Source organism: Euphorbia lathyris, chromosome 5 (assembly GCF_963576675.1).
Source record: "Euphorbia lathyris chromosome 5, ddEupLath1.1, whole genome shotgun sequence".
Classification (NCBI taxonomy): domain Eukaryota; kingdom Viridiplantae; phylum Streptophyta; class Magnoliopsida; order Malpighiales; family Euphorbiaceae; genus Euphorbia; species Euphorbia lathyris.
In genome coordinates, this window is record NC_088914.1 from 6,278,120 (window position 1) to 6,350,208 (window position 72,089).

General features: G+C 35.2%; 2 protein-coding genes across 6 annotated transcripts; both read left to right on the forward strand.

Annotated features, from left to right (window-relative positions):
- Window positions 1-6,909: 6,909 nt before the first annotated feature.
- Window positions 6,910-57,498, forward strand: LOC136229551 (agamous-like MADS-box protein AGL31). 5 transcript variants are annotated; one of them, XM_066018413.1, is made up of 7 exons: window positions 6,910-7,213; window positions 28,904-28,982; window positions 32,713-32,774; window positions 32,853-32,952; window positions 51,987-52,028; window positions 54,858-54,902; window positions 57,056-57,495. In XM_066018413.1, the coding sequence occupies exons 1-7, from the start codon at window positions 7,029-7,031 to the stop codon at window positions 57,128-57,130; spliced, it is 588 nt and encodes a 195-aa protein (XP_065874485.1). In that variant the 5' UTR covers window positions 6,910-7,028; the 3' UTR covers window positions 57,131-57,495. The 5 variants fall into 5 exon arrangements, with proteins under 5 accessions (XP_065874485.1, XP_065874488.1, XP_065874486.1 ...); XM_066018416.1 differs by having other exon boundaries at window positions 6,911-7,213; window positions 54,858-54,924; window positions 57,056-57,498; XM_066018414.1 differs by having other exon boundaries at window positions 6,912-7,213; window positions 54,861-54,902; window positions 57,056-57,494.
- LOC136229550 (uncharacterized) lies at window positions 34,284-37,476 on the forward strand. Its single transcript, XM_066018412.1, has 4 exons — window positions 34,284-35,265; window positions 35,350-35,522; window positions 35,595-35,777; window positions 35,867-37,476. Exons 1-4 carry the CDS (start codon window positions 34,767-34,769, stop codon window positions 36,524-36,526), a joined length of 1,515 nt encoding a protein of 504 aa, XP_065874484.1. The 5' UTR covers window positions 34,284-34,766; the 3' UTR covers window positions 36,527-37,476.
- Window positions 57,499-72,089: the final 14,591 nt, after the last annotated feature.

Genomic DNA, 72,089 nt, shown 5'->3' on the forward strand with positions numbered 1-72,089 from the left:
ACATACTGAGAGAAGCAATTGGTATGTTTAATCCTCTTCAGTAAATTCCTGTACTAAATGAATATGAATGCTGAGTGAATTACTATGCTGAATGATTGATTGTTTGTTGAGTAACTCATCGAAACTGACTGAACATCAAATACTGAGTAACTTGCACACTGAGTAAATTAGTTTAAACTTAAACTTTAAACTCATCCGTAAATGCATTACTGACCACTCAGAATATCAAACGCTTGACATTCTAGATGCTGAGTGTTAGATCCGTTAGCATAAATGTAAAAGCACGCGTATAGCCCTAGGATGACGTATTCACCGTATGTGTCATAAATGCCAGGATCTTTGTCGGTACACAATCCCAAGGCAAAACTGACACATGGATTTGATTAAATCCACACCGCTCATTCCGTCTATAAATTATGGGTAATTTCCCATCTTTTATTCTTTACGCTTAATCAAATTCTAAGGCAAAGAGACCTTCTCTCTCAATCCTTCTGAACTTTCCCAATTCCTGAAAATGACTAAGTTATCTTTCAACGTCTCCGGTGCCGGCCACCAAAAGGCTAACTCCGATGAACCTACTCAAAATCCTCCTACGCCGAGTAAGGGAAAAACTGGCCAAAACTCTGGTCAAGGAAAAACTGTGAAGGTCCGAACCTACTCCAAAGTTTTTGAGAACGTACGAGAATGGAAGGTTGAGCCCTCCAGATGGGTTTCGGAACACTTCGTACAGAATGAACAGCCTTTTTGCGAATGGATTTCCCAGAATGGATGGACTGGGCTGTTCTCGGTTAGGGATGAAACTTATCCTGACCTAGTGAGGGAATTCTACCACAACCTCAAAGTCGCAAATGACTCCACCGACTACCTATGCACTGAGGTAAGAGGCAAAACCATCTTCATCAACCCTCTCTACATAGGAAATCTCCTCCAGCTGAAAACTGAGGGAGCAAAGCTGAGAAAATCGGGAGATCAGGACAAGAATAATTATGTACACAGCTTCTGCAAACCTGATGGCTACTCAGGAGAAGTCTCAGCATCATCAATGGGTCAGCACCAGAAGATGGATCCCTACCTGCTGAGTTATTTTATTTACCCAAAGATAAACTGCACTACATCAGCAACAAACTTTGAACAGTGCTTCATATGGCACATACCGACGTACACCCCCATCAACATGCCTGTCTTTCTCGTTGCTAGGTTTCTTCGCAGCACTGGTACAATGAGGCTTGGGTCAATAATAACAAGAATCCTCATTGACCATAAAATTGACCTCGAAGGTGAGGAGAAATTTAAAGGAACTGAGATAACAGCATCCTCGCTGAGGGCACTGAAATTTGGACAGCCTTTGAAGAAAGGCAAAACTGCTGCTGCTGCTGGCCAAGCTGAGGAAGCTGCTGAGCCAAAGAAAGGGCGAAGAACTAAGGCCCCAGCTTCCCGCAAGAGGAAAACTGCTGAGACTCCTTCACAAAACGTTGAGTCTCCAGCAAAGAGGCAGAGGTCAGCTGGTAAGACAGCTGAGAAGAGAACCAGGCAAGGTGAGCCTGGAACTGAGGAAGCTGCCGAGCAACCTCAAAAGAAGCAGAAAACTTCAACCTTGACTCCTCTGGAAGCCATACCGACCGACTTCATTGTACCGGGTGACTCTCACTTCACCCAGTGTCAAGGTACATATGCTGAGTCTGAGGAGCCTGAGGTCCAACTAGATGATCACTTCATCTCTCAAGTTGAGGAAGAACTTGATGGATATAGTACTGAGGAAGAAGAAGAAGAAGAAGCCAGCGGTCAGGATAACGCTGAGGATTCTGAGGAAACTGCCAGCGAACATGAAGCTGAGGATGCTAAGACTGGGTTAGCTGGTGGAGATGTGCATATCGACACTGAGCTGGCTGCGAGAGTTGAGCAAGTACTTGACCAACACACTGTTGATCAAGTTGAAGAGCAAGCTGACCAGACTCATACTGAGCAACAGGAATCCTCTCCTACTCACTCAGAAGAACCTGCTCCTACTGACACTCCACCTCGAAGAAGGCGAAAGTTGGTCAAGGTCAGTGAGAAGCTAGTCAGTGACCCTCCTGTGCATATACCAAATATTCCTGACTTTGTCATGTCAAAGACAACTAAGGACCCTTCTACCGTCCAACTTAAGTTTTTCAAACGCCAATCCACTTCCACTACATCGGCGCCTTTAGAAAAACAAGCCTCTGTTTCTTCTCAACAGGAAGATGCCGACCCCAATGCCTCTGCAACATCAACCAGTCAGGTTGAGCCACTTACTATTCATGCTACTTCCTCAAGCATGGTGCTGACTCCACATACCTCTGCCGTCAGCACAGACAGTATTCGCATTGCAACTTCTCAAACTCACCTCTCTGCCGATCAATCAACTATTCCTTCAACTCAAGTGCAGATTGAGACTTCTATTCCAGTCACTGACCAGGTTACCCCCTTCACTCCACTTCCTTTCAGTCATACTGATGTCCCTGAAGGTTCGCAAAGCCATCTGAATGCCATTGAGTCCGACAAAAAGATCATTGACTCAGTGCAAGCATTAATCAGAGACCTTCAACATTCCACTTCTCCTGCTGCTGGCTCTTCAATTCTTAAGACCACCCAGCTCTCCCAGGTCACTCAGCTTCTTAACGAAGTTAAGGGACTCAAGGATCTGCTGAACGTCGTCCTATCTTTCCAAGCCCAGCAAGCTAAGCAGGATTCCATTGCTAAGTTGGCAGAGATCCAGCTGACAACCGTTCAACATCTGAACTCTCTCCATCAACAAGTCCAGAAGTTGTCAGCTGTGCACACTGACTATGCCACTTCCTCTGAACTCAAAATGCTCTTTGCTCAGCTTCATACTGAGCAACTTAAGACCAACGAGCAAATGGTATCATACAGTCAGTGCTCAGTAGAGCAAATTGGTGAGGCAGTAAGATTGCTTAATCTAAATAAGCAAGAGATGGATACTAATGCAATGAAGCAGAACGAGATGATGACTCTTGCACAACAGACCTTCAATCACATTCATCATAACAACATCCAACGTTAGTATTACGACACAGCTCTCTTAAAAACCTTCCACCAAATCTTTGCTGGCCTTACTGAAGCTCTTATCTGGCAAGGCAAAGCTCAAGCATTCAGCGTCAATATGCTCAGTGCTGCTGATCTCAAAGTACCCGAAGAGGTCTCAGCTGATGGAGTTGCCATTTTTGATGGCGTAAATGAAAGCGCTAAGCTACTTAAAGAACTATCCCAAGAACTGACTCGCGCTGTATTAACTGATGCTTTCAGGCTCCCTGAAGTTGACAAAACGGGGGAGAAAGAACATGCAGCAAGAGTTCAGCATGAGCGAAGTCAGTCATCGCAACACAAGAAAAAGAAATAGATAGGCTAGCTCAGTATAGGTTAATACAGTTGTAATCTATTTGCCTTATCTATATATATGTTGCTGTGTAATTACTGACTTCTATCTATATATCATATTTGCATCTCTTATTCAAATCCTGAGTTATGATATATGTTATTAAGTACTGAGTCATTATGTATCTTCAATTAAATCAGCTATGTTTAATACTTGTAACATTTATTAACTAAATGATATGCTGATAACATGTTTGACATTGACCTATGTGTTTATAAACATTCTGATAAGAACTCATTGAACAACAAATTACTCAACGCACTCTATATGACTAAACCTTCCGCTAAATACTGAGTAAATAGAATATGTTGATATAGCTGACCTATATCTGAAAACTGACCTTAGACTTACTCATTTAAACCTTTAAATGTTTTAAGTAAAACTAAGTCAGTTGCTCAACCCTTACGGGGGAGTTCGCTAAATTATACTAGGTCAACTATCATGGGGGAGCTCATACTGAGTTCCTTGCTGAATAGTTTTGCCAACATCAAAATGGGGGAGTTTGTTGAAACACCTTTCCACATAATTTTGATTTGACAAAATTGTTTAAGTATAACTTAAAGTACATATTCTAAACACACTAAGTTTAAATGCTTTGATTTATGCTACTAATGTGTTTGTTCAATGTTGAGTTAAAACTGTTATAAGACATAAGGATTAAATGGCCCAAGCCCATTACGGAAGCCAAGGCCCAAGTCAAACAACTCAGTACACTCGGCCCGCGTTTGTCAAAACGTTGCCGTTCTAAACAGAACGCAACTCAGCATGAGAAGGATCTAGAAGACCTTCGGGAACAACTTCAAGATGAAGCTTCTGAGTGGTCTCGACAAACGTATAAGACAGCAACTGGTAAAGGAAAACTTCCAGACAAAGTTTTTCCTCTTTTGGCAAAGTTCAGACGACACAGTATGCTGTCCAGTTGACCTTACCATAAAAGGAGAGACCATCTGCTGAGCTGACCGAGGACAGAAGATACACCATTCTGATTGGCTGAGAGCTCTGAGCAAGTCAGGATAACAACGACATATAGCCGTTTCCCTCCAACGGTTATTTCGAAATTCGAAATGACCGATGCCCAGACGTCTCTATAAATAGTGCCATCACAAGCTTCATTCTACACAGAACTTGATCAAGCAGTTATGCTGACCAAATTTCTACAAGTTCTGCAAGCAAAGAAGCAAAGCAAATTCTTACACTACATTTCTTATATCTGTGTAAAAGTTTAGAGTGATTGTTTCAATCGTCTAAAGTGTCTTAGCAAATCTTTGTATAGGACAAAACACTTATCATTTCTAGAGATAGAAAGGAGAGGCTGAGTACTCGGTTTTAGTACTCAGCGAGAGATTAGGATTGAGTAGAAGTATAGAGGAAGGTACTCTTGTCATACTCAGTTGCTGATATTGTAAAAGGTTTGAGGCTCTACCTTTAAAGAGCTCAGTAGAGGATTTGAAATCTCGGAACGTGTTCCGGGGACAGGACGTAGGCTTAGAAAAAGCCGAACCTGGATAAATCTGCTGAGTGAAGTATTTCTTACCTTTAACTCCTTATTTATATTGCTTGTTTAAAATAACCAAAAACTGACCAAGTAAAGAGGTCAAGTTGAGTTGTGCGCGTTGAACGTCTGAGCTTAGGAATAGACTCTAAGTGCTATCTCCTGACCCAAGCTAAGAAACTGACCTAGTCACCTGTTGACTAAGCCAGCATCTTGCTGTTTACTCAGCGCCGCTGTTCAAACATTTTTCTTTAGAAAAAGAAGTCTGTCCTAATTGCGAAAAAGTTTAAATAGTTCCTAACCCCCCCTTGGAACTATACTTGCAACCTTACAAGGGACCAACAACTTTGAGAACCCACTTGCTCCAAATAGCTTTTCTTCCCTCTATTAGATCAACCAATTCCTAAACTTGGTTAGATCTCATAATCCACTTGTCTTTTTTTTTTGAGAAGAGAGAGCCTCATTGAAATTTTTAGGCTTCGCGTCGTAGCTTGGTGTGTGACTATAAGTCGTGCCTTCGATACCGAATCATTAGTGTTTGACTTTTGGCCTTTTAGTATGACGTGATTCTAATTCATGCTAAACATATCTCGTTATATTCATCGTAACCCATAATCCATTCTCTTAAAGTTCATTCCGTATATTCTCATTTGAGTCAGGGAATGGTGCTCTCACTTAGATTAGGATCTATCTCAATTGAAACATTATGAGGTTTAGGATCAAGTTCTCATACTTGACCAAAAATCTTGAATAACTCGGTCAAGTCATTGTTCCTTAAAATAAAATATTGAATTAAGTCATACTTTATTAATAAAATATTGCTAAGTCTTACGTTAAAATAGAGTAAACCAATTAAGATTGACTTGAGTGGTTAAGAATTTCAAGTCGCTTAAGCTAGAGATCTCGAGTCCTAACATATACAGAAAACTTTAATTGTGAGATGATCCATCCAAAGGGTGCGTGATGAGACTCGAACCATAAAATCGAATAATATATATATATATATATATATAATTAAAATAAATAATAATAAATTACTGAACTGAAATTAAATTAACTGAACTGAATGCTACTGAAATTGACTTAATTAAATGCTACTGAACCGAAATGAATTTACTTATACTAAAATTAAGTTTAAAAAAAAACAAGGCGTTATACAGGCACTTTATAATCATAAATCGTAACACAAATTCGATTTTATCTTGGTCAAATTGAACATTATAAAAGGAATAATGTTTAACATAATGTATAGGTGAAATAAACATTGTTGTGGAAAAATCCAATATTAACCTATTAACCTATTAGAAGGGTGTTTGTTTATCCTTTTTCATATTTTTTTTTCATATTAAAAATAAAAACTTCATATGTTTGATTGTGGAACTACTCTTAGACTCTGTTCTTTTTGATTGAAATTAAGTAAATTGAATTAAATTATATTGAAACTGAAATAATAATATAATCCGTTAAAAATAGCAATAATTAAAATAAAAAGTTTATAAAAACAATAATGGTTCTAATAATAATAATCATAATAATAGTGAAAAAAAATAATCATAATAAATAATTATAATAAGTAATGAACTGAACTGAAATTACTAATACTGAAATTAAGTAATAAAAAACAGAACCTTACTGTTTTATATATGAAAAAAGTCTTTTCCAACGATAAGAAATCTTTCATTTTTAAACCGCAAATAACAAACAACAAGGAGAAAATAACAAACCGTAACAACAAACATGGGATAAACAACGATTAGGTGGAAAAAAGCAGCACTAGTAATAGTAGTATACGAAAAAAAACATTCTATAATTTTGTCTTCATTCAAATAATTAGTTACAATATAATAATCACTAATCATTATTTTAATAAATAAATTTAAGAACACGAACACATATAAACACGGATTAGCTGAAAAAAGCAGCCCCACAATACGAAGACCATGGGCAGGTTGAAACGTGTCCAGGAAGAGCCGTTTCAATTTCGACCATTCATTGACTCACTTTTTTTCATTCTTCATCTAGATTTTCCTTTTTAAATGCAAATCCAGTTTTCACTCTCAGCTGTTCCTCTCTACTCTACTCTACTCCTTAGCACTAAATTAGGGCGGAGTTCCGGCGACAATGGGTCGGAAGAAGGTAGCTATTAAGCGAATCGAAGATAAGAGCAGCCGACAAGTCACATTCTCCAAGAGACGAAACGGACTGATGAAAAAGGCTCGCGAACTCTCCATTCTCTGCGATGTTGAAATCGGCGTTATCGTCTTCTCCAGCAGCGGAAAGCTCTACCAGTACTGTAGCGACAGCAGGTACGCCGTACGCTTCCTTTTTCTAGCTGTTTGTTTCCCTGGAAAATTGCAGAAAGAAAATGGCGGAAGAATTAAATTAATGGTGAAATAATATAATAGTGTTACTGCATTAGCTTTTCTAACTTCTAACTCGTCGTCGTGCTACCTTCTATCTCTAACTGCTTCGCCGTACGCCTCTCTTTTTTTCTCGCTGTTTGTTTCCCTGGAAAATAGCAGATGGAAAATGCCGGAAAAGTTGAATTTAATGGTGAAATAACATAATAGTATTACTGTATAGTCTTTCTTTTTTTTTTTTGGTAGAAAACTGTATAGTCTTTCTAAATCGTCGTCGTGCTGCCTTCTATCTCTAACTGCTACGCCGTACGCCTCCTTTTTTTCCAATGTTTGTTTCCCTGGAAAATAGCAGATGAAAAATGACGGAAAATTCGAATTAATGTTGAAATAATATAATAGTATTACTGTATTAGCTTTCTAACTTCTAACTCGTCGTCGTGCTACCTTCTATCTCTAACTGCTTCGCCGTACGCCTCCTTTTTCTCGCTGTTTGTTTCCCTGGAAATAGCAGATGGAAAATGACGGAAAAATTGAATTAATGGTGAAATAATATAATACTAGCATTACTGTGTCAGCCTTTCTAACTTGGCATCGTGCTGCTGGCTTCGATCTGTAACTGCTACCTGAAATCCTTGATCTCGATTCATCATTTTAGAAGAAATTTTGGTCTACTTTTTTTTTCCCCCTAGGTCATTGGTGTCTGCAGTGTAATTCCGATCTTTTACCTGATCTCTGAATTTAATGCTTCAAAACAATATTCTATGGCCATTTTCTGCTCTACACTTTACCAAAATTAGTATGTATGAGTATGAATTTGCATTTCACCATAATTAGGTTACTATAAGCTTCTTCCCTTACACCGTCGTCATGAGTTTCACGGTTTTCATTTTTCTGAATCTTCTCTTCATATAGAAAATAGTAATTAATAAACATTACTAGCTATTCTGTTAATCTCATCTTCGATCTTTCTCCATTTTAAGTTCACAAACAGGAATTAGGCATTTTTCTCTCTGAATCTTTTCCGATTTTTAACTTCCAGAAATCCCGATCTTCTCTAGATACTTCAGATAAGTGCTATCTTGATTTTCATTTTGCTTTTAGAAACTCATTATTACTGTAACGGCTTTTTTCTCTCTTCTTCCGAGTAAATTGAACATAAGATAACCTTTTTTCTTTATTCTCACATTTTTGTTAGTCTGCAGTTATATTATTATTATCATTTAGTTTTTTTTTTTTTAGAGAATTATCATTTAGTAGTTATTTTCATGTTAGTTGAAAAGACAAGACTTGCCCTCCAATCCCCAAAGTTTACCTATTATTACGAAATTAAACAATCTTACCAAATGATTGACTTCATCTAATTTCCTTTTGGGTTACACAACTTCATCCAATTTCTTAAAAAAAAAAAAAAAAACTTCATCTAATTATGTAATAGGGGAAAGTACGAAAAAAATGTTTGTGAAACAGAGCCATGTGGTTTAAAAGTTTTCAAATAAAGGTTTGTGGTATATTTTATTTAGAAAACAAAGTATTACAATTACACATTTAAGTTCTAATTACAACTAAATACATTTTTATCTTAAAAAAAATATTCTTACATATCAGCAAAACACAACCTCCGAAAAAACAACTTTCTAAATCGAAAAAATAAATAATATGATGGAATTTCACGTTTTTTTACTAATCTGACAGTTTACGAACTAAATTGATATTTAAGTCATTTTACATAGTTGCAATTTGATTTTTGGATCTATGTTTTGTCAATATATAAATGTAATTGAAAAAAAAAAAATTAAAAAACGCTCTTATTGTCATCAATCACTTAAAAGTTTAATTTTCTATACTTTGTTTTGTAAAAAAAGCAAACCACATATCTCTATTTGTAAACTTTTAAACCACAAACCTCTATTTGCAAATAAGGCAAACCACGAAGCATTTTTTTTTTTTTTGTACTTTGCCCTATGTAATATATATGTCATTTCCAGAATTTGCAACTAACAGTATAAATTAAACCAGCCAGAAAATATATAGATCCAAGAATTTTCGGAAAGACTTAAAAGTTTTAGAAAAAAATGTAAAATTCTCCATATAAAAAATGTAAGCAGAAATTCGTCAGTTAAACATATATATATTTTTACTTCAAAATTAATTGAAATATGCAATTATATATAATTAAGTTTGTAATATACAATAAATGTAAGAAATCTATATATAATATAAAACAGTAACGATAAAACTGAGGTGTCACTTCTTCCTTTTTTACTGATAAAAAATATAATATAATATATAATATATTAATTTTAATTCTACTATTATATTTATCTAAAAAAAGATTATTTTATCCATACTATATCTAAGAGTCCTACAGAATTTAAATTAATCTCTAAAATCTCTCTAATTCTCTACACATCTATCTATATATAATATAAAACAGTAACGATGGAACTGCGGTGTCACTTCCTCCTTTTTTAGTGATAAAAAATTTAATATATTAATTTTAATTGTATTATTATATTTATCTATAAAAATATTATTTTATCCGTATTATATCTAAGAGTTCTACATAATTTAAATTAATCCCTAAAATCTCTCTTATTCTCTACACATCTATCTATATATAATATAAAACAGTAACGATGGAACTGAGGTGTCACTTCCTCCTTTTTTAGTGATAGAAATTTAATATATATTAATTTTAATTTTATTATATATATTTATCCATAAAAAGATTATTTTATCCGTACTATATCTAAGAGTTCTACAGAATTTAAATTAATCCCTAAAATCTCTCTAATTCTCTACATATCTATATATAATATAAAATAGTAACGATGGAACTGAGGTGTCACTTCCTCCTTTTTTAGTGATAAAAAATTTAATATATTAATTTTAATTGTATTATTATATATATTTATCTATAAAAAGATTATTTTATCAGTAATATATCGAAAAGTTCTATAGAATTTAAATTAATCCCTAAAATATCTCTAATTCTCTACATATCTATATATAATATAAAACAATAACGATGAAACTGAGGTGTCACTTCCTAATTTTTTACTGATAAAAAAATATAATATAATATATAATATATTAATTTTAATTCTATATTATATTTATCTATAAAAAGATTATTTAAAGTAAATGTGAAAATCAAATAATAATATTTAATTTATATAACACATTTATGTCATTAATTGTAATTATTAGATTGTATTTTTATTAATATTTATATATTAAGATGAATCCTTGCATCGCACGGGCCAAAAACTAGTTCTATTATATTTCCGGCTCATTGCAGCTTATCAATAAAAAATATAATAATTGTATAACTTTTTTTTACATCAATTATTTGTTAATGCATCTTTTTTTTAATTGATCAAATCGATTACACTCACTATATTTCAAATATCATAGTTACGGCATTTTCAACGTTCATCAAATGAGCGTTGGAGATGCTATTTGAGCTGTGATTGTCTTTCCAACCACTGCCAAATCTCTATGCTGATGCTGGAGATGAGATATAAAGCAAAAATGGTGGATTTTGGTTTTCATAAAGTGGGTGAAACCATATTTTGATATTTGTTACATAAATCATGTTTTGTTAGTTAGCTAATGTTAGATAAATCTTGTTTAGGGTAGTTTGTTTTGTTAGATTTTGTAGTTGAATGTTATTACAAATTGTGATGTATTGAATGTATTCTTTTTAATTACATTTTTTTTGAATCATTTAATTACATTTTTTATTTTATGATAAATTAATGTATACTTTGGACAAAACACTCAAATTAAAGTAACATTAGCTTTTTTTTTTTTTTTTTTTAATTTTACGTGATTATGTTTATATTAAATAATAAAGAAAAATCTTCATTCCAATCCCTGTGATTCGAACCTATAACCTTCCGGTCATAGGTATGCTCTTAACCATGAAGCTCCACAAATTAAGTTAACATAACACTACAAACACATAACTATAATCATTTAAATAAATTTAAACAATTATTATTAATTATTTAAAATTAAATAACATTGTTTTGTTTATTTCATTATTATTTATTATTATTATTATTTTTTTGGTAGGGAAAAGAAAGTAAAGAAAAAACAAACACCACAATAAATTAAGTCGAAATTAACCTAAGAAAGCTAACCTCCACAATATCTTCAGAAAGTAAAGATAATAGGAAATCAGATTATTGATAATATTAATGATAATAAAAATATATGTAAAAAAGAAATAAAATATTAAAAAAATGTTATGTTGAATGTAATGTAGAGAATATTTAGAGTGTAAAATAAATTATGGAATGATATCTTAATTATGAATAAAAGTCACTTGCTCCAAATAAAATCATTTTTTTTGCAGGTAGTTAATTTTAGAAAAATTTACATGGAAATACAGTTTTTAATTTATAACCATGTCCAATAATAATTTGAATTAAGTCAAACAAGAAATTCATTATTTTTACTTTAAAAAAATGTATTCCCTCTAATTAAAAAAAAAAAAATCTCACGAGCATACTTTTGTCTCAAAATATTTATCATTTTATAAAGTTCGAGAAAACATTTAATAATTTCTTTTTCATTTTATAGAATCAATATTTAATAATTTTTCCAAATATATCCTTATATTTAATTTTGGATATAGTAAAATAAACTAAGCAGTTAGTAGTATTTACCAAGGGAAAGAAAGGACTATATTTCTCTCACAATTAAACATATATTTTATATTAAAATGGATAGTTATATAAACAAATTACCTTATTATCGATTTAACTCTACGAATTTATGTTACGGCTCAAAGTGCCAGTTGACATTTTGATTTCCTAATTCTAGCAAGTAATAAGTAAAAGTTTTTTTTTTAAGGCAAACAGTCCCTTTATTCTAGACAGAAATACAATTTCTACCAAACCCTAAATTCTAGCATCTATTGCATATGCACTCTCGGCGCAACCATGTACAAACCTAATTATCGAACTCAGTTTATATGTTACTTTGCTTTAATTCTCATTGACTTGGTGATTGCTACCCAATAAAGATTATTAATGCACTAGTACTCAACCCTAAATGTAAATACTAGGTATATCATCATCAAGTTAAAAATCAAGTTTTATTGTCACAATAACTGAATGTTTGGATTCTAATTGTTATTCATTAAGGTAACTTGTTAATAAATTTAAAACATATATAATAAGTGTACTAGTCTACTTTTAGTAATGAAGTGCAAAATTTAGGACGGATCTTGTACAAGGTTTAGATACTGTATGTAATAAGATAAAAAAATGAGTTAAAGGAGGGGTCGAAATTGGGCGACTCCGTTTTGATGTCTAAGTTAGTTTTGGGGTTGGAAATAAGAATGGTGAAATTCTGAGAATTAAGAGATGAGATACCTTGATTGCTCGTTGTATCATTTTCTATTTATAAGGTACCATGTGTATTTTTGGAAAGTGTCGGTTTGTATGCCCTAGTTGACACATTATACATGTGTAGGGAGGTTATTAGGAGTTCATCCCTTAGTAGGACCATTTTGATTTGGTGTATACCTATGAAGCACCGATACTTCTAAGAGAATGACATAAGCGTTTCGGATACTCCAACGATATGGATACGCCATGGGACGACAAAACAAGTATCCCATTATTTTCTCTTTCTTTTAATTATGTGGATATACTGAGATATTTTGAGGATACTTTTCACAGTTAATTAGATAAAATTTATTTTTTAAATAGGTTTGCTAAAATATGGGTAAATATAAAAAAAATATATTAAATATAAATCTTTAATATAAATAATTAATTAAACCAGTTCACATCCAAAAAGCTAATCACTATTAAATGTTTGTAGATGAAGATCATAAAAATGTTTTAGAATAGTTGGTGTATCCACGTCGTACTCATATCCCATATTTTTTTTTAAAATGTCCTTTGATGTACCAGTACCTACACGTGTACCGTATCAATACTTCATTGGTGTGCACTAATTATAAGCTTCAGAAATCAGGATGCCAACTTTTGGGATTAGTGTTTTTTAAAATATTATATTTTGACATCAGTATTTTTCACATGGACCCTGATGACCATGTGAATTTGGTCATTCACCGTTAGATGTAGGCTGATTAAATCTAAGCCTTAGGATGCTTTGAATCTCCACCTTAGGATTTTAATCAGCATACATCTAACGGTGAATGACCAAATTCACCGTGGTCAACTCCTGGATCCAACATATGTATTTTGATATGAGTTTAGTTAGTACTTGTACTTTGATTTGTTGAATAATCTAGCATTCAACAAATCTAGCACCTACCAACGTGTTTATAAAATCTTCATATGAGTTAGGAATTAGATCTGCAAATTACTTAAATTCTATAGTTCTGGTTGAATTGAGGGTGACTATTTTCAGACAGTAAGAGCATCTCCAACGGTCTTTTAAGTTGGCTCTTAAGTTAAAATTTGAGGAGGGAGAAAGAAAAATCAGTTCCAATAACCTCTTAGTGACTCCTCAAAACCTCTCTATCCTCTCTATTAATAGAGAGTCTCACTCCACGTTTTGGTAAATATAACAAAATTAATAATTTTAATGATAAAATAATAAATAAGGACAGTGGGCGTCTGGTTTCCATTGGGCGTGGCTTCTATCATGTAATTCTGGGATCTACAGAGATGAAGAACAGTGTCTTCTCCAAAGGCATTATAAACGTAAAACCTGGCACATTCTGGCTGCAGCCGTGGACACCCGATTTTGATCCTTTCGCTGAGAAATCAACTAATGCCCAGGTATGGACTCGTCTTTATTCACTACCATGGGAATATTGGGATGCACAGATCTTATCTGACATAGCCAAGGGTATTGGAGGTTTAATTCGTATTGATAAAGCCACATTGGAGGGTGATTTTGGTCACTTTGCTCGAATGCTCATTGATGTGGATCTTAACACTGAACTGCCTACACAATTGGGCATTGAAAGAAACGGAAAACAGATATGGATTGAAGTTGTGTATGAAAAGCTCCCAAGCTTTTGTCGAGTCTGCTCGAATATTGGCCACATGGCCTATGATTGTAAACGAAATAAGAAGCCAGCTGAAGCTGATAGAAAGGCAGGCCCAACAGTGGTAGAAGAAAAGAAGAAGCAACCAGTGCAGACGGAAGTCGCAGTTAAAGAAGTTACCAATCGCATCCTAAACGATTTGCAGCCTCAGCAGGAGGAACCACAGCCGTTACAATTAGAAGACATAGAACAACAGATCCATCTTGAAGCCGAGTTAATGGACGGGAAACAGCCGAAGATGGACGGCTTGCTAATGGGAAGCCCACTCACTCAACTTGATTCGATGTCCGTTGTCATCACGCATATCTTCAGAGAGGGAAACCAAGTAACTGACTTTCTCGCCAATTTTGGACGAACAGCTACTGGTATGGTTTGGTGGGATACCATCCCTACGTTTTGCACTTCTGTTTATTTATGTAATCTAGGTGGGCGAGCTAATTACCACTTTACCTAGCCAGACTTTCTTCTTTTCATCTCTTGTATTTTTCTTTCCCTTTTTAATAAATTTGGCACAGGGTTAAGGCTTACGAGTGGGGGTGCCAACCTCGTTGGGATGTCCGCTCTTTGCCTCTCCTGTTTGTCAATCTTCAATTAAAAAAAAATAAAAATAAATAAGGAGTATTGTTGGAGATGAAATGTCTTAATCACTCTTAAATCATTAAGAATCAATTATTTATATTATTTTTAGAGAGTACACTAATAGTCTCTCGGAGATGCTCTAAGGAATTGAGTTCTCATTTCCTTTACTATTAAATTAATAATCATCAATGCATATTGGAAACATGAAACAAAGTTTTCATGGAACATTGATTTGTTCTTATGAATGATAACATGCAGTTAATACAGTAAATTTGTTTTTTTAATCTTTAAACAAATATATATATATATATATATATTTATTTATTAATAATAATAAAGTTACAAAACATTAAGAAAAAAAAAGATCAGATCAAACTGTCAACTCTGACATATAATAGACTACATCAACCAATTGACGAGCAATCGTATTCACAGTGCGATTAACATACGACGCATAGCATCATTAAGTATGGTAAGAAGATATTTACAATCATTCAAAATTTGAACATAAGGACAAATGAAAGAAAACTGCTGCAGATGATTCATAACAATAAAAGCGCCAACTTTCACCATACAACTATCTAAACCAAAATCCTTCAGTCAACTGAGTGCTTCCTGGAGGCCTTATAGCAAACACCAGAAAGATTATGTAGAAACCTCCAAAACTCATGTTTGTTTGCACGTTCAAGCATTTCATAAAACCCTGTAAAACGACACTCTCTCAATACAAAGATGAATGGAAGCTTCAATATTTTTTTTTTGGAATTAATGATTTTAACCATATCATCCTCTAACCAAATTAAAACCAACTCACCTTCCCGGTCCAAATTACTAACACATTTACAACCCTTATAACCCAACTTTCTACAAAGCATATCAAGCGTTGCTTCACCAATACGAGTTTTCAAAATAAAAATCAAATTTGGTGTATGATTACAGTCAAGATCTAATAAAATTTGAACTATCTGTGTGTTATCCAAACCAAGACAATATCAGGCTAAAATACTCATATTGACGGGTGGGTTTGACCTGCCGAACCTGCCATATCTCCGCTTTTAACATGGTATTTTCATTATTTGAAAATTTCAAACCACACCTCCACTCAAAAGTAAATCTAATTTTAGATGTTAGTTTCTAATCTATATTAAAATAAATAAAAGAATCATCACCGACTAATACATATTTTTCTAGACCTCTTGACAAATAAATTGAAGGATCTAGAATTAAGTAAATCTTAGATATTTATATATGAAAACCAAATTTGTGTGGACATTGTTGTATGGAAAGTTTGCATTATATATCAATAAAACATATCTCACTCAATTGAGTTATATACAACAAGTGGTATCAGAGCAGACGGTCAGAGATCCATACATGATCAAGTGCAAACAGGCGGTTAGGAAACATGAAACGAGTGCTTCGGAAGTTTGTGATTTGGGATCGTGGTGGTTCGGGATATTGTTGTTTCACAGTCTAAGAGTGTGTTATTAGTCGGGGACCAAACTTACTTGGTTGATTAAAGGAGATAATCAAGTCATCATGGCAGACATGTCTACCTCGGTAAGCACTCTAGAAAAACCCAATAATAATAACCACAGTACTTCGAGTATTCGTATGTAATTTTATCTGCTCAGTCAAGATTTATAGGAGACTATTGGAGGTAATGAAATAACGCCACTAACGGAATAAAATGACCTTAAAAAGTGGAAGCTCAAGTGTGGTAAAGCAATGTATGCTTTATCAATTGCGTTGGAGGAGGATTTGCTGCAACGAATCAAAGACACCAAAACCGCCAAAGAAGCATGAGACACTTATGCCGAAGTATTTGCAATAACAAACGATGCCAAGCTACAACAACTTAAGAACGAGTTATTATCGGTCTCGCAAAACGACATGACGTCGAGTCAATACTTTACTAAAGTCAAAAGTTTATGTAAAGAAATTTCAAAATTGGATCCTGAAAATAAAATTACTGAAACGAGAATGAGAAGAATTATAGTCCATGATTTGCATCGTGAATTTACCGCGCTTGTCACAACAACCCGTGGATGGGGTAAAAAGCCAAGTTTAAACGAATTAGAAAATACCTTGGCTAATCAAGAGGCTTTTAGACAAAAAAAATTCTAAGGTCTAAGTCAAGTGAAGATAAAGTTTTTTTAGCAATAAAAAGAGCAAGGATCCAAAAATCATGAGATCGAAAAATAGCGGAAGATTCAAACAAAGGAGCTCACCACAACCACAACCACAACCAAGTGGACGAGAAAAAACATTAGCACAAGAATAATCAATATTAAAATTATTTCGAAAGAGATCATTATGCTCGAGATTGTCGATACAAGAAAGCAGAAAGAAACGTTGCAACATCCACACACTCTCAAGAAGAAAGAGAGGAAGATTGTGACTTTGAGGCTTCATGTGCAATTATAGAGCCAATGACATGTGATACAATCATGCCCTCCAAAGCAGATGCACATGATGAGCTAGCATTTACCGCTGTAAGTAATAAATTTATTAATTACAATGATGATTGGGTAGTGGACTCTGGACGCTCTAACCATATGACAAGAAAAAATTATCGAGCATGATAAATTACCAATCACACATGTTGGCAAGACGATAGTCGTGCCTCGATACAACTCTAAGAAAGTGCAACTAGAGAATGTGTTCCATGTACCCGAGATGACAAAGAACTTGATATTAGTGTCACAACAAACATCCTGAGGCAACTATGTGGTATTTGGTCCGAAAGACGTGAAGATCTATCGAAGTCTGAAGCTGGCGGGCACACCACTTATGGAGGAAAAAACTTGAGCCTATCTATATAATATAAGCATAAATGGCCTCTATACACAAGGCTAGAAAGAACAGGGCATGTGCATCTAGGACATGTGAGCTATCATAAGTTAAAGGTGATGAGGAAGAAGTCTACGCTCAATGGACTTCCACAACTTGATGTTCGAGAAGACATTGTATGTGCTGGATGTCAGTTCGAAAAACCATACCAGTTGCCGTATGAAGATTTTCAATATCGAGCAATGGAGCCGCTCGAGTTGGTTCATTAATTTATGATGCATTTGGTCGTGTGAAGTACCCATCAGTCAGTAGTCATTAATATATGATAACTTTTATTGATGATTTCTCAAGGTACGTGTGGGTGTACTTTATGAAAAACAAATCAGAAGCATTTAAAAAGTTAAAGAGTTCAAATAGAAGGTTGAGAAGGAACTTGATCGGAAGATCCAATGCCTTCACACTAACAGTGGAGGAGAGTATACTTCACATGAGTTCTCAAGATACTTGCAAGATTGCAAGATTCGACGATAATTGACTTGTCTTAATACTCCATGAAAAAATGGGGCAGCAAAAAGGAAGAACATACACCTTGCAGAAATGTGCAGAAGTATGTTACATGCGAAGAATGTTCCAATTCGGTTCTAGGCAGAGTGTATGAAGACAGTTGCAGATGTTATCAACAGACTACCACAAGCACCACTTTGTTTTATTTCACCCTTCGAGAAGCTATGGAAGATGAAACCCGCTGTAGGTCACTTTCAAGTTTTTGGCTGCGTATGTTATGTTTTCATTCTTGATCATTTACACGGTAAGTTTGATAAGAAAGCTATAAGATGCATCTTCGTGGGTTATGACAATTAAAGAAAATAGTGGAAGTGTTGTGACCCAACAATAGTGAGGTGTTATACTTCAAAAAATGTGGTGTTTGGCGAAGCTTCATCTTAGTGGTCTCCTCATGAAGTTGTAGCACCCGATTCAAAAGAAATCGAGGAGAAATTACAAAAAAAACTTGAAAAAGTTGAGGTAAGTGAAGAAATCACTCAAGAGGTGGGCAAAGTAGAAGAAAATCTTTGGAGCAAGTCACTTAAGAAGATCCAATCTCCATGGCGTATATGAGCACATCATCAAACACCTGAAAGATAATGACCAAGTCGGCTCGGGGAGATTGTTGATGATGATAAACAAGAGAAGAACAATAATCACTACTACGGAGGTCACCGAGAAAAAGAGAGACCAAATCCTAAGTATGGAAATGCGACAGTGATCGAAGAAGCAGTAAAGGAGCCTGTAAAGTACGAAGAAGCATCCTTAAGTAAGGAGTGGATAAAGGTTATGCAAGAAGAAATAGATGTCTTGAAGCATAACGAGACTTAGGATTTAGTTCCCAAACTCAAAGATGTGAAGCCTATTTCCTACAAATGGATGTATAAATAAAGCAGAGCCCCGATGGACCAGTCGAAAGATAGAAAGCTCGATCGGTGGGTCGAGGATTCTCACAGAAGTATGGTATGGACTGATGAGACATTTAGTCCAGTTGCGAAGATCACCATAATTTTCGTTCTACTAACGGTTGTAACTAGAAGAGATTGGAAGCTATGACAGATGGATGTGAAGAATGCTTTCTTACATGGCGAATTGGATCGAGAGATATACATGGACCAACCTCAAAGGTTTGAGAGCAAGGCTCAATCAAACTATGTATGCAATCTGAAAAAGGCGTTGTATGGATTGAAGCAAGGACCAAGCGCATGGTACAGGAAGATAACAGAGTCCCTCATTAAGGGCAGCTAGATGATGGCATCAGCTGATTCCAGTTTGTTCGTGAAAGCCTAAGGTGAGAAGTTGGCTATAGTATTAGTTTATGTGATAATCTTATCATCACAGGTGATGATGTTGCTGAGATCAATCAAGTCAAAGCCAACTTATCAGTACGTTTCCAAATGAAATCATTGGGAGAGTTAAATTATTTTTTGTCTTGAAGTTGAGCGCAAGAAGGAAGGACTCTTCTTGTGTCACCACAAGTATGCTAAAAATATTTTGGAGAAGTTTGGGATGCTAGAATGCAAGCCTATTACGACTCCAGTAGAAGTGCACACAAAGTTATGTTCTGCCGAAGGAAATGACTTGGAAGATGCTACAATTTACAAACAACTAGTAATTGTGGTAACTCGATTTGTTCAGAATCCCAAGACATATGGCATGCAGTCAGCATGGTAAGCGTGCTATCTCACTCTAACAAGACTAGATATATCGTATGCAGTAAGCATGGTAAGTCGATTTATTCAGAATCCCAAGAAGGCTCATTTAGAAGCCATTTGAAGAATTCTATGATATGTCCGATGTATGATGGACTATGATGTCCCATATAAAAAATGAGGAAAGAGTGAGGTGCGTGGATATTGTGATGCTGATTATGTTGAAGATCACGAAACAAGGCATTCGACTACAAGGTATGTTAGTTTTTAATCAGGACCTATATCTTGGTGCTAAAAGCCAACCTACAATGTCCTTATTGAGTACAACATAGTACATGACAGCATCAAAAGAATGTACTTGGTTCATGATCTTCATCAGCTAGTGGATTACTTGGTATAGTTAATTGTGATAATTAGTTAGCTATATACTTGACAAAATCCTAAATTCTATGTTCCATACTAGAACCAAACATGATGAGGTTGATTATCACTTCCTACAAGAAAAAGTCTTACATAAAACTTACATAAAACTGAAGACTAAGTTACTAAATTTTTTTTATAAAAGGACTTAATGTCAACTGACATAATTTGTAGCTATTATTAATTTAACATTAGTATAAATAAATGTCTATGTGTGTAAGTGAGAACAACAAAAATTAATAAATGTGTTTGTGATTGTGAAAGAGAAGATGAGAGGAGAATGGAGTGAGATTGTCTAAGTTAGCTCATCGTAAGCTCATCAATTTAAACAAAAGTTATTTTTGTTGACAGAAATTTTCACACACACTTTAATGAGTAAGTGAATTTATTCATTAACTATTAGATATAGGCTTATTAGATTTAAGCCTCAGAATGCTTTGAATCTGCATCTTAGGATTCTAATAAGCCTAGATCTAACGGTGAATGAGCAAATTCTACATGCATAAAGATGCATGTGATCAAGACTGGTTGTGTTGGTGAGTGACAAATTTCAGTGAACATTTGTTGCATAGAAAGTTTAAATTATATATCAATAAAATATATTTCACTCTATGAGTATATTCAAACAATTTTCTTTATTCGTTTTCATGCTATCCAACTCTTGTTTTTTTTTGGGTAAAAACTCTTGTTTTTAACATAACACGAAAAATTTAAGTAATTAAATTATTTATTTAAGACATGAAAAAGAACTTATAATTCTATTGGTGACCAACAAATAATAAAATTATGGTTATTAAAATTGGACCAATCAAATAATTGAAAGAGCCGAAAGATTAAGGATTTAAGATTTAATTGGAATTAAATCACAGTTCACAAAATCCTGCAGTTTTTAATTTTATTTAACATGTTATTAATATCCATAAAAAGTTATACTAATGTTGAAACTCGAAAGCCACCGAAAAAGGACAAAGCCACTAAGTAATTAAGAAGTAAAAATAACAACTATTTTAATTTTAATTCTAGAAGGAACTAGAATGTTATGATTATTCTAAAAGATTAATAAGTTTAATTTTAGTAGTGATAGTAGCCAAAAGCCCTAAAACATTAGGATTTTTTTAAAAAAATTTGCGTAAAATGCGCTTACATTAAAAAAAAAAAACCTACTAGATCCGGATGTGATTCGAACTCATGATCTTCCTGATCATAGGTAAGCTTTCAACCACTAGACTAAAAGCTTCACCACTAAAACATTAGGATTATCTTGCTGGTTTTATGGGTTTTATAAAATGCTTAAGCGTGCTCATCTTTTTTTTTTTTTTTGATCTGTTACGTAGTCTTTTGGATAACTGGTTTAAGTTGAAGTTGAATATGGATGAAAAGGTGTTTGTGGATTCTAAGATTTTGGGGATTAGCGTTGTTATGCGAAATGATAAGGGTGAGTTTTTTTCGAGAGTTTCGGCCTTTTAATGGGGATACCATGAGTATTCAAGAGCCCTTGAATTGGTTAAAGTCTAAGAGTTTTGATAGGGTTAAGGTCGAATCAAATACTGCATATTGGTTGCTCATTTAGTTGAACCAAATTTCCAATTTTCCTATGATGTTTTGTTTGTTGATTATAAATTCTTGTTAAGTTTATTTACTGATGTGAAATTTGGTATCCCGTGTTCTTGTTAGAACTAGTCATTCTATATCAAGATATAGAATGTGATGCTCAACTCTATCTTTTTTATTCATCAAATTTTATACGCTTATATTGTTTAATGAAATACCTTTTGTTTTAAAAAAGAATACACGTTAAGAATATAAACTTTAAACTATAACTATCCTTAAAGTAGAGGCTATGTTTATTTTGTTTTTTTATAAAGGCTTAATGCTTCTCCAGTCCCCTTAACTTGTCCAAATTGGTTATTTTACCTCTCCAACTCATCGAATGTCCTATTTACCCCCTTAACTCTATAAAAATGGTATTTCTCACCCCCTTAACTTGTCCAAATTTGTCATTTTACCCTTTCTCAACTCATTGAATATCCTATTTACCCCCTTAACTCCATAAAAGTGGTATTTCTCACCACTTATGATCCTATTTACCCTCTTAACTCCATAATAAAAAATACAAATAATAAGAACATTAATATAAACAAGTTAAATACATTATATGTATGGATAATGTACCAAAATAGGCCTATGATTTTTGGGGAAGTATCAATTTAGGTTCCACTTACAAAATAGTATAAATATAGGTTTAACGTTTAAAAAAAGTTATCAATTTAGGCTTCCATAACGGATTGTAAAGGGTGAAAAATACCACTTTTATGAAGTTAAGGGGGGTAAATAGAACATTCTATGAGTTGGGGGATAAATGGACAAGTTGAGGGGGTGAGAAATACCACTTTTATGGAGTTAAAGGGTAAATAGGACATTCGATGAGTTGAAGGGGGTAAAATGACCAATTTGGACAAGTTAAGGGGGTTGGAGAAGCATTAGGCCTTTTATAAAGTAAGAGCCCGTTTGTTTTATCTACTGTCTGTTACTGTTTGCTGTTTCCTATTGGAAAAAACTGCTTTTTTCAAAAAACTGCTTTTCAGGTGTAAAAGGCAAACAGTAACCAAACACCTAATACTGTTTTTCAGATGTAAAAGGAAAATAGGAGGTCACTAACCGAACACCTAAAACTCTCCATTTTGAAGTAAAACGGTAAACAGGAGCACGAAAGGAGCAACCAAACACCCCCTAAGCGTTACTTTGTCAATTTTCACCATTGAATGAATTTTACACTCCATCATCTATTGTAAAAAAAATAAAACTTTGTCAAAAACAAAATAAACATAGACCGCATCTTAAACTTTAAAATATATTAGGGCTTAATACATCATTTTCCCCTGAACTTATCCAAAATGGTTGATTGACCCCCTGAACTTTCAAAGTGTCTAGATAGACCCTGAACTTGCATAAAGTGTCCAGTTAGCCCCCTGAAATTGCATAAAATGTAATCAACTAATCACTCGGTTATAAAAAAGTAAGTTAAATGCGGAAGATATGTTGCACGCATTTTAAAAAAGTAGAACGACCAAGGTCGGGGTATGCGATTATAATATTAGAAAAAAAATGTTTTATAGTTGAATAAGTAAGAAATTCTTTTTTAACATGTTTTAATATATATTTTGTGAAGTATGTAATAACATTCTAAGGTACGTGTAACATATTTTCCGCATTTGACTTACTTTTTTACAACCAAATGATTAATTGATTACATTTTACGCAAGTTCAGGAGGTTAATTAAATATTTTATACAAGTTCAGAGAGTTATCGAAACACTTTAAAAGTTTAGGAGGCCAATCAATTATTTTGGACAAGTTCAGAGAGCAAATAATATATTAAGCCATATACAAGGTATAATTAAATTTATTGGTTGGGCAAACCTCGCTCAAGTATACTAAAAGTTTCTCCTTCAAGGGTTCACTTCCAGCTTTTCTTTACCTTCTTTGCCTACTTGTAATATGCATATGTATTCATGTGCTGTCACTTTGGATAGCTTCTACGATTCCTTTTTTCTTTTCTTTCTGCCTCATCACTTTGGACTCATTCTGCCTCATCACTCTACCTATGTGCTGTCACTTGGATAGCTTCTACGATTCCCTTTATTCAACGTGATATTTGCATAATCAGTTACTTTACTATCTATCTTCCTATTTAAGCATTTGGAATCTAAAATTTTATCTAAATGATTGATAAAGATAGAGAGGGGTCGAAAGAGAAAAGAAATTGGAAGTTTTTACTTTAAACTAATAAAAATCAAGCAAACTCAGTTCATCAAAAGAACATCGGTTCATCAATAGAGATTGAGCCTTCAACGGATAATATTTGTATTGATCATAGATTGATCCTTCATGAAGAGAAAACTTACATGTAAGAACATCTCTAATATATTCCTTTACTAAACTTTCCTCCATTAGAGTGAGTTTAATATATTAAACACTTATCAATGAGTACTTGATTAAGTTTTGACTATTTTTATATATATTTTAAAATAATATAATAGAGTTTAATTAATTGATGAATTCTTTATGATTGTTGAATCTGATTGAGTGGTTATAGAATTTAACCCTTATAGTTAGATGATTTAATAAAATGAAGTTTAAATGGATGATTTGGCATATATATTGAGTGATTGTGAACATGAACCATTGGAGAATCATAATTAGACCTACATTGTTATATGATACAGAATGTTAGTAGTGAAACACTATCACATTCATAAGATCTAACAAAGTATATATTCTACCGCACGACAATTAGACTTGCATTGTTATGTGGTACGAAAAATAGACCTACGTATGTGCTGTCACTTGGATAGCTTCTACGATTCCCTTTATTCAAGTTGATCCAAAAACTCCAGAAAACAAAATATGGAAGGACCAAAAGATCTAACAAAGTACTCCACTATTTTCAGTATAATTTGATATTCCATCCGTTTCAAAATAATTAGCATATTTGATCAAATTTTCTTATTTAATATTATTTATCAGGTTTAGTTTTTAATGCATTTTTTTCCTATTTTACCCTTATTAATGAGCTTAATATTAATTGCACTTTTTGTCATTTTAAGTTTTCAATGTATGGAGAGTTGTTCAATTTAATTAGTGACATAAAAAATGAGAATTATTAATAAAAATAGATAAAAGATACTATCTTAGTCTATATTCCATAAATTTAATGCAAACCAACCATTTCTTTTTGCCATCGTTATGGATGAAATAACGAGTTCACTTCAAGATAGTATACTATGTTGCATGTTGCTTCCAGATGATATTGTGTTGGTTGATGAGACGAAAGAAGGCGTGGAGAGTAAGTTGGAACTATAGAGACAAACTTTGGAATCTAGAGGTTTTAAGTTGAGCCAAAGTAAGACGGAATATTTAGTGTAATTTTAGCGGCGATAGGAGTAGACCTTTGTTTGTTAAGTATTTGATATTTTTTAGGAGTCTAGTTTAGTTGTTATTTGATAAGTCCTATTCTTTAGGAATGTTCTGGTCTTATTCTTTAGGAATCTGTTTAGTTTTTGAAATCTCTAGATTTGTTTACTGTAAGATATTTCTGTTTTTATCTTATCTTTTGTAAGGGTATTTAAACAGCTCTCTTTGCTTCAATAAAGATTATCCAATTTTGATAAGTTCAGCAGATATCTCTACAGAAGTGGATGGAGATGTTGCTCATAGGATTAAATTTGGTTGGTCGAAGCGGAGGAGTGCTACGGGTTTCCTTTGTGACCCCGACATGACTAATAGATTGAAGGGAAAATTCTACTATACGACAATTAGACCTGCATTGTTATATAGTACGGAGTGTTGGGCACATAAGATGTCGGTTGGGGAGTTGCGTATGTTGAGATGGATGTGTGTTCATACGAGAAAGGATCGGGTGAGTAACGAAATAATTAGGACAAAAGTAGGGGTTACATCTATTGAGAATAAAATGAGAGAAAACTGACTAAGGCGGTTTGGCCATATAAGACAAAGAGCACTTGGTGTGCCGGTTAGGAGGACTGAAGAGGGGCAAAAGGATGCAATGGTGAGGGGTAGGGAAAGACCCAAGCAAACTTGGAAGAGTGTGATTGAGAGTGATATGAGTTTATTGGTGATTGAGGAAAATATGGTAGTAGATAGTACGAAGAGAATTTATATTGTTGACACGATTTGATTTCACTGTTTCATATGATGATTCATGTTAGTCGATCCCGAATTTCGGAACTAAGACTTTGTTGTTTTTGCTGTTGGAAAGAGTATATTTTTTTTTTTTAGTGAAGTAAACAGTAGTTACCAAAATAATCTAACGATTTTTGTAAGAAGAATTTTTTTATTATATGGACCTGCTTGGTTGAGTCGTCTGACCTTCATTCAAATTCTGTTAATTATTCATTGGCTTTACCATTGTCTTTTCTAAATAGGAAGGTACTGTCTTCTCGTTATCTTCCTCACCCCAGGAATTGAAGCTTCCCCGACCTTCGTTCGTTCGTTTGTTGGGTTGGTTCCCTTGTGATTCATACATCCAAACCCTTGTTGTTCCTTCACCCTTTTCATCCAGTGTTAATATTTTTATTTGTTTAGGAATGTCCCTTTTACATGATTCGATTCATCAGCCGCATAAAAGGGGTTGGAGTATTTGTCAGGCCGAACGGCATAGCTAACACTTTAGAACCATCCTCCTTGGATGCCATTCCACCATAAGTAGGTTTAGTTCTCCTTGTGTTAGCCGCATACTTCCCTTTATCTATCTGTTTGGCGTCTTCACAAAAGAGACATTCTCCTCTTTTGTTCGTCTATATACTTCTGGGTACTGCATGTTCAACTTTATCTCTACTTTTAAGGTTAAGTTTCTTGCCTCTTAGAGTATGAGTATCATTTGGATCCCAATTTTCTCCTAGATGTTCAGTTTCCTTTAATTGTGCTCGGGCAGATATTCTCAAGAACACTCATATACTCATACACGCTTCTACTTCATTGGGTTGCACTTTCAATAAGATTGGAAGATCTGTTGTTCATAGTATGGCAATAACTCTAGTTCGGTACTAGACACATTGATCCACCAAACTGAAGCCCCCACTTTAGTCTCACCATAGCAACAACAAAAAGCTAAGTGTACTTCTGAGTAATAAAGTTTCAAACAACAAAATCCAAAGAATTAGTTAAGTGAAGTTGGTTTTTTGAACTAAAGGAAATAGCTTTAAGAATAGAAGGCAAGGTCTTAAATAATTGATTTGTTTATTTTTTTTTTTGATTAAAAGCGAGGAAGAAGGTAAGGCGCCAGAGGACATCCCAACGAGGTTAACACTCCCCCTAGCCGCCCTCCCTCCCCCCGGATATTATTAAAAGAAGAAGCGTAAAAAATACAAGAAATTCAAGGGGTCAACTAAACCGATACAAAGTTCTACAACTAAAGTTATCTTGGATGAAGCTAGCACAAAAAGTCGGGTGGGAATCCCACCAAGTTGTAACGGAGCTAGAACGACCGAAGCTTGCCAAAGCATCAGCTACCTGATTCCCTTCACGAAAAATGTGGAAAAACACGACTTGCATCTCCCGTAGCCTCGTTAGCCAATCCTCCCACGAAAGAAGAAGTTCCCACGGGACTGATTTTGGCCTGGTGCGGAAGACCGAAACCACATACGTCGAGTCACATTAGAGCCAAAGTCTGTACCATCCGCGGGAGTGAACGTGCTTCACTGCTGTAATTGCTGCCTGAAGCTCGGCCATATGGCCGAATCGTAAGTCACTCGTGGAGGCAAAGCAGCCGAGTACTTGGCCGAGATTATTCCGGAAGATACCACTGCACCCTGCAATTCCAAAACTAACCATAACCGACGCATCTGTGTTTGCCTTAACCCATCCTTCCGGCGGAGTTTGCCAGCGTACCTGAATAATTGATTTGTTTATATATGAATGGAAAGAGGCGTGGTACTTTCTTTATTCAACAAGCATTCCCATGGACTTAATTGGTCATTTAGGTGGATTGATCCCTGTGTCCCTTCTCCCTCGGTTAGTATTCGGATAGTGTTCACCCAACCGTCCTTTCTCTTTTGATTGGTGTGAAAGCTAGAATTTTAGATCTTTAGGTAACTCCAATGAATTATTGAGCAAAACTTTGTTTGTAGTCAAATTAACATAAGACTTTGATTTTCCTTAACAAAGAAGTAACTAGGGGATGTTTGGTTGCTACTTTTTATGTTCATGTTTGTCTTTTCACTTTAAAATGGAGACTTTTAGGTATTAGTTACCTCCTATTTGCTTTTTGCCTCTGAAAAGTTGCCTTTTATAAAAGCGTAGAATCTCTGTTTTTTGGAAAATCAGTTTTTTCAAACAGCAAACCGTAACAACAAACAGTAGGTAAAACAAACGAGCCCTTAACCGATGCTTGGTTAGGCAAAATCTCTAATTATATTCGAAGGTATTACACTATGAAACCAAGGCTAAATCGTAACCTAGACCACGAATATGATTGGACCTTAACCATAAGCTGGAGCTTTTAGTTCAAACGGTTCCATGACATGGTATCAGAGCCTTTTGGACCAAACGGTCGAGAGTTACAACCTCATTAATTTGTGGAATTAAAAACACATGGCGGGATAAGCCTGTGTTGTCTTCGAGCTCACCATTAAATCAGTGGGTTTTGCTCTATTTGTATGCCTGCTTTTTTTCCTTTTATAGTTGGATTTTTTTTTTTAACTCAGGTTCATGGATGTAATTCAAAATTAAAGGTGAACCAAGTTGAATTATGGCCTTCATATATTAATCATTTGTTTTTTTTTAATCTTTTTACAGTATATATATATATATATTTTTTTTTTTTTTCTGAGGAAACAGTATATATATATTTTATATTCTCCCAACACCTTTTCCGTGAAATATTATTATAATTTATTGCTCATAGGTTCTTCTTAGTTTCGTTATTTAGAATTATATGAGATCCTGCAAAATCCAAATATTGGTGCAGATGTTAAACTCTTATGCTAGCTATAGTTTTATGTTTGTAAGTTGTATCTGTCTGTATTATTAACTCGCTGAATATGAGTTCAAATTCAGTAGATTGATGTGATTGTCTTTTATGACTCAGTTTAAACAAGATTGTGGACAAATACACTAGGCATATTGAGCTGGGTGTTGCTTCTCTCAATGCTGATAATGAGGCAGAGGTAACGACTTGCTCTTCTCTTTCTTTTCTCTTTTCTTTTTTCTTTTTTTCTTTTTTTTTTTTTAAGGGAAGGTGAAATGAACACCGAGAAATTATATTGCTAAAAAGATATAGGAAACTGAAAGTGGAAGTAACTTGTATAGAATATGATCTTGTTTATTTGGGAAAAAATATCATGCATTAATTTTTTTCCCTATTTTTTCGGTATTTATTTATTTAAAAAAATAAGTCAATCGAAAATATTGTATAAATCAACTGGAAAATAAGTGAAGAAAATGTTTTATCACATTTTCCAAATTTTTTGAAACTATTCTGTCACAAAAAGTAGGAGTTTGAATCGGTTCGGTTTAAATCGTATACCGAATCGAACCGAGTAAATTCGGTTTTTCGGTTCGGTTTTTTTAACAATTTGGTTCGGCAATGGTTTTAATTTTAAGTGTATTTCGGTATGCGGTTCGGTTTGACAGAAAATGTAAAAAAACCGAACCGTACCGAATTACACATATTTTATATTTTTATATATATACACATATATTTGATTATGCAAGTTTACTTTTTTTTATTATTGTTGAGATAATAACTCAATATAGATATATTTTGAAAATATTTTTTTTTTTATTGAGGTAAATTTAATGAGAAAATATAGTGATTTTTATTTGTTATTTGTTATTTTTAACTTAATTCGGTTGGTTCGGTTTAAACCAAACCGCATATTTCGGTTCGATTTTAATTCGGTTTTATCTATTATTCGGTTCGGTGTCGGTTTGAATTATTTTGATCATTTCGGTATTCGATTTTTTCGATTCGGTTCGGTTTTATACCGATGCACACCTCTTCCATTTCACTTCTAACTTTATCAAATTGGGTCATAATGAATATAATGAATGTTTTATTCTTTAATTTTTTTTTTAAATAAACTAATTTATCTGAATAGAAAACTTTGAAAATATTTATATAGTTTGTTTGTATTAGAAATGAGTTTAGTAGGACATATATATTTATGTTTGCATATTTAAATTTTAGATATATATGTATGGATACGTGTGTTTGGAATTATTAATATTATATTTAAAGCGAATGTGGCGAGGAAATAGAATTCAGAATCACATGTTTTTTTATAAAGTAGGCATTACTTTGTTTTTTCCACCATTGGATGGTGATGAACTTTAACAAAGTAAGCTCATCCAAGGATAGAAAAAACAAAGTAAAGCTTACTTTGTAAAAAACAAAATAAGTATAGAAGACACCTTTTATATGGGTTAGGCTATAAAAATAGTTAAAGGTCCATATATTGCATTAATATCTTACTCAGCCCCACACGTGAATGTCCATTGGGCTCGAAACGTGCACAACATAGACTCATATTACCATTTCCTGCAATTCAGAATCACATGTTTTTTATAAAGTAGGCATTACTTTGTTTTTTCCACCATTGGATGGTGATGAACTTTAACAAAGTAAGCTCATCCAATGATAGAAAAAACAAAGTAAAGCTTACTTTGTAAAAACCAAAATAAGTATAGAAGACACCTTTTATATGGGTTAGGCTATAAAAATAGTTAAAGGTCCATATATTGCATTAATATCTTACTCAGCCCCACACGTGAATGTCCATTGGGCTCGAAACGTGCACAACATAGACTCATATTACCATTTCCTGCAATTAAATCAATAAATGAGACTGTCAAGAATCGAACCCTAGATAGCTGTTGGTTAAAACAGTTCCATGACATGGTATTAGATCCAGTTTGACCAAGTGGTTTAGTGTTCGATTCCTGGCAACCTCATTTGTTGATTTAATTGCAGGACATGATAATATGGGTCTGTGTTGGACATTCACGTGTGTAGAGGTGTGTCAGATATTAATATGAAGTGAACCTCGATATTTATACACTACAGACATGACTATTGGTGAGCACAATAACTCTTTATAAATACAGATGACTTTTTATGAAACAATACAACTCTTAATAAATACAGAAATGACTCTTGGACAATACACTGAACCAAATTTAAGACTATTAATTATAAGCTTATTATTTCAATACACCCCCTTAAACTTATAATTTTTTTATCCCTTAGTAACACCAAGAATATCTCTTAATCTGTTGAAATCTTCGAACTTCGTCGTTATTGACCTCTTCACTCTAGCAGCCATCATATCCACTATTATTTCCATCATTTTCTTCTTCCTCGTCATCCACGTTAGTACCATCAGCATCACTATTATCACTATCAACTGGTATTTTGGGTTTTGGATGAGGCACATAACTAGTGCAACTTCTAGGTGAACTTGGCACAATATTACTCATGCCAATACCCTCGAGTTCTTTCACTCTTTCCTTTCTCTTTTTAACTTCCTTGATTTCTTTGAAAAATATTTCATTCAGTTCATTCATTAGCTCGACCTCACATTTGTTCTCTGGCACATACTTGATTTTCTTGTAAATTACTGGCCCGCATGATTTGATTACAATTTTTATATGCTCAACATCTTTACCATACCCTGATGTTGAAACTTCTTTTTTCTTAACACATTGTTGAACATATGATTGAGAACAACTATCATTAGAGACATTCTTAGTGCCTCCTACAATGTTGTTGTCCTCCGATAATTCTTCCCCAGGCTTGCTTTGCTTGTCGCTTGATGCTTTGACTTCATTTTCAAGCCTCTTCCTCTTTTTAGATACTTCAGAATTTTGCACCTTTTGCTTTTCACTAATTTTATTCCTTAGTTTTATTTCATCTTCATCATCCTCATCACTGTCTCAGTCTAAAAACTCTGAATTCTCATCAGCCCATATAAATACATCATATAATAGATTGCTTATATATTTCTTATATGGATCAAGTGCAAATTTATCAAGTCCAATATCTTCTTCTAAAATTCGACAAAGACTGATCATTGTAACTTCCTCACAATTGGCTTTAATATAAATAGTTCTCTTCAACATGGCCTTGGTAATGCTGCTCTTACTTGGAACTTCTTTCTTCTTACTGACTGGATCAGTTTCTGGCAAAACACCCTTCACAGGAGAATCTTCCATTTTCTCCTCATCATCAGATACATGTTCTTGTACCTTAATTTCTCCTAAATCCTCAGAATTGTCGTCATCATCATCATTTTCTAAGGATTCCACCAGACATTGCATGATAAAACTCTTTTGTACATCCAAAACATATTTCTCCAATCCCAAATCCTTCTCCAACAACCTCCTGATCCCCTCAAAGGTCAAAGAATCGGCTTGTTCTTTGATGTGTTTAATGCAAGAGTCCATAGCTTTCCAAATCTGCGACTTGATCTCCCATGAATCAATCGTGACTTCTCTTTTCATCGTTATTCTCAATTTTCAGGAGAATTTTTGTTTGGCTCTGATATCAATTTGTTGGATCAAATAAATAAACTTTCACAGGTACAGAGGAAGAGTATAATTGCTGGAAGAAAATTCTTTTTCCTTACTACTTTAATTCATAGGTATTTATATACTACAGACATGACTATTGGTGAGCTCAATAACTCTCTATAAATACAAATGACTTTTTGTGAAACAATACAACTCTTGATAAATACAGAAATGACTCTTGGACAATACACTGAACAAATTAAAGACTATTAATTATAAGTTTATTATTTCAACAGATTTATCATTCATCTTGTGATTTTAGTTCAAATTGTTGTCTTCTTCTTTGATGTATTATTTATTGATCAACTACTTAATACTATGATGCAGAGCTATGAAGTAGAGTTGGAAAGCTGGAAATCATTTGCACAGCTAGTGCAAATAATAGAAATGCAAGTTCTCTCTCTAACTAAATGCATGAACTGCTTGTAAATCCAATTGTTAATTAACTGTAACTCAGATTGACACAGAGAACTTGAAGATCCAAATCAAGAGCAGCTCGGTGTGAATGACCTTATCAAATTGGAGACTCAACTTGATCATGCACTCACTCATGTCAAAGCTAAAAAGGTTTGTTTTGTTGCAACACTTTTCAGATCTAACATCTAAAATGTGATGACAAATTTGCATGTTTTAGAAACATTTTCGTTTCGAGAAATTTTAGTATAAACTAGGTGAACAGTTCACATGGTGCACTAGGTTAATAATTTGATAAAACCCCACATATTTTATAGTTTAGAGGTGGTAAACGACTCCGACATGTATTCAGCTTCCATAGTGAATAGTTCTATACATGTTTGTTTCTTACTTCTCCAAGATATGTCGCGGTTTCCTAACAAGAAAATGTAAACAGACGTGGATTTTCTCTCATTCAAGTCTCTTTCGCAGTCTGCATCCGTGTATTCTCTTACTTGCACATCTTTATCTCAATAACACAAAGAATAATCGGTTGTACCTTTGAGATATTTATAATTCTCTTGACAACAATCCAATGTGCATAACTCATATGGAGTAGAAGTTACAAATTTTGAGGGTACTCAATTAATCATGAGTTTTAATACAGCTTATGAGGTTACCTCTTGATGTGTAGATTAACATTAAGTATGCAACGGAAGAACTCTGATAACTTGTGGAAAAATCCTTGATCGGAGCACTTCCCTGTGAGGCGCCGTTGGGATCGGCCGGGGACACTCCGATGCCAAAGTCAGTAATATTTCTGAGAATAAATTGTAAGCACAAAAGTAGAGAATCAGTAAGTGTACCTTGATAGCCTAAGGATGTAGGCTATATATAGCTTGGAAGTCGTAACCTTTGGCAACCAGAAAGTCTCCATTAATGCTCCATTAATGGCGGTTATAAGTTATCCTTAAATTGGCGGTTTAGCTAATTGATAGCTCATTAATGGCCTTTATGGCCGAGTCGGCTTTAGCTGTTACAGTGACGAATCAAGTAGATGAGGAGATCCGCCTTATAGGTTCGCCAACGGATCTCTTTGAGTGGGATCGTGGAGATCCGCCATCCGGATCTCCTTTGGGGATTAATACGCGGCGTTCTCTAGGTGAATATCCCTTTTGGTCCTTAGGATAATATCTCAATGTTATCAGAAGCCCCCCCCAAAGTTCCCTTAAAGTCCTTTAGGGCTTTTGATCTTCTGGGCGTCGTCATGATTACCTGCACTAATGAACACTCCATTCGATGCCAATCGTAGAGTGACACGTGTAAGGAGCGCTCTGTTCAAAGAAAGAAAAGACGCCTTCTTCTTCCTTCTCTCTCTCTCTTCCTCATTCCATCTTCATTTTCATCTGCGTGAAGCTTTTTTCTGGGAATTTCGGAGTTCAAAGCTTTTTGATTTCATGTAAGTTCATCTTTCCTTACTCGATTTGTTCCGAATGTTTAGGAGTTCTTCATCATCTTCTAGATCAACTTCGGAGCTTTTTAATTCGACCCCTTCTCCTGAAATAGTAGTTAATTTTAGTTGGACTACTTCGTCATCGGAGAACTCATCTTCCTCCGAGGCCTCTGTTAGCTCTGAGTTAGCGGGGTTGTATAACTTGGCGCGTAATCGCTGTCAGACTCGTTCAACCAGAAGTCAAGTTCTTTCTACTTCTGTCTCCGGTACCGCTCCGGCCGTTAAGTCCAGGTGTTTTCTGGGGGCAATGACCTCTTCTTCAATCCAACCTAGGAAAAAGAACCCTCGAGCGGAGTCTACTCCGTCTCATATGAGTGCCGCGGATCTAGAGGATCTGGCGAATCGCTTCCCTTAGATCGATAATTATGAGACTCAGTTAGCCGCAGCCCATCAACGACCCTCCTATCCGCCTAGCGGTTTTCTGACCGTATATTGTAGTCATGTGGAGAGAGGGTTCCGACTTCCTCTCCCAAAGATGATGGCGGACATCCTCTCCTACTTTGACATTACTGCCAGCCAACTTCACCCTAACGGTTGGTTGGATATCGCTTTAGACTGCTACCTCGCCTCAAATTTAGGAGTGGTTTATACGGGTCGTGTCTTTAGAGCTTTCCATAAACCCTCAAAACGGAAGTCCGAGTCTTATCTCACTTTCGCCAAATTCGGAGTATATTCGCCATTCAGTGACAAAATGTCCAATGTCCATTGCTGGGATGAGAAATTCTTCTATGTGAAGATAAAAGAGGGCGAATCACTGGGTTTTCCCTCGTTTTGGAATCCCAATCCTTTACACATGACAGGCGATATGCGAATATTGACCGATAGCGATGAAGTGGTGGCGGAGCTCATGAAGAAGGTCAAGGCGGATGCATGGACATACGCGGATGCTTTAGCCTTCATGATGAGTGATATTCCGTTGATTCGCCGAGAGGGGGAGCAGTTCATTTACTCCAAGATTACGCAATTTGACCAAGGTAACTTTTATTTCTTCTTGAACTTTGATTACTTTATTGTTTTCTTTGGCAGGGGTTTATCTAAGGCCAATCACACTATTGCAGAGAAGCGTAGGAAGTTTCTAGAGGCTGAGGCACGTAGGAAAGATCAAGCGGCGAATCCCGCTGGAATAGTGGTTGAACCGCCACTAAAAAGGAGGAAGCCTATAGTTACTGGAGGCCCCAAGCTTATAGCGGATGCCATGAGGTCCGCCATGCCTGTAGGGGAGATAGAACAGGTAAGTTGCCTTTTATTTTTATCTGTTCATCAAATTTTGGATCTGAGTTTTGATCCTTGAATATTTGTGCAGATGGTGAAGCCTGATCTGGGCGGATACTGGTCCGCCAAGTATGGCGCCCAAGGAACTTTGGAGAATGAGTCTGTCATAAACGACTTAGATGAGGCCCTGGGCCAGTTGGGCAAAGTGCAAAGGAATCAGAACCAGATCCCCGGTTCCATTCATGCACAAAAGGGGAAGACGGAGCTGCTCACGGTAAACCCCTTCACTACAAAGGATTTCGTTTCGCTGAAAAAGTTGTTCTTTTGTTCTTTTCTTTTGACGAAACTGTTTGTTTTTGACAGATGTATACTCGCATACGTGCCATGGAAGCTGAGCTTCTTCAGAGCGTGGCGGATAAGGCTACCATTGAAAAGTTGGAGAAAGAGGTAGCGGATGCCAATGCGAACATCGCCTATGCGAATGCGAACATTGCCTCTGCCACGGCTGCCTTGGTTCTTAGAGACGCGGAGATCAAGAAGTTGAAGGAAAAGATCGTGACAGACGCTAAGAACTATGAGGTGGCGATAGGAGAAGCAGAGTACACGGCTGGTGAGCAAGCTTTCTACTATGGCGAACTACTCATGGCGTACTTCTCTCTAGCGCATCCCGAGGTTGATTTCACAGACCCGCAGTTTGCTGTCCCAGGCCCAGATGATGTTGCCAAATATAACAAAATGCCAGACGCTAAAGACTACCTCCGTGACTACGTTCGGAGATGGATGAAGGGATCCATGGAAGAAAGCAAACCCCCCACTAATGTTGAACTAGTGGAGCTTGAGGAAGTGCCCCCTAAGGCGGGTGAAGAACCGATCAACGATAACGCTCTTCCTCTTGGTCCCACATCCGCCGTGGAAAAGGAGGTACCCTTGGTAGGCGTATCGGAGGCTGTGGAGAAGGAGGCTTCTCAAGCAAGTGCCGTAAGCGAGAAGAGTGCAAAGGAGGATGCTCCCATTATTACTTAGTCGTTTACTTTTGATTTGTAAAAAATTGTTAAGTACAATTTGTTTAATCCTTTATGGCTGTTTTATTCCATTGAAGGAAGTAAAGCTGCCTAGGGGATCAATTTGCTACCTATCTTTGAGGTGAAGTGATCCGCCCGTAGGACTTGTGAATCCTTTTTTCGGAAGGATGTAAGAGAGTTTAAAGACATTGCGTCCAAGGATCGTTTTAACTCTATCTAAAATGGGGATCATCACAGAGATGGATCCACCCTTGAGATTGACTCTCCTATATCCGAGGAGAAAAAGTAGCTATGAGATAGCAATACTTTTTTTTTAATGCGGAGAGCGTTGGATGCCCCCCTTCTTTTTAAGACTGGAATATTAACATTGCTGCAAGAAAAACCTTAAAAAGAACATAGAGAATAGAACAATATTTGTTTTATTGATAGGAGAAATGCTTTATTACAGTAAGCAGGTCTTATATGTGAGCCTCATTAAAACCTTTAATAAGAAAAACCACATGGGAAAAAGCTTACTAAAGGAAAAAGAGTACTCAAGACCGTATGTACACTTTATTTTCTGACAAGATATTTGCGGAGATTTTGGAGGTTCCATGTGCGCGGCAATGTGTTCCCCTCCATGTCTTGAATTTTAAAGGTGGCGAATCCAATCTTGTCCACTATCTGATACGGACCCGTCCAGGTGAGCCCTAACTTGCCCTTTCCCTCTCGAGACTGGATTTTGTCGGCCTTGCGGAGCACGAGATCACCTACATTCAGGTCCACAAGCTTGGCATTTTTGTCATGGTAAGCGGCGATTCGCTGCTTGTAAGCCGCCATACGTACGTAGGCCTGTTCTCTTCGATCTTCCACTTGATCAAGACTCTCCTTTAACTTGTCATCATTGTCCTCCTCACAATAGAATGCAACTCTATCACTTGGAACCTGTATCTCAATTGGGATCACGGCCTCTTTCCCATGAGAGAGAGCGAACGGCGTGTCTCCTGTCGCCGTTCTAGGAGTTATGCGATAGGCCCATAAGACGCTGGTTAGCTGATCCGCCCATTTTTTATCATGCTCCCCTAATCTCTTCTTTATGCCTTTTACGATCGTCCGATTCGTAACTTCAGTCATTCCGTTGGATTGGGGATAGTAAACGAAGGCGAATCTGTTTAGAATGCCCAATTTCTCACAGAAAGTTTTGAACTCGCCGCAGTTAAACTGTGTTCCATTATCGGTTATGATGGTGTGGCGAACCCTTGACAAATTCCACCATTCGTTCAGCAGTGATGGAGGAAACAGCTTCGGCTTCTACCCACTTAGTGAAGTGATCTACTGCCACTATCACGTACTTCCTCTGCCGGCGGGTAGGAGGGAATGGCCCTACTATGTCAATTCCCCAAAGGGCGAATGGCCGCCCTTCTATGATGGGCCTCTGGAGATTCTTGGCTGTATGTGATTCATTCGCATGAATCTGATAATTATGGCAAGTTTCCACCAATTTTTGCGCATCAAGTTCGGCCGTTGGCCAATAAAATCCTGCTAACCTGGATTTCTTCATGATTGAGGCGGATGCTTCATGGGCCCTACACGATCCCTCGTGCAACTCCTTGAGGACTTGTCGTCCTTCTTCTGGCAGGATGCATTTTAACCAAGGATGGCTAAAAGATTTTCTATAGAGGCCATCATTAATTATGGAGAAATAAGCCGCTTTTCGGACGATCCGTCGTGCCTCTTCTTTATCCTCAGGTAGAGTTCCACCCAGCAGATATTGGCGAATGGCTGATCTCCAATCATCTTCTACTGTTGTGAGTAGGGATACTTCTTCCGAGGCGAAGGCTGGAGCTATTTTAACTTCGAAGGGACATTGTGGATCCGTCCAGTTCTCCTCACTAGAGGCCATTTTGGCTAAATGATCCGCCTCAGTGTTGGATCCCCGGGGGACATGAATCAGTTCCCATTTAGTTTCTTTAGCCTCGAGGTGATCTAACAATTTTTTGACTTCTGCTACGTATTTGGCCAAAACATCATCTTTTACCTCGTAATTCTTGATCACTTGATTGACCATTAGCTTGGAGTCACTATAGATCACAATCCGCTCGGGAGTGATTTCTTTAAGTAGGCGTAATCCCAATACCAAAGCTTCATATTCAGCGGCATTATTAGTTGCATGAAAATTCAATTTTTCTGCGTACCGTAACTTTATGTATTGGGGACCCTTGATCACAACGCCTATGCCAGCTCCATTCGCCGAGGAGGCACCATCGGTGTACATTGTCCACTCTTCCATTTGAGGTTTGGGATGATCTATCCCCTCTTCAGTGAATTCATTCACAAAGTCTGCCAAGACCTGACTCTTTAAAGCTGACCTGCTTTCATATCTCACATCGAATTCACCGAGACGGATTGCCCATTCCATCAACCTTCCAGAAGTGTCCGGCTTCTGCAACACCTTTCTCATCGGTATATTCGTTCGAACCACCATAGTGTGAGCTTGAAAATATGGCCTAAGGCGGATCGTTGTGGTGACAACAACCAGCGCCATTTTATCAAGCTTAGAATATCTGGTTTCAGCATCTTTTAGAACCTTGCTCACATAATAAATCGGAAACTACTGGCCATCCTCCTCTCGTATCATGACCGTGCACACAGCTTTATCCGTAACCGATATGTACATGTAGAGGTCCTCACCTTTCATGGGCCGACTCATCATGGGCGGCTCCGTGAGAAACCGTTTGATCCCTTCAAAGGCCTTTTCACAATCCTCGCTCCATTCGAACGCCTTTTGCTTTTTGATGACCTCGTAAAAGGGCTGACATCTGCGCGCTGAACAAGAGATAAACCTGCCCAAGGCTACGATCCGCCCATTAAGGCGTTGCACTTCTCTGATGTTCCGTGGTGCTTGCATTTCTAGGACAGCCTTAACCTTGTCAGGATTTGGGCTAACTCCTTTTTCGCTGATCATGAACCCTAAGAATTTTCCATACGTCGCATCAAAAGTACACTTCTCTGGGTTCAGCTTAATATTGTGGCGTCGGAGTACGCCCAGTACCTCCTTCACATCATCCGCATGCTTTTCCACGGTTGTGCTTTTAATGATCATGTCATCCACATAGACTGAGTAGTTATCACCCTTGCTTTCCGCGAATATTTTGTTCATCATCCGCTGATAGGTAGCTCTTGCGTTCTTAAGCCCAAAGGGCATGACTTTGAAGCAATAAGTGGCTTGATGGGTCACGAACGAGGTTTTAATTCTATCCGAAGGCTCCATGGGAATTTGATGGTAACTTGACTTCACGTCTGTAAAGGAGTACATTGCATGCCCGGCAGTTCCATCCACGAGTATGTCAATACATGGCAAAGGGTAGTTGTCCTTGGGACAAGCCTTGTTAAGATCTGTAAAGTCGATACACATGCGGTAGGATCCACCTGCTTTCTTCACCAGAACGACGTTCGCCAACCATTGAGTATAAAGTACCTCCTCAATGGCATCCGCCCGTTGGAGCTTGGTGATCTCTTCTTCTATCACCTCCTGTCTTTCAAGCCCATGGTTCCTTCGCTTCTGAGCTACGGGAATTGCATCTTTATCAATGTTAAGCTTGTGAGTGATCACGTCTGGACTGATCCCGGGGAGGATCTCATCCTTCCAAGCAAAGACATCCTCCGCCTCATGGAGTACCTTGGTGATTGCGTCTTTAATTTTGCCCTTGAGCCCCTTGGTCATTCGCACCTGTTTTTCATCCGCCATGAGGTACATTTCTGTCTCGCCCAAGGCCATTGTGACGAGCTCCTCCTCATCCTCCTCCTTAGATTGAGGGCGAATCCTTAGTGAGGCCGAATACGTCTCCTGAGCCACCTTTTGGCTCCCTCTGATCATTACACCTCCCTTGGCCGTGGGGATGTAAAGCGTTAAGTGGCATATGGAGATAAGGGCTGCTGCTTCGGAGATAAAGGGTCGTCCAAGGATGATATTGTAGGCTAACTGACCATCCAAGACAGAAAATTCCAGATCACCTTTCCAAACCTGATCATCGTCTGCAAGCTCGTAATCCAGAGTGACTTGGCCTTTTGTCTGGATGGTGTGTCCTGTCACTCCTAGGATATCTACCACAGTTGGCTTCACTTGGACCGGATCAATCATGAGTTTGGCGAAAGCTCCTCTAGTGATGACATTGCACGAACTTCCAGTATCAATCATCACTCTTTTCATCTCCCAGCCTTCCACCATCATAGTGATGACCAATGCATCCGCATGAGGAGAGATTTCAGGACCTACATCGGCAAATGGGCGATTTAACGATGTCCTGTCAAGAGCGGTAGTCTTTGCCTTCTTCAGCATCGGTTGATATCCAGGTCCGCCTGCTATGACATTAATGGTACCTTTTCCTTTCTTCTTTGGGTCCTCTCTGGATCTATCGCCATCTCCTTTCTTGCCATCATTTTGGATGAACCGATCCAATTTGCCTCTCTCAATGAGACGCTCGATTTCCCGAGCCAACTCCCAACACGCATCGGTGTCATGGCCATTTTTCCGGTGATATTTACAATAATTTTTAGGATTTTTACCAGTATTGGTGTACTCCCCCCCTTTTGGTTCGGGGTATGAAATGCTCCGTTTGTGTTGACTGTTCTCGATCCACATAAGTACTTCACTTTTAGAAGCATTGAGAGGCGTGAAAGAGGTGACAAATGCCGATTTGTTCTTAGAACCTTTTCGCCGACCTCTAGAGGAGGAATCCTGGTGCTTGTCCTTTTCTCTATCTCGATGGCGAGAATCGCCTCTGTCCTTTCTATGCGGAGATAGAGATTCGCGGCGAATGTCATCCACCTCCATAAAGTCCTTGCAGCGCTCTATTAGTTCTGCCATGCTGGTAGGCTTCTTGTGAATTAGATCCTCCTGTAAACTTTTACAAGTGGTATTTTTTACCAGAGATTCCACTGCCATGGAGATATCTACATCCACAATTTGTATACACAATTTGTTGAAGGAGTTTATATAATCTCGAAGGGATTCATTCGCCTTCTGCTTTAATTCAAAGAGCTTCCTGGATTTGACCACTGGAGGGATACAGCCAGCGAATTTAGCGCAAAACTCTCTGCTTAGTTGGTCCCAACTATCAATCGAGCCAGGAGGCAATGATTGGAACCAGCCATAAGCGGGATCTCCTAACGTGGTGACAAACATTTTGCATAGCACTGGCTCGGTTGCACGATTGAGGCGAAGCAATATTCGGTATTTTCTGACATGTGCCTCCGGGTTGTCAGCACCTGTGTATATAGCGAGATTAGGTATTTTAAAATGCCTATCCGTCTCCTTCGCTTCAATCCAAGCCGTGAAGGGCGAATCACGATTGGCGAATGGGTTATGCCTGGCATTCTCCTCATTCATGCGGAGCACCGCTGCTCGAACTCTGTCATCAAAATTCTCCGGATCCGCCCTTGGGCGACCCTTCCGTGGAGATCTGCTTGGAGAAGATGACGAACTGGATCCCGAAGACGGATCCGAGGGTGATTGTCCGTCACGTCCGCCTCCGCCTCCATGCCCACCTCCACCTCCACCTCCACCTCCTTCGCTTGGAGGAGCCTGACCGTTATCTCCTCCAGCGCCTCCTGAAGGAATATGCTCATTATTTCCCTGGTGTGGTGGTGGTGGTGGCAGCCCACTTGGATGTGGTGTGACTACTGGCCTTTTACTCTGCCTACGTCCAGTAGATGGGGGTGACCTGCCTCTACGGGAAGATCTCGCTTTTCGGGGCGAAGGTGATTCAGACCGCCTACTTTTCTCCTTTCTACGCTTCTTATGCTTCCGCCCTTCTGATCCACCCATGGAGAGGTTTGTCCGCGGTCGCCTTGGGATATCTGATCCGCCCAGATCAATCCTCTGGCTAGTGGATCCGCCCACCAGAGTTTGAGTGGTTCTTTGACTCCCTCCTGCGCCAGCAGGAAATAACTCTCGATTGATCGGTCGTTCTCCTAACGCCGTCGTGGTGGTTACCATGGATTCCATATTATGGGCTTGGAGAAATGAAGAATTGTGGGCATTTGGCCCCAGAGTCATCTGGGGCCAAGAAGATATTGTAGATGAAGGCGACAAACTTCAAAACGGGGGAATGATCATAAATGACCGTAGGCGATCACCTGTTTCTGAGCCAAACTTTTCCCTTATAGCTTCTACACACATGTTGATGAATGCGTCCGGAGGCATACTACTTTCAGCGTGCGCTGGAGGAGCATTGGAATCAGTGCGACCAACACTAGTTATTAGTGGTGTCTCAACCCTTGAGGAGGGGTTATGATCTCCATTTGTCATATTTCTTTTAATCGTGAGTGAAAACCCTTTATTTGTTTAAGGATTCCACCTTCACCGCACCAATTGATAACTTGTGGAAAAATCCTTGATCGGAGCACTTCCCTGTGAGGCGTCGTTGGGATCGGTGGGGGACACTCCGATGCCAAAGTCAGTAATATTTCTGAGAATAAACTGTAAGCACAAAAGTAGAGAATCAGTAAGTGTATCTTGATAGCCTAAGGATGTAGGCTATATATAGCTTGGAAGTCGTAACCTTTGGCAACCAGAAAGTCTCCATTAATGCTCCATTAATGGCGGTTATAAGTTATCCTTAAACTGACGGTTTAGCTAATTGATAGCTCATTAATGGCCTTTATGGCCGAGTCGGCTTTAGCTGTTACAGTGACGAATCAAGTAGATGAGGAGATCCGCCTTATAGGTTCGCCAACGGATCTCTTTGAGTGGGATCGTGGAGATCCGCCATCCGGATCTCCTTTGGGGATTAATACGCGGCGTTCTCTAGGTGAATATCCCTTTTGGTCCTTAGGATAATATCTCAATGTTATCAAACTCGAACCACGAACTTGTATTACTGGTCACGTTGTTCCTATGCCGAAATTATTCGGGAGGAAGAATGATTAATCCACGATCTAAGGACGAAGTCTCCTTATAGAGAGAGAGCGACGCCTAATACTACAGAGAGAGGGAGAGAAAATATGTCTCTTAATTCTCCTCTTGTATCATGTCTAACGTAGGTCTCTTTATATAGGCTAAGGTTTCATTGTTCTATAAAGATTAGAAACTATTAATTCTAGCTCAACTAGTATTGCAATTAAATAATTACTTCATCAACTAGGATTCCTATTATCTAATAACACAATTAGATATAATGCTAGTTCGCTAATTCGCAATCCACCTGAATCCGTATTAACATGGGCATATAATTTCTACAATAACAATTAGTCAATGAAAATTGGCATGTAGTTAAAGAGACTGGGTTAAGGTGATTACGGATGAAGCTAGTAAAGGGAATCCGGATTTTGCTTCAGCAGGAGTGCTTATTCGGGATGGTAATGGTGCTTGGTTAGGAGCTTTATAGTGAATTTTGAAATATGCACAATGTTCCTTGCAGAACTTTGGGGATTGTATTTCGGACTGGGATAAAGGTTATAAGGGGTGGTTGTTGAAATAGACCCGAGCTCCGACATAGTAATTGGGAAGTGAAGTTTACACATGTCTATCATGGAGGGAACTATGAAGCACGGATTCTTCCCCGTGGTCGCCGTGGCCGTGTCGGACTCGCCGGACTCGGGGACTTGATGGGGACTCGGCGGGACACGGTTGTGACCCGACAGGGACACGGATGGGACTCGGCAGTGACACGGCGGGGACTCGTTAGGACACGGCGGGGACTCGGCTAATGGTAAAAATATGTAAAAGTTTAGGGTTTTTTTTTAAAATCTTTTAAAACCTATGGTTCAATTATAAAATTTGACAAAAAAAAACCAAAACTACATCTAATTCTCAGCTGTGTATCGCGATTATAAATGCTTCGAGCTTCTTTCTCTTCATTCTTCGATTTGTTTTGTGATTTAGTAAGTTTTTTTTATATATTTTATATTTAATATATATAGAATTAATTATATAGAATTTGCCGTGTCCCGCCGCATCCGTGTCTTATATTTTCTAAAAATGTCGTTTGCCGTGTCCGCACCCGTGTCCGCACCCGTGTCCGCATCCGTGTCCGCACCCGAGTCGGTGCTTCATAGGGAGGGAATCAAGCAACTGGTTGGATGATAAATTTTGCAGTCTCTTACTTTGAATCATTACGAGTGTGGTACACCCAAAATATTCTCTTTGATGATCGGAATGACTGAGCTTCGACGAGAATGGTTACTACTTGGACTTTTTTTTTTTTTTTTCTGTTTCTTTAATGTTTTTTTTTCTTTCTACTTGTTTGTTGTGCTTGATGGCTCCCACTCCATCAAAAAAAAAAAGTAATCGTTATCTACAAACATTAAATTGAATCAAATATTCTAAATATAATTGAGTGAATGCCAAAATAATAGATGGGAAAGTAAATACAAATTACAAAATGATATGTCAGATTATAAAACACAAACAAACATTTTGATACGTACGAAGCTAAATTTTGCATACACAAACATTTTGTTGATAAAGCTTTTTTCTTATAAATCTAAGAATAATTCCCTCTTTATTTTACGCACATTTTCATGTCTTGTATCTCTTACAAAATGTCAATTTTAGGTATGCATTTCCATTTCATTTTTCTATAGACACTAATACGTATACATGACATTATGTTTTCTTTTTATTATTATTAAACACACCCAGCACCCCAACGTGATACAGATAAATGTTGAATGTGTTGGTTTTAATCTTAAACCAACAAAAGAACTTCTCAAATCTAGCTTGAAGGAGTAAATCCAAGAGGTTTGAACTTTGCTCTACAATGAAGGTTGGATTTTTTATTGAATGATAAAAGATGCTTCATTACAAAGAAAATGAGGCTTATATACCTCTCCTAAAGACAAGCAAATGACTAAAGTACTCTAACTAGGGTTACAACCTATGAAGCACCGATTCAGGTGCGGACATTGGTGCGGCAAACAACATTTTAAGAAAATATAAGATACGGGTGGAGCATGACATGACAAATTTATATAATTAATTTTATATATATTACATATAAAAATATAAAAATATAAAAAAAAAACTTGATAAATTACAAATTACTTATAAACCATAAAAACACATCCATAATAAGATATAACTCATTAATTCATCAAAAACAGCACCTAATACTTCAAATAAAATTAAAAATCAAACCAAAGAATTTTAGGTTTTTTTGACAACAATCGCAGGAGAAGAAAAAAGCCCTAAAAGTTTAGAATCGCGATAACAACATATGAGAATTAGATGTATTTTAGGTTTTTTTTTGTCAAATTTTGTAATTGAACCATATGTTTTAAAAAAAATTAAAAAAACCCTAAACTTTTACATTTTTTTCACCATTAGCCATGTCCCTCCGTGTCACTCATGTGTCACTGCCGAGTCCTCGCTGTGTCACTACTATGTCCCCATCGAGTCCCATGTCAATGTCGAGTTCCGTCGTGTCCCCGATGAGTTTCTGAGTCCGGCACCGCCACGACAACCCCGGGGAAGAGTCTGTGCTTCATAGGTTACAACTCAATAAGGTAAAGGTAAGGGTAAAGAGGGGATAAAGGGGTAAATGGCATTTAGGTTATTATCTTTAAATGACAAGATAGTAAATATAGTAATGGCAAAAACAGTAAATTACAGAATTGAGCAGAAAACTGATGCTTTTGTCTCTTTATCCAGATTGATGCAGAAATTGTGCCACCTTGCTTGTGGCCTCCTTCAGCGTCCAGTCCTTCGCCTATCATCGAAGTTCACTCGGCGTGTGGACAGTGGCACATGCTGAGTGAATTAGTTGAAAAACTTTCAAGAGCTTTTCTTTAGGCCCACACGGTGTGTGCCCCTGGTGACACGCCGTGTGGGAAGGCAAACTCACACAACTGATTTCTTTTCAGCCTCACACGACATGTGGTTGCTGGCACATGGCGTGTGAGGTCCTTTTCCTCCACCCTTTGTCTTCGTGTTCGAGATGTCCGTATGATTCTCCCTTTTTTCAAAGGAGTTAGACCCCAACGCATCCGTGGTAGTTGCAAGAGGACCATCTCGTTTCCATAGACTCAAGTCTCGCACATTAAAAGAAGTTGACATCTTCCCGAGCCAATTGGAGAGGGCTATATAATAGGCATTGACACTCACTTTCTTGGTCACCTTGTATGAACCGTACTTCCTCGGTCTAAGCTTACTACTCGGGGAACTAGCAAGATCTCCTTGCTTAGTTATACTATTACTTCATCCCCGACTTCAAATTGGAGATCTCTATGATGTTCATCCACCTTAGCCTTTAGCTTGATATTCCGTTTCTCGATGCTTTGCTTCACCTTTTGGTGCATTTGGTGATAGTCATAGGCAAGGTTTTGGACTGCTAGGCTCTTCTTCTCTTCCTTGGGGTGTCCCGAATGTCAAGCATGTGATTTGGGGTCTTAGGGTACACAACTTCAAAAGGTGTCTTCCTCGTGGTTGAGCTTATAGTAGCATCGTATGCAAACTCCTCTTGTACCAACATATTATCCCACATCTTCGGCTTGTCCCGACACTTACTCCTCAAGAGATTACCTAAGGTTCGGTTGACCACTTCCATTTGTCCATCGGTTTACGGATGTGCGATGGTGCTAAACTTCAAAGTAGTACCAAGAAGAGCCCATATAGTACGCCAAAAGTGGCTAATGAACTTTGTATCTCTATTCGACACTATGCTTTTAGGAACAACATGCAACCGTACTACCTCCGGAAAGAACAATTTGGCAATCGTCGTGGCATCATTTGTCTTACAGTATGGAATGAAGTGTGTCATCTTGGAAAACCGATCCACCACCACAAAGATATAATCCATACCTTGCTGAGTTTTAGGTAGCCCCAACACAAAATCCATGGATTAGTCTTCCCATATTGACTCCAGAACCGGTAATGGCAAAAGCAAACTCACATTTGTGGCATTTCCCTTAGACGTTTGGCAATCTCCACATCGCTCCATAATGTAAGCTACATCTCTCATTAGCCTTGGTCAATAGTATCGATAACTCACGGCTTTGAAAGTCTTGTCTCTCCTAAAGTTTCCCCCAAGGTTCCTCCATGGAGATCTCGTATCACTTGCTCCCAGATAGACGTGCAAGGTAGATACAATTGATTTTCCTTCATGAGATATCCATCATATAATTGATACTCGCTGTCCCCGATCTTTGCACTTCTCCCAAATAACTCCAAAATTTGGATCCTCCCGATAATCCCCTTTGATGTTCTTAATACAATCTAGCTCAATGGCCACTATTTTGAGGAGCACTACTCTCTGATTTAGAGCGTCCGCTACTTTGTTTTGTTGTCCCGCCTTGTGGAGAAGCTTATAAGGAAATTTTTCCATGAAAGCGAACCACCTTGCATGCATACAACTTCAGAGCTTGATGGTCAGTATAGAGAATGAACTCCTTGCCCACGAGGTAGTGTTCCTACATCTTCAAAGTCCGGACCACCGCATAGAACTCTTTATCGTAGGTGGTCCATTTTTGTCTTGATTCACATAATTTCTCGCTAAAATATGCAATGAGCATCTTTTGTTGCATCAACACACCCCCAACTCCTACTCCATTTCCATCGCACTCCACTTGACACGACTTATCAAAGTTTGGAAAAGCTAACATCGTAGCCCTGCTTAGCTTTTCTTTTATCAATGCAAAACTATCCTCTTGTTCATCTTCCAATTTGAAGTCTTTCTCCTTCTTCAAACATTCGGTTAGTGGTGTCACAATGACACTAAAATTTCGTATGAACCGTCTATAGAAGGTAGACAAACCATGAAAGCTCCTAATGTCACCCACATTCCTTGGAGTTGGGCACACCCGAACAGCTCTCACTTTCTCTTTATCAACTCGAATACCATCTTCGCTCACCACATACCCAAGAAATATTAAGCTCTCCATAACAAAATCACACTTCTTAGAATTAGTATATAACTGATTTTCTCTCAACAAATCCAACACCACTTTCAAATGCTCAACATGGTCTTCCAACGTCTTGCTATGAATGAGTATGTCATCGAAGTAAACCATAACAAACTTACCAATGACGGGATGAAGAACTTGATTCATAAGCCTTATAAATGTGCTAAGAGCATTAGTCATCCCGAATGGCATCATCAACCACTCATACAATCCATCCCGTGTCTTAAACATCGTCTTCCACTCATCCCCGACTCTAATATGGATTTGGTGATATCCACTCCTCAAGTCAATCTTAGAAAAGACTTTCGAACCGCTGAGTTGGTCCAACATGTCATCAAGTCTTGGTATCGAAAACTTATACTGAATAGTGATATTGTTAATGACCCTACTATACAAAACACATTTGCTATGAACCGTCCTTCTTTGGCATTAGCAAAGCCGAAACCGTACATGGGCTCATACTCTCTCTCACGTACTCTATCTTCACCAACTCCTCAACCTCTTCTCATAATCTCACTCTCTTTGGGACTCATCCAATAATGAATGAGACTAGGTAGACTAGTCCCCGACACAAGATCAATATAGTGCTGAATATCCCTTAAAGGTGGTAGCCCATGAGGTAATTCTTCTGGAAATAGATTGCCATACTCCTCTAGTATTCGGCCCATTTCTTTCGACAACTCTCTCTCTTATTCTTCACCACATGCCTTTCTACTCACATGGACCATTACTACATAAACTGTTTGGCTTTCCTCACACTCGTTGATAAACTCCTTGTGAGTTGGACAAACCACTAATGTAGCATTCTTCTTAGCTTTTGGTTCCCCAACCATAGGTGTGAGCACATATTGAACACAATCTTTCACAAACTGATACATGTTCCTCCTCCCAGCATGTGTAGCATCTCGATCGAATTGCCATGGCATGCCCAAAAGCAAATGGCATGCATCCATGTCCACTACGTCATAATATACCTCATCACAATATTCTCCTATAACAAGAGGCACTTTGCATCGTTGAGTCACTTTCAGCTCTCCCACGGTTTTAATCCATCCCACACTATAGGGATTCAGATGCACTTCTATAACCAAGCCAAAATTTTGAGCCGTAACATCACTAATGATGTTCTTTTGACTTCCACTATCAATTATCACATTGCACTTCACTTCTTGCACAAGACAACAAGTGCGGAAGAGTTGGTGCCGTTGGTCCTCCTTAATTCGGTTGGAGACCAACAATCTCCTCGTAACATGGACATCATGGTCAACTTCATAACCCCCATCATCCTTATCTTTAATAGGCTCACAAAACGCATCCTCACCATACTCATACCTTTCCACCACATTCGCACTTCGTCTTTTAGGATACTCATTGGAACGACGTCTCAGCTCATTACATCGGAAACACTTGAATGGAGCCGGTTTAGCATAGGGATTTTATCCCTAGGAGGTGGTTGTGCCCCCTATAGGGCCTTGTATCCCCACTAGTTGTCTTGCTCACTATAGGGGTCTTGGTTCCGATTGTGCTAGCTACACTCTTCCCTTTATCATTGCCCTTGGAAACCTCCCTTCCGACATACGACCCATCACTTTCGGATCTTCTATAACCATCTCGTGCCTTTACACTTAATTGGAATTTGGCCTTCATAGCAAGATTTCGAGCATCTTGCACCCGGATGACCATTTGCGTTCCATCTTTGTCTTGGATGTTATATCTCAGCCCTTCAAGATACCTTAAAGTATTTTGGTTTTCAGTTTTCGACAAGTTAGCCCTTGTCGAAAGCTTTAAGAGCTTCGAAGTATACGCACGCACGCTCTTTGCCTCTTGCGAACAACTCCGGTAGGAGCTATAGATGTATTGTTCGTAGTCGGGTGACAAGAATCGTTCCATCAACATAAATTTCATCTGTAACCAAGATCGTATCGGTTCCCTTCCTCCTCTTCTCATATATTCCTTAACATTGTCCCACCAAAATGAGGCTCCGACTTTTAGCCTATACACAACCAAGTGGATTTTTCTCTCATCCGGTATTCCCGCTTATTCAAAGAGCCTCTCAACCTCCGATAACCAATCAAGAAACCCTTCTATATCAAGCTCACCTCCAAATGAAGGCAAGTCAATCTTAAAGGCATCGTCTCTATCAAAATTATCGGCATACCCACCTCTAACATTCACATGCTCCATATACGGGTTTCCCCAAACACAATTCATATGCCCATGGCCAACCATACCAACATCATCATTAATACCCATATTTCTAGCAATTCTATTAGGCTCAAAATCATCAAATGCATCTCCCTCACTATCACTTTCACTATTGTGAATAACAACTTGGTTAGGACGCCTTACCTCGGGAACGCTAGGGCCCATGTGTGGTTGAACAATAGGTCACCTTTGGTGTGAAGATTGTGGTGGGGTCGGTTGTCGTTCGGATTGAGACTGAATAACCTCCTCTTGCCTCCGGTGAGGACCTCCGGCTGGTGGGGGGACGGGTATTCCGCATCTCTATCTTGAACTCCTCAAGAGAAACGAGTATTTCCATCATTCTTGTGTCATGCCTTTCGTTTTGCTCCATAAGGGCTTTTTTAAACCCTTTCATACAAGTTTACATGTCTTCAAATCTCTTCTCGACGGATTCAAATCTTTTATCAGTGGATTCCATTGCTTCTTATAGTGGACGGGGTTGAACCATTGCCAAGAAGAAGTCTCTGGGAAGGAAACTTGGCTCTGATACCAACTGATATAGATAAATGTTGAATGTGCTGGTTTTAATCTAAAACCAACAAAAGAAATTTCTTCTCGAGCCTAGCTTGAAGGAGTTAATCCCAAAGCTTTGAACCTTGCAAAGGACCAAAATACCCTACTTAGGGTTACAACTCAAAAGGGTAAAGATAGGGGTAAGGATGGGATAAAAAGGGTAAATGACATTTAGGTTATTATCCCTAAATGGCAAGATAGTAAATACAGCAATGTCAAAAACAGTAAATTACAGAATTGAGCAGAAAACCGATGCTTTTGTCTTTTTGTTCAGATTGCTGCATAAGTTGTGCCACACGACGTGTGGCCTCCTTCAGTGCCCAGTCCTTCGTCCATCATCGAATTTCACTCGGCGTGTGGCAGTGGCACATGCCGAGTGAATTAATGGGAAAACTTCCAAAAGCTTTTCTTCAGGCCCACACGGCGTGTGCCCCTAGTGACACGCCGTGTGGGAAGGCAAACTCACACATCTAATTTCTCTTCACCTTCACATGTCGTGTGGCTGCTGGCACACGATGCGTGAGGTCCCTTTTCCTTCACCATTCATGTTGGAAATGTTCGCATCGGAATGCGTAAGGCTTTACGACTTGAAGTTCGTATAATACATGCTAATTTTATCGTGTGTTCAAATTTCATTAGTAAATTTGATTGTTGTGATTTTCCACCATTTTTTGATTTTTTTTTTTTTTTTTTTTTTCAATAAATCATTATTAGTACTAGAATTCTTATTACTACTAGCTAACATAAGCTGTAATAATTTGCTGGTTGAAATTTTTTTTCTTCTTACATTCGATGGGCTTTTTGTTGCATTAATGTTTTTGCAGACTGAATTGATGATGGATTCTATTGAGCAACTTCGCCAAAAGGTGTGCAAATAATTCTTCTCTAAACTCTACTAGAAGTTTGAAAGATACGTGTCTCCTTTTAGTTTTTTAAAATCATGGAGTGAGTTATTTAATTTTCTTTTATAGTAAATTGGGTTAAATCACTATTTGATTATTTTCTTATTCAAAATGTTAGGATTTTTTTTTCCTAAACTATTATTTGGTAATATTTATTCTTCGACTTATCCAAAATATTTGGAGGTGTTTGCTTAACGGAATGAAATCCAAAAAGAGAAACAATATGAAAAAAATAAGGTGATCTCGAATTCCTTTGTCAATTTGTTTCGGTTTCAGAAAAAGTATGATATATATTTCGAATTCCTTTTGTGATTGCTTGGTTCAAAGGAGATAAATAAATCAGAATTGTTGATCGTTTTTAATAACAATTTTCATATACTGTATATATGTTCTACATTAATAAATTAGTCACGTGTAAATAAAACTAAGAAAATGAAATAAAATTAATTAAAGAAAATTCATAAATATTACTCCATTTGTGTTTTATTATATGATGTTTTGGACTTTTTAATTTGTTCATTTTTATATGACGTTTGTATTGTCAATGCACTTTTGATAATGCTTTCTCTAATCTGCCTATATTTATGTGAAGAGAGAGGTATGTTTATTAATGTAAATAATCTTAATTAAACCATAAAAATTAGGATGATAGAGAAATTTTGCATAGAAAGTAGAGATTTAGAAGAGAAGTATTAAGGGTCTGTTTGGTACGCTGTAATGCAATGTAATATAATCAAAGTTATAATGTAATCAAATGTGTAATGTAATGGAATGGAATCATGATTACATTACCATGTTTGGTTGACAAATTTTAATAAAATCCATAAAATGCAATTATCATTGCAATACGTATGTTTATATTAGTTAAATACAAGTTTCAATTTTTTTTTTCTTTTTTTTTGCATTTTTCAGATTTTCATGTTTTCTTCAATTTTTTTTTTTCATTTTTCGTTGCTTTTTTCATTTTTTCATTTCACATTTTTTCGTGTTTTTTCTCGTTTTACCATTTTCGTGTTTTTCATATGTTTTCTCGTTTTCATGTTTTTTCGTTTTTTTGCATTTTTTTCTCGTTTATCGGTTTTTCACATTTTTTCGTGCATTTTCTTGTTTTACCATTTTCGTGTATTCATATTTTTTCTCGTTTTCATGTTTTTCATTTTTTGCATTTTTCTCTCGTTTTCGGTTTTTTCACATTTTCGAATTTTTTCGGTTTTTATGTTTTCATGTTTTTTTCGTATTTCACCATTAGTAATAAAAAATACAAGGGCTAATCGTAGTGGGGATTCATAACTATTTTGTTTGTAATGCCCATTACATAAATTTGTGAAAAAAAATTGAATGATGTAATGATGATTCCATTATGACAAAAATGATATGACTAACAAAACATGGTAATGAACCTTCATTGTAATGGTCATTCCGTTACGACGTCCATTACAGCGTACCAAACGGTGTCTAAAGGTAAATTAGTCATTCTAATAGTCTCATTAATATTGTATTACGACGTCCATTACAGTGTACCAAACGGTGCCTAAGGGTAACTTAGTCATTTTAATAGTCTCATTAATATTGTATTGGTTTTGATGAAAAACCTTAAACGACATATAAAAAAGAATGGGAGAGTATATTTTAAAAAGAAAATAATCATTGTAAAATAATTAAAACTAAATAATATGATAAAATAAAAAATTTGGTCAAAATTACTTTTCAGGTAAAAAAAAAGTAGAAATAAATATAGGTATTAAAAGTAGAATTAGCCTATGGAAAAAGATAAAGATAGATAAATAAGTATAAAAAACACAAATTAAAAAGCAAAATTTGTTTAAAAATATTTTTTCAGAAAAAATTTAAAAATATATGTAAAGATTAAAAGTGAAATTAATCTAGGGATAAAGAAAAAATAAAAAAAATAAGTATATGGACCAAAATAAAAATAAAAAAGTAAAATAGAGATTAAAGTAGAATTTTATGAGAAGAATAGAGGTGTAAGATAGCAAAATAGTGGAAATGGATAAAGAAAACATTAGAGAGGTTGAGTAATGAGATTAGAGGAGCTTTGTAAACCAACATTTAAAAAAAATGGAATGATTGTATTAATAAATCAAATACTAATAAAATAAATAAAACCTCCTATTTTTCTTACTCTTTCTTAAACCTCCAAAACAAATGCTCCTAATCTTTAATCCTGATTTAGTCTTTAACCCTGATTTATTATTTGATTACATTTGCTCGATGACTACAAAATTGGTGAAATCTCAAATATCCATACTGATTTTACAAATTTTGGATAGCCAATAGATAAATATTACCAAATACTATATTTGATGGCCAAAATAAATATTTTGGGTAGATTAGAAGTGGAAAACAACATTTCGTATAGAAGGTGGCTAAATAGTGCTTCAAGCCAAGTAAATTTAAATTCAACCAATAATGTTAAACTTTAGTGTCGTAACAGTTGACTTTTGCTGATATAATAATTTAGGAAAAAAAATATATCAGTTGCTACGTGATATACTACTTAGCATTCATATTTTAATAATGCATTGTTTAATTTTTAATTTTTGTTTTATTTAATAGTTTAATTCTTTATAAAAAAAATTAAACTGTTTAATAATTCAAATAATTTGAGAATTAAATTAGTAAAAAGAATAAATTTTAAGAACTATTTAATAGTGTATTAAAATTCTACAAGTAAACACATGTTTGTAAAAATGTAGGAATAACCCAACAAGTTAGAATGTTGAATACTAGAGGCCAATTATGTTGGAGCTCACTGACTTATGATGTTCTTAGCAGGACAACGTGTTAGAAAAGGAAAATGATCTTCTAAAAGAGGAGGTAAGAGCAAGGAACCCAAAGAGTAAGCTTCCTTAATTCACGGGTAAATTACACCCATGGCCGCTAAATTCTACCTATTTTAACATTGTGTCATTGAACTTCTATTCTTAGCGGTATGATTACTGAACCTTATACTAAATTCTACCTATTTTAACCACAACATCTAAATGACCTTAAAACGAAAATTTTCAAAATTAAAGTTTTTTAAAATATCATTAACTTTTCGAATTTTTTATTTTGAAAAGCCGTCAACGGTCATTTTGAAGCGTTGAGTGGTCACTGGTGTTAAAAAGTGTAAAGTTCAGTAGTCATATAATTAAAAATTGAAATTCAGTGGCTACATTGTTAAAATGAGTAAAATTCAGTGGCCATGAATGCAATTTACCCATTAGTTGACGGTAATAAGAAATAAAGAATAGGTTTTATCAATCCATGTATATATATGGATTCAGTCTAGCAGTGGTAATTATCGAGTTCGTGTTGTCAATTTTTGGATCAGTGTCAAATAAGTCAACTCTAATCCAAATAAAAAAAATTCATGTCATAATCGTATTAATCTAATCAGATTATGTCGGTTTTGTGTCTTGTTTTGGATCACTTATATAATTTTACTATGTAAATGTGTTAATGACGACTTTTAAAAATATAAGATGATGTAGTAATATTTTTAAATATTTAATATCATTTTTGGATTAGTGTGTTAGCGCTAACAATATAAAAGTCCGCTAATATCATATTAGAGATCATGTAATGTATTTACAAGTCACATTTTATTTTACCATCTTTGTTAAGGATGACTTGTAATAATATAACAATAATTTTAAATATTCGTGTCGATTTAGCATATCAACTCTAACCCAACGCAAAGATTTACGTGTCAATCTCGTGTCAACCCAAAAATAACACAATACCTACTAAGATAAGATCAAAAACTAAAATCATATGTCGATTTCGTATCGTGTGTATTTTTAGCTCCTCTAATTCAACCCTTCCAACTTACACCTAAATAGATTTTTTTTAACTTTTAAAACGATCTTTTCGCCACCTCAACATGCTTAAAACTTACCAATCTACCACCTTCAATGAACTTGTTTAATAAATCTTTTAACCATCTTATCTTATTTAAAACAACTTTTCCGCTACCTCAACTTTCTTAAGATGCTAGTGAATCCGGGGTGTACAGTACTACCAGGTTGGAAATAAGAAGTTAATGACAATAGCAATTTAAGCAAGTTGAGTTGAGTTGATGAAAAGAGTTGTTCTAAAATCATTAGGCATTTAGCTAGGAAGCACCGACACCGGTTGGAAAGAGTTGTGCAGCAAACGATATTTTTAGAAAAATATGAGACACTCATAAATAACATCTATTAGTCATTATAAACCATAAATAACATCTATATTAAATCATTCTTAGTTTTTATATATATATATATATATCAAGCTCTACTTAATGATTTAATGCCTAAACTGCTAGTGAATGTTGCACCTGTGTTCCCCGAGTGTCCCCATTAAAAAAAAAAAAAAAAGCTTAATACATCAACAACCCTTTGAACTTATCCAAAAAAATTGATTGGCCCCTGAACTTATATGTTATCTCGTTAGTCCCTAAACTTGCTTAAAATAACCTATTTGCCACCTGAATTTGTTTAAAGTGGTTTATTGGTCTCCTGAACTTGCTTATAGTGGTTTATTTGCCCCTGGACTTGTTTAAAGTGATATACATTGCAATTTGCCTCAATCTGTAAAAAAATCAAGACTTAAAAAATAAAGGTCTAATTCGCGATTCTAAGTCTTCAAAACATATTAACTTTCTGTTTTGTACATCGTTATAGCGTTTTTATAGATTTAGGGACTTAATCATGACACTTTAAACAAGTTTAGAGGGCTATTGAAACACCATGTAAGTTTAGAAGGTCAAACAATCTTTTTGGACAAGTTCAGGGGCAGGTGATGTATTAATTCAAAAAGAAAAGAAAAAGAGGAGACACTTATTTTGGAGTGCCAAGTGTGTATCCCCGAAATGTCGGAGTGTTTAGAATGTCCGACACTCATACATTAACCTTCTAGAAGTGTCGGTGTTCCGTAGGCAGTATATATGAAGATTTAAGGCTAAAGAATATAATTGAAATGATGAAATTGCCTGTGATTTATAGATTGAAGCAACGAAGAACAATGATGATGAAGTGAATGGGCAAAGCAACCAGCCAACTCTACGTTTACTTCACTAATTCGCATCCAGAAAGGATTTGCTTGCACAGCCTTTTCATTTTAATTAGCTGTTCAACTTACCTTCTACCATATATATATATATATATTGTCGAGGAAGAGGTACTATGTGTATTTGTAATTTATGTTCTTGTCCTAATCTATACATAAATTTGTTGTATAACTATGAATTTGTATGATTATTAGTTTGTTGTAAGGTATTTAACTAAATCGGGTCATTGAATTCGATAGAGTATGATACGGTTGATTCTGCAGAGTAGTGCTCGTGAGAAATGACTTTGAGTATAAGCCTTGGTGTGGGTATATTTGTAAATTGTCACTTTGCTCTTAGAAGCTCTTTTTCTTATCCCACGTGGGAAACTTTAGAGTATATAAAGGTTTGGGCTTTATAAGTCTTTAAATTATATTTAGTGGGTTTTGGCAAATATACCACATGTATGAACTCGTTCGCGCGACGCCCGACCGGACCGGACCGGGCCCGGATTTTATTTTTAATTTTCTTCACAATATCCGTTTTACTCATTTGAAGTTTTCTTCAACAAACTATTTGGTCAAAATAACGAATCCTGCTTTTTCTCTTATTCTATCTCCTCAACTGCACGTTTTAACGTTCAGATTTTCACAACTATTATATATTCGTTGGTTTTCAGCTTTGTGAATATACAGTTTTAATCTCTTCTCTTCACAAACTTTCTTGTTGTTCCAATACTTTCGACTTTGAGTGCACAAGTTCGAAAGCCTATCTGTTTAACCTTGGGGAGCGATCGGATTTCAGATTCCGTCTGCCGAAATCGCTTTCAATGTAGTGGCTCCTTCCACGGCACAGTTCGATTTCCGTTTCAATTTGCGATAAGTGTTTTTCTGTAACCCCAATTCTTTTCTTACAGTGCTCTGACGTCTGCAGGATTTTTCTGGTGTATGAAGTAAGATAGAAAAATGATTAAAACGAGGCCTTTGATAGGTGACTCCACTCTGATGTCTAAGTTAGGAGGGTATAGGATTAAGAGCATAAGTCAATTGAGAGTAATTGCAATGGATAAGTATATGTGCCTTCACTATGGAGTCATGTTCTATTTATAGGGAGTTCAAGCGTAAACCATCAGTCGGTGTTAGATCCTTCCCCTTAGTTTCTACGGAGGACGAGAGTTATCTTCTCAGTGGTGGATATCTTTTAGGTAGTTAGTAATATACATGAATTGAGATTCCTTAATCTTAAGTGTGATGGAAGGATCCAGATCCAAAAAGGATTTGGAAAGCATCTCATTGGTCCATGTATCTTGATGAATGAAAATTGATCACCTCAAATAAGGTATGTTAAAACGGTAGTCTGATAATAAACAAGGAATATTTTTGTCTTTATATTACACAATATATATTTGGGCTTACTCATTCTAAAAAGTACCCCAAAGAGTAAGGATTGTCTGACATATATAAGTAGTCATTTAGCTCATTTGTTAAACAATATGAGATATTTAACACTTTCCTCTCGTGCTCAATTCATTTAGAGTGTGAAACTAATATCAATGGGGAGCCAATGTAATGACTATGAACCATGTAAACAAAGACCATAGTTATCTCAAAAGGTCTCTTAAAAGATTAGGATTATCTCGTACCAGTGGCGGAGCCAGGACTTCATGCTTAGAATGACTGATTTTAACATGAAAAGTGTAGACATTTAATTTTTTATAAGTTGAACGTTAATTTTCTAAATTAAAACTTTTAAACAAGTATATTATTTTTTATAAATTGAATATTTAAATTGACATTTTGATTAAAGAAAAAATTAAAATTAATAAATAATAATAATGAAAAATATAATTAAATTAGATAATATTATTGATATTTTTAATGGGAATGAGGTTTAAGGGGGAAAATCACAAGAGGATAAGATTATAATTGGATAAAAACACATTTTGGGAGTTTTAAGGGAAAAAATTTACTCAAAAAATGGGATGAAAACTGAAAAGAGAGAGAAGATTCGAACATGAACCAATTGGTTTCAGAAGTGTTATCAATTACCACTAAGACCAATTGTACAAACTTTTTTATGTTATATAATCACGTCTTATATTATAAGTACTAATTTTAACTATTTTGGAAGCTGCTCGGGGTTGAACCACTGTTCCTCGAGAGTGTTCCGGCAGGCCGAAGGGTCGATCGATCCTCCCCACCCCCTCTGGCTCCGCCCCTGTCTCGCACATATATAGGAAATCATTTAACTCCTTTGTTAAATGATAACAAGCACCTAAATATCCCATAGAGACACATCATAAACTCTAGGCCGAGAGTTCAATGTCGACTCACAGAGACCTGAATAGGGAGGATTGCTGAATATGAAATGCCCATGTACATGTTACCTCACTTGACACAAAAATTTGGTGTTAGTAATATAATTATAAAGGATAAAACGATAAGCTAATTGAAAAAATTCCGAAAACTAGTTTTTTTAAATGAGATGTTTGAATCAAAAAAGTTATTTCAAACATCTTTTCATTAAACACCATTATTAGAGTTTGCTAGTCAAAAACCTTTCATTTTACCCGAAACCTCTCTTTGCCAAACATTGGCATAATGTTTTCCTTCATGAAAAAAATAGAAGAGTTTTCACATAGATTTGACTCATTAAAAAATTATGAAATCCTTCCTGAAAAAAAAAAGGTTATGAAGTCGATTTTAGATGTAGTGTGTTTTTCGTTATTAGGCTAAAAATAGTTTGAAGCCTTGGCTTCTATTACTCTATCTCGAACTATGATATTGAAGATATAGTTTTAACATTTATCTAATGTACTTCTGAATTGTAATTTTTTAATTATTTATATCGAAATAAACTATTTTTCTATGAATAAAATAATTATTTTCTTTATATCGAGATGTATATTTTTATGAATAAAACAATTATCATTCTTTAAAAAAAAAAAAGCAGTTGAAAAATTTAACAACCTCAAAATGCATTTTTTAATTATTATTCTTTCACATGGCTTGGTGGAGGTATAGTCTGTAGTATCGTTTGACATCGGAACCACTTCAACAAGTAGCATATATATATATGAATTAGTCAACATGTCTTTTGAAGTTGATATATATTAGTCAACATGACTTTTGAAGTTGATAGATACAGTTTAAGGGGTTTTTAGTTATTTCATTTTCTCTTTTTGTTTGCTTTTTCGCTTTAAAATTAGAATTTTAAGTATTTAGTTAGATTAGGGGTATAAACGAGCCGAGCTGAATCTTAGGTAGGCTCGGTATTGACTCGTCAATATCTCGAACTGAGCTTCAACGGGCTTTGACCGAGCCGAGCTTTTATCGAGCTTCTAACAAGTTTTAACCAAATTCTTCATACATGTATAGAATAAGTAGCATAGAAAAGAAAAAAACCTTATAACATACTTTATATGAGTTTAAAATATTTATAAAGAAAAATAATCATGTTATTGTCGAGATTCTAGAATAGTAAATAATATTTGTGGTCGGAAAACACAAATTCGGAGAAAAATTTCAAACAATCAAATATATATTAAAGTTTCTAATATATTTTGTTCCGTATCAAAACCTAGTTGTCTAACTAAAGATTTAAATGTCCAAATTGTTTTGTGTTATTTTTTTATGGGTTAAATCTCATTTGAATTGTGATGAAAACTAATAATAACCAAATATATATAGTAATAAAAAATAATCGAATCTGCTCACGAACTTTCGAATCGAATCTGAAGAAGCTTGGACTCAGCTCGTTAGTGCTCGAGCCGATCCTGAACTTGAGTCGAACCCTATCGAACTGAGCTCAATATTATTACCTAATTTAATTATTTTTTCATCATTATTATTAATTAATTAAAAAAGTTCCATTTAATCAAAATGTCAATATAAATATTCAATTTATAAAAAATAATATACTTGTATAGGGGTTTTAATTTAGAAAATTAACATTGAATTTATAAAAAATTAAATATGTATATGTACTAAAACGAAACAGTTTTTATACTGAAAGGTAAAAAAAAAAAATTTACCCAGCCCTAATGGGCTGGACTTCTGAAAATTACTTGTAGGGCTAAAATTAGCCCCCAATATGAAATCATGGTTCCGCCACTGACCAAAGCTCGTTTACACTATATAATTTATTTTTATAACTAACAGTAGTTTTTTTATAAAATGATGGAATTTATACTTTCTAAAAAAACAACATTTTGTAGTAAAAGCAAACATCAACAAACTACGGACTCTATTTATTTTTTATCGAAAAATTCACTCACATATACTTAATTATAAATTTTATAAATTATAGAACCAATATTTTCAACTTTTAAATAATAATTATTTTACAAATTGATCAACTATATAATTTATTTTTATAATTACATATGTATATGAAATAATAAGGAATACAACAAAAGTTTTTTTTTTTAGAAAGGAATACAACAAAAGTTTTAGGTCTGAGTTAGTAGACTATTTTCTAATTAAGGAATTTAGAAATAGAAAAAGACATCAAATTAAGCATGCATTACACAGCACGAAATCTAAAATTATTGAAAAGTTCGAAGTCAATATATATTTAATTAATGTTTGGTTGAGATTTAAATAATTAAATTAGAAAAATCATAACGTTTACACTTCAATTTGAGATATTAAACTGAGATTTTATGACTGCTTTATTCCTTAATTGCATACAATTATTTGAACTCCTAATTATCGGATCTTGACTGTAATTAGAAAATTCAATTCTTTAAGTCAATAGATATTAAACAGACTGTAATGAATGATTAATTACTAAAAAGTCATTTAAAAATTATATTTTTATTGATATAAACTTATAACACTTATAATGTAGTACAATCTTAATAATATTAACGAAAGTTTGACTAATAATAATATTTTTTTAATATAATTTATGATATTTTGAAATAAAATTTAATATCACACCATTAAAAATATATTAAAATTTAATATATAAAAAATTCAAATATATATAATCTTCAACCTAAGGGCAGCTCGGGCGACATTTTACATTTTTTAAGTATTTTTTTGAATCATAGATTGGGACGCGGAAGCCGGCTAGACATCTCAACTATGTTGGTACTCCCAGCACAGCCACCAACCCGAATGTTATTAAAAAAATGAAGATCTATAGATAGAGAGAGGAGAAGAAGAAGAGAAATTAAACAAAACGAATATGAGCAACGTTACATATATCGTCAAAAATAAAAGCTTGGCAGAAATGTGGCGCCGAATGCCACCAGTTCATAGCAGCGGCCTCTTTCCCGAAACCTGCAAGTCGATCAGCTGCTTGATTACCCTCCCTGAAAATATGCGTGATACGCCACTGCATATTAGAAAGCTTGGAAAGACATCGAGTCCATTCTCGTTTACATTTTTTAGTATTATTTGGCATTGATTGTTCATCAACTAAGTGCTCGTTTAGTTTATATGTTCTTGTTTGCTATATTTTTGTTGTTGTTAGATGTTACTGATAAATAGAAGATATTAAAAGTAGTTGTTTCGAAATTTTTTATATCTTGTTTAGAATTAATAGACAAAAATTAGTACCGAAAAATAAAAACAAACGAGCACTAACATCAAATCACATGGACCAATTTGTAGCATATATTTGTGTTGCAACACTATTTGTAGGTGCAATAAAAAAAATTACTTTTATTTTATTTTATATATTTCAAGGTTGTAAAAAACCGTTAGAAATCGGACGGATAGATCACTTGAGGATTAATCAGGGATTGATCACTGAAGGATTAATTGTGTGGATTGATTTTTATGGTGGAAGGTTAATGATGTAAGGTACCATACTTTATCAAAAAATTGTAAAAGATGTTTTTATAATTCAATGCTTAAATGTGGCTTCAAAATCTACATTTAGCACAAACGGTAGAACTTTGGATCAATTTAGGAGTTCTTTAACTCCTGCTACAACTACAGTGTTGATTTATTGTCAATATTGGTTGAGAACTTCAACTCAAGCTTTTAAGTATAAAGAAGAACTTGAAGATCTCGAAGCTATCAAAGATGGTAATATTTACTTAGAAAAGATTACCATCTTTGATATCTTATTTGAATATGGGTAAATTCCAAAAAAAACCAATGTGGTTTGATGTTGTTCCAAAAAAACCCTTGTGGTTTGTTATTACAAAAAAAAAAAGGACTGTGGTTTGCGCCGTTACCCGAAAAACGGAAATGGACTTAACAGTGTTAAAATAGAGGGGTAAAATTGGAAATTCTGATTTTTTTTTATTTTCTTTCTTCTTCTTCTTTTTCTTCTTCTTCCTCTCCTCCTCCTTTTCTTCTCCTCCTCCTCCTCCTTCTTCTTCTTCTTCTTCTTCTTCTTCTTCTTCTTCTTCTTTTTTCAAATTCGGATTCCATAATTTCTGAAAATTTTCTTCTTCTTCTTCTCTTCTTCTTCTTCTTCTTCTTCTTCTTCTTCAATTTTTTTCAAATTCGGATTCCATAATTTCTGAAAATTTCCAGAAACCAAGCGACCCACAAGTCGCCGGCGATTTTCCATCGCGTTTTCCTAACATGTCTTCTCCTCTCAGTCACCGGCGATTTTCTACCAACAACGTCGAGAGTGTCCTGAAAATTTCCAGAAACAAAACGACCCACAAGTCGCCGACGATTTTCCATATTCGTTCTAAATTTCCAGATTCGTTCTAGATTCCTCGCTTTCTCACCTTGTTCTGTTTCAATTTCTTATTTGATCATGCCTCGGGTAATTTTGTTAACTTTCTGAAACTCTAATAAATGTTCGAGTTGAAAGAATGAGAAAGAAGAATTTCCAGATTTGTGAAATCTGGAATTTTCCAGATTTCTGGAAATCTGTCCAAAATTACAATTGTAGTATCTGTGAAGAGAATCTCGAGAGCGAGAAGTATTTACTCCCCTTCTTGGTCTGATTCGAATTGTAATTGAAGTTGTTAATCCGCCGGAACTCATCTTCAGTAACGGAACTCGGTCTAGAAGAATCGCAATCACCGAGCAAGACGAAATCGCTGGCGAAGGAAGAGAACAGACCATAGAGATGCGAGGAGAGAGATGAATAGTGAACTCGAAATCGGAGGAGGAAGAGCAGGAGAAAGAATGAGACGGTGAAGCTCGAAGGAAAGAAAGGAAAGAAAAAGAGAAAATATAAGAAAATTAAAAAAAATTACAATTCTGAAGGGAAAGGAAAGGAAGAAAAAGAAAAAGAAAAAGAAAAAGAAAAAAGAAAAATTAAAAAAATAAAATTTCAGAAATTTAGAAGAAGAAGAAGAAGAAGAAGAAGAAGAAGAAGAAGAAGAAGAAGAAGAAGAAGAAGGAGGAGGAGAGAAGGAAGAAGAAGGGAGAAGGGAAAGGAAAATAAGAAAAAGAAAAAGAAAAAAGGAAAAAAAAAAAAAGGAAAAAAAAAATTCTAACTCTACCCCTGTGCCACATCAGCATTTTAACGGTGTTAAGCCCTTTTCCATTTTTCGGGTAACGGCGTAAACCACAGTCTTTTTTTTTGGTAATAACAAACCACAGGGATTTTTTTTGAACAACATCAAACCACATGGGTTGTTTTTGGAATTTACCCTTTGAATATTTATGAATATAAATTTGTTTTATAAAATGTTAACTAAATGATTGTTATTTGATTTTGTAGAAATTAGCTTAGATCTTGAAGTTGCAGCATTTTTTGTATCCATATTTCAATTGGATTGTTGAGTTCTTTTTAAGATAAAGTAACATTTGGAGAAAGCAAATGGTTTTAGAACTTAAGTCAACTGATTTTAGATTTTGTTCTTTAGGAATCCGGTTCACCAATTACTTTATTTAGGTTGAAATTAATATTTGGTATTGTAAACACATGTTATTTATTTTGATTAAGAATTTATATATTTATTATCTTGTGAATTGTAATTTTAATTTATTTTTGGTAAAAGTATAGATATTTATTTGACTCATCAAATAACTGTACTAGATTGGACCGGAACCGAATTCCCAAATCTTCAAATTGGATCGAACTTTAATTCTTCAACTTTTTAGGTTTGAGGTCATTTATGTCACGTCCGTGACTAAATTTCTAGAATTTATATTTTAATATTAGTATATATTATAATTATTAGGTGGTTGAATTTTATTTGGTGTTATAGGATAAGTTTGGAGTTAATTTGATGGCTTTAGGTATAAATTAAAAGTTTAGGGTTAATGTTAAAAGATTATAGAAAGATGGAGGATCAAAAGTGATATTAGCCAAAATTGAGACATACATCTCAAACGATTCCAAGAGGTGGGTTTTTTCTGGTTTGGTTTTATATTTATTAGTTTTCTTTTCTTTTCTTTTTGGGGTAAATTCCAAAAAAAAACCCTGTGGTTTGATGTTGTTTCAAAAAAACTCATTTGGTTTGTTTTTACAAAAAAAAAAAGGACCGTGGTTTCACCGTTATCCGAAAAACAGAAAAGGGCTTAACACCATTAAAAGTGCTGACGTGGCAAATGGTAGATTTGGAAAATTTTTTTTTTTTTTTTATTTTTCTTTTTTATTCTTCTTCCTCTCCTCCTCCTTTTCTTCTTCTTCTTCTTCTCCTTCTCCTCCTCCTCCTCCTCCTCCTCCTCCTCCTCCTTCTTCTTCTTCTTCTTCTTCTTCTTTTTTCTTCTTCTTCCTCTCTCTCTTCTCTTCTTTTTTTCATCTTTTTTTTCTTTTTTTTTAAATTTCCAGAATTCTGAAAAATTTCAAAAATTCTGGAATTTTCCAGAAATTCTGGACGTCTGAAATCCAGACGTTCTTAAGAACATCTAGGTTTCAGACGTTGAACGTCTGGATTTCAGACGTTCAATGTCTGAAATCCAGATGTTAATGTCTGGGTTTCAGACATTGAACGTCTGAAATCCAGACGTTCAACGTCTGAATTTCAGACGTAATGTCTGGATTTCAGAAATTTAAAAAAAATAGAAGAAGAAGAGGAGAGGAGGAAGAAGAAGAGAAGAGAGAGATAGAGGAAGAAGAAGAGAAGAGAGAGAGAGAGAGGGAGAAGAAGAAGAAGAAGAAGAGGCGGAGGAGGAGGAGAGGAAGAAGGAGAAGAAGAAAAAAGAAAAAAGAAAAAAAATAATAATTTTCCAACTCTACCCCTTGCCACGTCAGCATTTTTAACGGTGTTAAGTCATTTTCCGTTTTTCGGGTAACGGTGAAATCACGGTCCTTTTTTTTGTAAAAACAAACCACAGGGGTTTTTTTAGAACAACATCAAACCACATGGGTTTTATTTGGAATTTACCCTTTCTTTTTCTATTGCTTTTATATTTATCAGTTTTCTCTGAACCGTTTCTTCACCGTTTCTTTGATGTACGGATATTCGACCGTCCGAATCACTTGAAATTTAAAACATAGCATCCTTATACATAGTTCTAAGTCCTAACCGAAGAGTTTTTGAGTTTCGGCAGTGTTTGGAAGGAAATGTCTTAGACAGAATTTAGAGGCGAATCGATCGGGTGTATTTTGTTCAATTAGTGACCAATGTAAGTAACTATCAACTATATTTTGAGTTTTATGTATATAGATATATATATAATCAACGAATTTTCAGAAAGTGATATTTTAAGGTTATACAGGAATTTTGTCAAATTGGGGTTTTTCAGGGTTTTGCTTTTTATTGTGAAATTATGGTTCAAATGAAACTATTGACTATGTTTCTATATGAATTTCAGATTTTACTTGATTATGTTGTTTTAAGGCTTGATTTACATATATACATATATATTTTTGGTTTCAATGTATATATATATTGAATAAAATGAATTTGGTGATTTCTTACTAATTGGTTTTGGAATTAAGAAATCTGTATATTCTAAACAAATCCATATTCCTATTACATTAAAACCTCAACATATTTACCAACTTCATCATATTACAATTAAATACTAAAGTTCTAATAATAATTCAAACAATAAGCAACAACTTCCGATCCTCGCCTAATCGGTCGATAACCTTCTCTCTATCCTGTACTCTCTCACCTAAAAACATTAAAACATTTAAAAACGTGAGACAAAAATCTCAGTAAGAAACTATCGGCTATAAAAACCAACTTTACTTAACATAGCTACATATATACATTTATAAAGGGATTTAATCAAAACCTTATAAAATATACTCAAAACTTAAGTTTATAATATAATCATCAAATCTTATAAAATATACTCAAAACTTAAGTTCATAATATAGTCCAAGTAGTAAACCAAAAACATATAAAATATATAATATTGTATCCATCCTCGAATTCCACCCATGTAGATCATACAATCATAACAATATCGAGATATCTCATTTATATCTCGTTCCTTGTCTAACAGTTAGGACTACCAGCCGTGCACTCTGGCCATATCGCCATTAGATATGGTCTTACAAATACAACTCCTACCCCGGGCAATCCTAGATGGACAAAACCCATTTAATCTTTCGAAATATCACAATTCATAAAAATCATATTTGGACTTCAATCCAAAATAATAACAATAACCGCAACGGATTTCTCAATCCAAAACCAATTTGTAAGAAATCACCAAATTCATTTTATTCAATATATATATACATTGAAACAAAAAATATATATGTATATATGTAAATCAACCAAATTAAGCCTTAAAACAACATAATCAAGTAAAATCTAAAATTCATATAGAAACATAGTCAATAGTTTCATTTGAACCATAATTTCACAATAAAAAGCAAAACCATGAAAAATCCCAATTTGACAAAATTCCTTTATAACCTTAAAATATCACTTTCTGAAAATTCGTTGATTATATATATATCTATATATATAAAACTCAAAATATAGTTGATAGTTACTTACATTGGTCACTAATTGAACAAAATACACCTGATCGATTCGCCTCTAAATTCTGTCTAAGACATTTCCTTCCAAACACTGCCGAAACTCAAAAACTCTTCGGTTAGCACTTAGAACTATGTATAAGGATGCTATGTTTTAAATTTCAAATGATTCGGACAGTCGAATATTCGTACATCAAAGAAACGGTATAAATATAAAAGGAATAGAAAAAGAAAAGAAAAGAAAACTAATAAATATAAAACCAAACCAGAAAAAAAAACCACCTCTTGGAATCGTTTGAGATGTATATCTCAATTTTGGCTAATATTACTTTTGATCCTTCATCTTTCTATAATCTTTTAACATTAACCCTAAACTTTTAATTTATACCTAAAACCATCGAATTAACTCCAAACTTATCCTATAACACCAAATAAAATTCAACCACCTAATAATTATAATATATACTAATATTAAAATATAAATTCTAGAAATTTAGTCACGGACGTGACAATTCTCCCCACCTTAAGAAATTTCGTCCTCGAAATTCTCATTCTCTAATCTAAATTTTCTTCCTTAAGTAATCTCCAAGATCACAAAATTATTTCACATTATCAAAATTCTAACATTTCCCTCCATTAACTCCATGATTTATCCATATCAATACAACTCTTAGTAACTCTAAACTTCAACCTAGTTAATTCCATCACCATAATCCACAATAAAACTTCAAATATCATTCATATCTTCCTAACATACACCAAATCTCACTTCAATAAATTTAAATCACAATTGATTCCATCAATTGCAGATATATATCAAATATATTTTACCTATCTCCAAGTTCTACAGACTTCAAAAATATCACTTTTAAACCGCTAATATGTACGATCTTATATTTGTCTTAAACTTCAAATAATTCCAATCAATAAACATCATATACCTATAATCATATTTCATCATAATAATACTTAAATCTATAATTTTTCACTCCAATCGGTATTTATATTATAATCTTCAATCATTAGCATCAACATCACCATTTCTCTTATAAGAGTCATTTCATAAACCTCAACATCAACATCACCAATATAAACCTCATTATGATGATACAATTTCCTATCAATAAGACTCATTTCATAAACTCTTAATATCAACATCACTCTTATAATTCTCCATTTAACTCCTCAAAATCAATAAAGCTAATATTTTTTTTTAATCACCACTATATATCTCATTTATCAATCTAAAGAAACTTCAATCTTTCCTTTAAACCATATAACCAAAGAAGATAGAGTACCTAAAGTACGATAATCAATATTTTTTTTTCCAAACTCCAAATAATATCTTACACCCATAAAAATCAATAAATCTATAATATCATTCGATTTTCTTATTTGACCTATAAACACTCAATTTGATCCTTATATATTTTGTCCATCTAGGATTGCCCGGGGTAGGAGTTGTATTTGTAAGACCATATCTAATGGCGATATGGCCAGAGTGCACGGCTGGTAGTCCTAACTGTTAGGCAAGGAACGAGATATAAATGAGATATCTCAATATTGTTATGATTGTATGATCTACACGGGTGGAATTCGAGGATGGATACAATATTATATATTTTATATGTTTTTGGTTTACTACTTGGACTATATTATGAACTTAAGTTTTGAGTATATTTTATAAGATTTGATGATTATATTATAAACTTAAGTTTTGAGTATATTTTATAAGGTTTTGATTAAATCCCTTTATAAATGTATATATGTAGCTATGTTAAGTAAAGTTGGTTTTTATAGCCGATAGTTTCTTACTGAGATTTTTGTCTCACGTTTTTAAATGTTTTAATGTTTTTAGGTGAGAGAGTACAGGATAGAGAGAAGGTTATCGACCGATTAGGCGATGATCGGAAGTTGTTGCTTATTGTTAGAATTATTATTAGAACTTTAGTATTTAATTGTAATATGATGAAGTTGGTAAATATGTTGAGGTTTTAATGTAATAGGAATATGGATTTGTTTAGAATATACATTTAAGAAGAATACCTAGGAAAGTGATATTTATGATATTTGGAGACTATTAAGTGTTGATTATGATCTTTCTATTTCACGCTCGATGCCGATTGAGGCCGTCTAGGGTCGGGTGTGACAATTTAGGTGTTATTTTTTATGAGAGAAAAAGATAATATTTAGAGAGAGAAAACTCCAAAAATCATGATTTTGAAAAATTACAAATATGGTTCTATAGTAAATATTACTAAACAACTTTAATTTTTGAAATTTTTTATTTTGAGGTCGTTATTGGCCAAATTTGGCAAAGTAGAAAAACATATAAAATTTTGCAACCATATTATCGAGTTTGCAAAAAAAAAAATACTACAGATATCGATCTGCAAATCGGCCAAATCATAGGGTAGAGTAATAAGGGATACAACAAAATTTAACGTCTGAGTTAGTAGACTATTTTTCAAGTAAGGAATTTAGAAATGGAAAAAGACATGAAGTTGTTTAATTTTGGAAATTCCAAATTAAGCATGCATTAGGCAGCACGATATCTAAAATTATTGAAGAATTCAAAGTCAATATATATTTAATTTAATATTTAATTAATGTTTGGTTGAGATTTAAATAATTACATTATAAAAATCATAACGTTTACACTTTCAATTGCAGATCTTAAACTGAGATTTATGACTAATTGACTACTTTATTTATTCCCTAATTGCATATAATTATTTGAACTCCTAATAATTGGGTCTTCACCGTAATTAGAAAATTCATGCTCTAAGTCAATCAATATTAAAAGGTTAGTGCATATTTACACTTTTAAATTTAAATTTAGAAAGTTTTGTTTATTGGTATTCCGAACTTTTAAAATAATGGCTTAATACATATTTACACCCTTGAACTTGATACGTTTTGCCTATTGGCACCCTGAACTTTTAAAATAACCTATCACATATCTATAGTTGGTTTTAAAAACCTATAATTGGCTTTAAAAATCTATTACACACCTATAGTTGGCTCATTCAGACCTCTTACACACAAAATCGTTGATCTTTCATCTTTAACGAACGAGGTGGTATGCGTGTTATAGAAAAAAAGAAAAGTGCGGGAGTTCGTTCGGTATGTCACCTCATCCATCAAAGACGAAAAATCAACGATTTTGTGTGTAGGACGTCTGAATGAGCCAACTATAGCTCTGTGATAAGTTTTTAAAGCCAACTATAGGTGTGTGATAGGTTATTTTAAAAGTTCAGGGTACCATTAAGCAAAACTTGCCAAGTTTAAGTGTGTATATATGCATTAAGCCTAAAATAACCTACTATGAATTTATAGTTGACTCATTTTGGTCTCATACATACAAAATCGTTAATATGTCATCTTTGACAGATGACGTGGTATGTGCGTGTTACAGGGAAAAAAACACATGGTTTTGTTCTGTATGTAATATAACGGTAAAAAATTAAGCTTTTCTAAATTAATTGGCTCATTTGGACCTCTTACGCATAAAATCGTTGATCTGCATGTTCAGTTGCTGCAAGAGAAAGATTTATAAAAGTATGATTTTTTACCGTTATAATGCATACAAAATAAAATCACACGCTTTTCATTTTTTCTTAGTCTGATTTTGATATCTGAAATCGATTTTTATACTTAACACTATTATATTATATGCAACCGCAGAATGTTTTGCATTCATCGTATTACTTTATGCACTAGTGTAAAATATCAATGCACTAATACTATTTTGAAGGGGTTCAGTGAGGGTTTTTTCCTCTGTTTCGAGGAGTTTCTATCAAAATTAATTGTTCGTGATCCATACTTCTATTTCGGGGGATTTTTAGAGATTTTCTTTGTTAGTCTGAAATTTATTTATGCCAAAGCGTTATGTGGATGCGCAGAATATAAATTTTAAGTATAAAAATAGATTTCAGGTATCCAAATATAAACATGATAAAGTTCAAGTATCAAAAATATATTATACTTTCAGGGCTGATTTGATCATGGGTTAATTTGATATTTCACGTCAAAACTTTAAGGACTGAGTTGATATTCAAATATTGATTTGAGCTAAATTAACTCTTGGTACCAACTTGAAAGGCCAATTTGACCATTTATTCAAATTACAATCATACACTTTGATAGATAAATTTTAATTTTTATCACTAAAA

Bases quoted from the DNA above. Each gene is read 5' to 3' on its own strand.
- LOC136229551 (XM_066018413.1), top strand. From the start codon at position 7,029: ATGGGTCGGAAGAAGGTAGCTATTAAGCGAATCGAAGATAAGAGCAGC. The intron at 32,775-32,852 runs GCAAGTTCTCTC...AGATTGACACAG, and splicing joins CTAGTGCAAATAATAGAAAT to AGAACTTGAAGATCCAAATC. The intron at 54,903-57,055 runs GTAAGAGCAAGG...TGTGATTTATAG, and splicing joins ATGATCTTCTAAAAGAGGAG to ATTGAAGCAACGAAGAACAA.
- LOC136229550 (XM_066018412.1), top strand. From the start codon at position 34,767: ATGATGGCGGACATCCTCTCCTACTTTGACATTACTGCCAGCCAACTT. The intron at 35,523-35,594 runs GTAAGTTGCCTT...ATATTTGTGCAG, and splicing joins CTGTAGGGGAGATAGAACAG to ATGGTGAAGCCTGATCTGGG. The intron at 35,778-35,866 runs GTAAACCCCTTC...TGTTTTTGACAG, and splicing joins GGAAGACGGAGCTGCTCACG to ATGTATACTCGCATACGTGC.